This window comes from Sardina pilchardus, chromosome 12 (genome assembly GCF_963854185.1).
Source record: "Sardina pilchardus chromosome 12, fSarPil1.1, whole genome shotgun sequence".
Lineage (NCBI taxonomy): Eukaryota > Metazoa > Chordata > Actinopteri > Clupeiformes > Clupeidae > Sardina > Sardina pilchardus.
Genome location: NC_085005.1, coordinates 5,582,617 through 5,654,705, shown reverse-complemented (window position 1 = coordinate 5,654,705; position 72,089 = coordinate 5,582,617). Strand labels below are relative to the sequence as shown.

Below are 72,089 nucleotides of genomic sequence, written 5' to 3'. Positions count from 1 at the left end.
TTTTCACCTAGTAAAACCTAACCAATATCTAACCGATACTGTGTTGTTCATGTGGAATAGCCGACTAATAATTCATAAGAAACAAAATAACAAATAATCATCAGCTGTAGCCTAATTTGCCCATTCCTGTTTGATGCTGAAGAGAGCTCACTCGAGCATTATGCATGCAGGCTCATTTATTTACGGTGAAGCCAAGTGTGTTGTAGCCGCCGGACCCGGTTGGGTGTTGCATCTAGTAAATCAGCATGTCATATTGTAGAAGGATATAAATGCGTGGCAAAATATGAGTGGGCAAACAAATTATTCAGCGTTGGGGTGAACATGTAAGGAGAAGAATATAACAGAAAATGCTCCTCCAGTGGAGAGTACACTGTTCCATAACAGGTTAAAAAGTAGAAATCATTTATCAACAATTATTGACAAGCCAGCTGCTGGAACCTGCCATTATCTCTCCCTTTGGTGCGCATTCAGACGCGTTCCCAATTAAGCAGTAGCGTAGGCCCACTGCATAATGAGAGAGGACCCAAAAAGTATCATCCTTGTGTAAGATGCTGTTGGTGCATTTTGACGCTGTAATCGTCAAAAGAAGAATGAAAAGTTATTTGCAGTAAAGCTACTCTGATTAAATTGTGATGATCCCTGTCCCTTGGTGTCATATGCACAGTGTGTTATGCACGAGGTAGTGGAGGCACTGATTAAGATTTCCCTTTATTTTAAATTCATCAAAGCATTTCTGTCCTTTTTGTTGTTCAGCTTACAGTAACATTAAAACTATATGAACACATAAAAGCAAACATTTAAGCATCCTACACTGGCTACCAAGATTCTAACTAGGGATGCACCGATCCGATTTTTTAGTCTCGATACCGATACCGATGCCTTGGCTCTGCGTATCGGTCGATATCCGATACCGATCCGATATCGTTGTTAATTAATTAACTGTATACCTCACCATGTGGAAAAGACTAAAGGCAGGCTTGACTTAAACATTCTTTCCCTAACTAAACATTACTTTCCTAAGAAAAAATCTAGCAAAATAACACTTAGATAAAGGTATCGTAGTATTATCATCATCATCATCATCATCATTATTGATTATTTTTAATACTAGTAAAACTAGATGCACCGCATAGCGGTACACAATATGACCGCCGCTCAGTTCTGCACATTCTCTCCAAAACGAATTACGCTCGTCAACTTTCCTGTATGGCTGGGATTATACTTGCTGTTAGACCAACCGTAAGCATATGCGCCCGTGTGCGACCTGCTGTGTCCGGTGTACAGACTCGCTGCAGCATTACGCACCCTACTGGAGGTCTTCACTAGGGGGAGAATAGTAACATCAGATGTGGATGTGGCCATGTGCCATTGTTTACTCTCATGATTGCCCCCAGCTTCGATGTCGATAATGCATCTTGCAGTCACCTTTTTTTGTAGTGATCGCCCCCTACTTTCTTATCAGTATTGCATCTCGCGGACGCGTCATGTTCGCTTGCGACGACGTGCACGACCGACGCACCAAACGACCGCAAAATACGCGAGGCAGTCATGATACGAACACGAACGCGTTGTCTGCAGCAAGTCTAAACCTGCCTTATCTCCGATTTGTGCAATATACTGTATGTATTTCTCCTACTCTTGCAGCTCATGTGTACATGAGTGTGTGCATGTGTGAGTTTGCTTGTATAAAGATGTGTGTGTGTCTGTCTGTGTGTGTGAATGTGCATGTGTGCGCATGTGTGTGTGTGTGTGTGTGGAATCCGTGGAAGTGTGTTTATCTGTGCGTGTGAATCTGTTGATGTGTGTGTGCGAACTTAGTTACTTTTTAAACTGAGCCCCCTGCCGGCTCAACATAAAAATGCCAATCGGTTTTGCCAATAGCCTACTCACTATATTGGAATTTAACAGTTACGCCATTTTAACAGTAACGTCAGAACGTATAGAAGACAGATATAGAACACAACCTGCAAAAAGTAATTTCAGGGAGGTATCTAAAAAATACTTTAACCTAGGCTACTGAGATACTGAAATACAGATGAATAGCCTATGTTTGTTCAATAATGTCTAGTCAGTATACCAAATAAGAGAGGCCTATAGATAGAAACTGTGGTAATAAAATATGAAGATTTTGGTAGTTTGGGCTTTTCGTGTATCCTTCTACTGTAGCCATTTAGCCATCTACTATAGGCCTGAATTATATGCCAATGAAATTACACTTGTTAAACTCACCTCAATAAATATTTTGCAATCATTTAATGGGCAATGCTAAAGTTACTGTTACAAACCAGCGGCAGAGTTGGCGGTCCAACGGCGGTAACCACCAGTGGCCCGCTGGAGTTTTGCTCATCAGTTCTCTGGCTGTCCAGCGGCGGCTCAGAAGCGGCTCCAGATAAAGGGCCACCCTTTTGCCGCTTACTACCCACCAGCTTCTAATTGGCCTTATTTATGGCCATAATAATGAAAATGATGCACTAAAATAGCAATAATACATTATAACACTTTCCATTTGCCCTCAATCAGAACAATTTACAATTATTTACAGGACTTACCAAAGTTACCAAATTTACTAAGGTGAAGACAGTGCCTGCTGATGAGAAACCTATAAATGTATTCTGTAATTTAATAATCCAATATAAAAACATTTATCCTCAGCAACTATCACACAGACTCACCACACATAGTAGCCTATTAGGTTCAATACATTTTGTTTATTTATTTATTTTACTTGCTTTTGTTTATTTATTTTACATGCTCATTTACATGCTTTATTTATTGTACATGCTTAAACAATTTATTAAAATTATTTTTAATAATGATATATGTAACACACTCTTCAGATGTAAGGAAAGTAAAGATGCAAAGAAGTTGTGACAGACATTCATGGCTTGTTTCTCCCTTGATATTGGTGCCAGATTAATGAAAATGCAGTTCTACCTTGCTGGGGTGTTACTGGCAGCGTTGTGAGCGAATTTGACAGAGGTGTAGGTCTGATTGGTAAACTCTGTTGAACAGATTAGAAATGAAAAGGCGTATTTAGTGAGATGATTACTGCAATGGCAGGGTTCATACAAAAAAAATTGAGCTGAATTTACTACCTTTTCACTACCATCAACATGTTTTCTACTACAAAAGCAAAAGGTGAAGAGTAATGTAATGCAATACCTTTCCGAAACACAATAACACATTTAAGAACAACGGGGATTTAACAATGGACAAAGCTACTGGCATTTGAACAGGGGTGTGTAGGCTGTCAATAGGCACTGTATTTACCGGCATGGCTGGAGTTGATGAAGCTTGCTGGGTGGTGGTGCTGGCAAAGGTGTAGTGGTCTGACTGGCAAACTCTGTTGAACAGATTGGATATGAAAAGACGTGTTTAGTGAGATGATTACTGCAATGGTATGACACCTGGCACGCTAACTAGCGCCTAAAGTACAAACACTTCTAAAGGATATTTCCACTTAATTTTCAGACAAACCAAGCAAGGGACCACATGTACAGACTCTATAAATACTAACCATGATGTCAGTTTTTTATTCAAATAACTTGAAAGAGATCGTCAGGTATAAATGCACCATGCTAGTGGTTCATTCATTCACATGCTGTTACATGCTAACTGGCGCCTAGAGTACAAACACTACTAAAGGATATTTCCACTTAATTTTCAGACAAACCAAGCTAGGGACCACATGTACAGACTCTATAAATACTAACCATGATGTCCGTTTTTTATTTAAATTACTTGAAAGAGATCGTCAGGTATAAATGCACCATGCCAGTTCATTAATTCAGATGCTGTTACATGCTAACTAGCGCCTAAAGTAAACACTTCTAAAGGATATTTCCACTTAATTTTCGGGCAAACCAAGCTAGGGACCACATGTACAGACTCTATAAATACATTTTGGAAACAGGTGTTGGCTAGAATTACGCTTTACATACAGTTTTTAAAATGAAAATAGTAGAGATATAGAGAAGAGATGTTTTACTTACCTAGTCCTAAGCCTGCTACTGGTGGTTTGAGTACTGACATTGTAGGCTATTCGCATCTGCTTGGATGAATTTTTTTTGATTATGTTTCTAAACGTAAAGACATTTAACAACTTCTTTATCAGTCAGACGGTTACACAGTTACCTGCAAGAACAACAAGTCACGTAAGAGATGAAATCGTTTAGCTTACTGCAACATGAGAAATCAAGTAGTGTGAAACTAGCGACAGTAAAGAAAATTCCAATATGGCCGCCATTCGGAACTGAGAAATCACAACTCCATCTTCTTCGTTTGTCTTCTTCTCTCTGGTCTGATCTATCATTCACTGAGCAGCGCCAGCGCCACACACCAGTGGCAGCAGGCTGCAGTGTTTGAACGTGGTTGCATTAGTTCTGCTTTTGACGTTCTCATATAAAATCGTAATAAATACATAATTGTTTTATTTGGTAAGCACAGGGTAGCCACGGGGGTGCCAGTGACACAGCTACATGGGGCCATGGGGCCATTCTAGGCTTCAGTGTAGAGCAGCCACGTTGAGGGACCATTCACTAAATGCACACATAAATACATTTATTATAGCCCCCCATGGATGAAAGTCCACAAAACTTGGCATACTCCCAGAGGGTGTCAGGTTAATCATACACATGAAATTTGGTGCAGTTCATAGCATCTCATCTGAAGATAGGGGCAATTAAAGCAATATTACATTACATTTTCAATTTTTACCATGGGGGTGCAATTCACAAATGACTGGTTATAAGCTAAGTTGATCCGAGCTCTTGAGACCAACATACCATAAAAAATGTGTCATCCTCGGTGCCACGGTTCAGGTAGTTATGTAGGAAAAACTGCAATTTTTGGGCTTCGGGCGGGGCCAGCGCGGGGGGGGAGTGACCCCCGGGGACGAAACGAAATTTTTCCGTAAAAGTCTACTGGGGCTACATGCCCACCAAGTTTCATGTGCCCCGGTGTTACGGTGTCCCGGGAATCGTTGACCAAAAATTCAGAACCGATGACGGAAAAAAAAAAAAAAAAAAAAAAAAAAAAAAAAAAAACTTTGACAACAACTATATGACCGCTTCGCTAGCTATGCTAGCGGCGGTCATAATAAACAGTTGTGCACCAGCAGCAACTTGGAACAGCATTCAAATTCAAGTTCACAGTTATTACTAAATAATAAATCTAACTAGCTGACATGAAACTCAACAAATGCATAATTTTCTCCCATCAAAACAATTTTGCAGGTAAAAAATCCCATATTAGTGACATACATTGAAACACCCCTGCCAAAATGGTGTCACCCGCGAAACCCCTCTATTTAGTCATAGTGGTAGGCCTACGTCCCTCAGTTTCCCCACGATAAACTAATGAGTTCACACGGAGTTTGAATGGTGGTAAACGGTACTTGAAGTTGTACGTTTTATCTAATAAATGAGAAGTTTTTAACAGCCAATTTGAACATTTGCATGTCTTGATACCAAGAACAGTTTAATACAGATGAAAATGACAATGGGTTTAGTTTGAGTAGCCTATTTTGTGTAAACTGACACATTAAACGTGTTGCCTAAATGCAACAAAACGCATGAAGATCGTAATTAACCTATGACAAATGGTGGTTAGTATAGATATTCTTTTGATCCTATGACATAAATTTGGTATCTGTATTTATCCCATCCGTGAATTTAAACACTCAGAGCACACAGTGAGGTGAGGCACACTAACCCGCAGCAGTGAGCTGCTGCAACAGCGGCGCTAAATGGCTGGTTGCGCGTCATCCCTCCAGCCTTTTTTTGAAACAAAATTAAATTTGGATCGGCCCATGGATCTGCTAATTTTTCCCGATCCCCGATCCAGTTATTTTGTTCATATCGGGGCCGATATCCGATCCAAATATCGGATCGGTGCATCCCTAATTCTAACGCTTGCCTAGAAAGTATTCTTCGGCTCTGCTCCCACCTATTTGAATGCCCTCATACAGGCATATGCTGGACCGTTGCACTCCTCAGCCGAGCGACGTTTAGCTCTTCCACCAGCATGCCTCATTGGTGGAACGCACTACCAGTAGTTACATCCCTCTCCATCTTCAAAAAACGTCTGAAAACCCAGCTATTCAGAGAACATCTCATCCTAGAGTACTTACAACTCTTGCTTATCCTACAAACAGTTGCACTCATTGATGCGCTTACTACACTCATTGATGCACTTATTGTGTTTTTTGTTTATTGTTGTAAAATTCTTAAAAGCTTAAAAATGTTTTTACCTTGTTGTAAGTCACTTTGGTTAAAAAGCGTCAGCCAAATTTAATGTAATGTAATATAAAAGCTACAGTCTTGTTTTGTGGATAGAGGCTTCATTATGAGGGAAATTCTCCCCTTCACGAATTAAATAGCGTGTAAGCTTTTTTTTTTTTACGTGCACTTTTTCAGTTGCACACTTCTATTTTACGCATATTCTGCCGTCCCAGCTTCTGACACACCCACATCTCGCAAGTTTGAAATCAAGGCAGCCTTATGAAAGAGGTGTGATTTATTTTAAAAAGAACCAGATTGATCCCAGGGGCGCAGATAGTATTTTTGAACTGGGGGGGACAGCTGTAAATTATTACATTTGTATAGTACTGACTGCCCTGGAAATGGCAATAGCCATGGTGGAGGGATACTTTGGGGCTAAGGAATTTACAGAAATATGTGGTGTGTGCCTTACAGAAATAAATGGCAATTTTTATTTAGTGATGAAAAATGACTTTTTGACACTTTTTGTGCTCCATATTTGTGACACTAGCTGATCTGACCTGACTTGTTTGCGTGGTAGCACACATGACGTGCAGATGATGATTCTCTATAATATTCTTATATTGCAATGAACAAAGTAAAGGCTAAAAAGTGTTTATTTGTCAAACAAATTATATGCAATATGAGTCTTGAATTGGATACCATATGGAGTTTGCTAGGATCTCAAAACCGTATTATGAACGTGACTTGCCATAGAGAAACACATGATAACGTTGGATTATGAACATAGGCTATTATGCCACACAAAAACATGGGGTAAGTGGAGCTAAATTAACTTATTATTTTGCTGTCACTTCGTCTGTTTTATGGCCTAGAATATTGTATTTGGTATCTGTGGATAGCTCTAGCTCTCCTCTTTCATCTGATGCGTGCCATATCTTTCTGATGGCGGTTTCACGAGTAGCCTAAATCAAACGAGAGTAATGGTAGCCGAAGCTATATGACATTATTATTTGTTTGTCATCTGCCCCCCATCTGCGCCCCTGATTGATCCACCACCTCCTTAAAGGGATAATCCGGAGTGAAATGCACTTTAGATCAATTTTTCGGACTATTGGGAGTACATACGTTGAGTTGACACCAAAATCATGTCATTCAGATGTATTTTGAGAAAGTTCGCGCTCACCGTTTTTAGCCAAAACTCGTTAGCCTGGAAGTGACCGGGGCGTGTCCTTTCGCCGCTACAAAACGCTATTTTTATACCTCTTCTACTGTTCCAAACAACACTACACTTACGTGGTAGTGAGTAGAGGTTCCCTAAAGCCAAACCGAAGTATCCGCACGTCTTTATGTGGTCGGATAGAGAGTCCAGAATGAATTTAATCGAGTCCGTACCTTTCCGGAAATGTTAGTAAAGTGTTGTGAAAACGTTGCTAGCTGCAACAGCGACATTTCCGGAAAGGTACTGACTCGATTAAATTCATTCTGGACTCTCTATCCGACCACATAAAGACGTGGGGATACTTCGGTTTGGCTTTAGGGACCCTCTACTCACTACCACGTAAGTGTAGTGTTGTTTGGAACAGTAGAAGAGGTATAAATATAGCGTTTTGTAGCGGCGAAATGACATGCCCGAGTCACCTCCAGGCTAACGAGTTTTGGCTAAAAACGGTGAGCTCGAACTTTCTCAAAATACATCCGAATGACATGATTTTGGTGTCAACTCAACGTATGTACTCCCAATAGTCCGAAAAATTGATCTAAAGTGCATTTCACTCCGGATTATCCCTTTAACCCTTTGGCTGCGTTCAGACTGCAGGCGAATCTGATTCAAATCTGATTCCTTCTTATAGTATATATTTTTAGGGCTGACTGTTCACACTGCCTTTAGCAAGTGTCCAAATCGGATATGGCTCTGTTCAGACTGGGTCACATTAGTAACAGATCTGACAGGTTGCTGTAGCAACGAAAACAAACATGTCTGCCATCAGGAGGAAATACTTGCTAATTTGGTGTGAGTAAACATAGACTAGGTGAGTGTTCTAGGTGAGTGTTTATTGAATGCATGCATACGTGTGCGCATTTGCGCGACAGAAACCGAAACTAATCAGTGGCAAGCTCCGCTTCAAACTGGCGGAAGGCTATTTAATTATTTAACGGCATTTAATAGAACAATGTGAATTCTTGCAACTTCCATAGAAACAGAGCAGAGACTGTATAATGCTCTATTTAGCATTGAGTATTGTTAAGTCACGTTTAATATAACATGGTCAAAAGACATAGCCGTATCGTTGCTCCATAACTCGAAATAGGTGGGCGGTCACGCACGTAAAGTCACGTCATGGACAGTCAAATCCGATCTGAGTGTTGGGAGCTGTTCAGACTGAGATGCATCTGTCCATATCCGATACGAATGCGATATGAAACTACCTCCTGGATGTGGTTTGCAACCGTTTCGCAAAAATCGGATTTCATGTGACCTGTCACTGTTCAGACTTCAAAAGTGACATCCGATACAAATCTGAATGGGCGAAAAATCGGATTTTGGCTGGCAGTCTGAACGCAGCCTCAGTCAGAACAGCTCTCTTATTGTTTTTACAAAGTGCCATTGACACATTATCATTATATTTGGAAACTAGTTGATTAGAGGTTTCTAATGGTGTCACTTATATGTTTCTAGGACAGAAACTAGCAGAGATTCTGATGTGTGTTTGGAGCAGTGTTTCAAATCCCCAAATTTGAGATTTCGGTGTCAAACACTCGTTTCCATGCTAGGCAATACAGAAAACGGGCTTAAAGTGTAAAATACCAAAATATTCCTTTAACAACGTCAATCTCCATTACAAACAAATCAAGAGACAGGAGATAAATTATGTTGCTTGGCAATACGGCTCGGGATCGTGGTGTGAAAACTTCGTGGGCAGCCATATTGGCAGCCTCACTCCCCAGTTTACTATGGATTACTATGAATTTACTCCTGCCTGGTAGAGTGTTCCTGTTACTTAAAGGGATATTCCGCCATTTGTGGAAATACGCTCATTTTCCACCTTCCCTCGAGCAAAACAATCGATATTTACCTTGTTCCCGTTCATCCAGCCATTCTGTGAGTCTGGCGATACAACTTTTAGCTTCAGCCTAGCATAGATCATTGAATCGGATTAGACCATTAGCTTCTCGCCTGCTAGCTTCATGTTTAAAAGTGACTAAGATTTCTGGTAATTTTCCCATTTAAAACGTGTCTCCTCTCAAGTTAGAAAGTGCAATAAGACCAACTGAAAATGAAACCTGGCGTTTTTCTAGGCTGATTTGACATGGAACTACACTCTCATCTGGCGTAATAATCAAGGCACAGTATCTATCTGACTTTTTTTTTAAGTATACTGGAGCCACATGGGATACTATTATCAGCAAATGTGCCATTGAAAATGTTGTCGATTTTCAATGTAAAGAAGTAAATGCCATTTGATTGTTGCTTTTTTGTAGCCTGGTAGTAAACCAGAACCTGGAATCTTTCAGATTAAGGGTCTGGCCACAAATAATGAAAATGGCCCAACTCGAGGGGCGACACCAAGCATGCATTTGAAAATCTCACTGCACGCAATTGGATAACAATTCAAACAATGTTTCCTCTGACTGATTCTGGACTTTGACGCAATTGGATAACACTACGACCAAAAACGAAAGTTGTAGCGCTATCGCAGGGATTAAAGTTTTCCGGCACCGTGCCGGAATTCCGGCGTGCGGCCATTAACTGCGTTCATTTTTTAAAATATTATTTATTTGTTAACGCTATTGAAAAACACGCAGCATTCGTTAAGCTGAATTTCCTTTCCCTACTCTCCCTCTCTGTCACTCACGCGTCACGCACCCTTCACACACACACACACACACACACACACACACATTCCACTTCGTGCACACCGCGTCTGTCTCCATAGCGAGATCATCCCTGGAAGCGCGGTCGCACTAATGTACCTGACGCTGCGGGTGGAAGCATAAGTTCTTCCGCAAATTTTGTAGACTATGCGTGCAACTTTACCAAACCGTATAGAAGTAAACGAATTCTCCTTGGCCCGCTCTCGACACCCGCCCCTCGACATGCACATTTAATCCAAACAAAACATTCACAATCGTGAACGCTATGACGCACAGAAGACGACTAGCTGAATTATTGTTAAATACGGTTAGCATCATTAGTAGGCTTAGGCTATGCTGCACACATCTGATTAAAACTCTGCATTCAAGTTGACTGACAATCTCAATACCAGTGTTTTTCAACTCCAAGATTTAAAGGGCCTGTCCCAAGGAGAAAAAGTATGAGCTTACCTTGAAACTTAAATACACGTGGGGACACTGAACAGTCCAACCAGCTAGAGTATGATAAACTAGCCAACTATGCTACTTTGTTTACAATATTTTGAGGCTTCAGTCAAACAGCTGAATTTAAGAGGTGGAGTTGTAATATGAATAGCAGGCATATATAATAAGCTGCATAAAGTTTGCTGTTATGAATATCAGAAATGTCAGTATACAGAATGTATAAATAATTACACGTGTGTGTGTGCGCGCGCGCTTTACATCTTGTTAAAAAATCATGAAATAAATAAATTCACATTATGTGAAAGCAAAGTGATAAAAAGTCAGACATGAGGCGACCACCACACATTGCCTTCTAATCTAATTACTCTTTAGAAAGAGAATCATTGTCTTTTTTGAATACCTTAACTTAAATGGTTGCAACTAAATCTTATTCTTCAAATGCCTGCCTTCCAATTTCACATATCCTGACAACATAACACCTTATGATTGTAGGTAAATTTGTAACCTGTCAAAGACAAAGATTAGCAGCAAAACTTGATATAAAAAGAAATCCTAAATGCTACATGTAGCATATTGCAGTGTGTTGGACTACAATTGCCACCTATTGGCCTTTCTTGGGGTCCAACATCACAAACAAGGCCTGTGTCGTGTGCAAACACTCCAAAAAGTAGGCCCCAGCCGTGGCGCAACTGGCTGTGGCACCTGCACTGCACGCCGGCGACCCGGGTTCGATTCCCGCCCCGAGGTCCTTTCCGGATCCCACCCCGACTTTCTCACCCATTCGCTTCCTGTCTCTCTCTACTGCCCTGTCCAAATTAAAGGCACAAAAGCCCAAAAAATATACTTAAAAAAAAAAAAAAAAACCACTCCAAAAAGTAAACCGGTTTTCTATCGATCGATCAACATAGTGTCGTATAAAGTCACATGCACGAGTCTAAAAAAGTTCAGGCTCAGGATTTTTTTTTGCTTTAATCCCTGCTATCGCCATCAGTTTAGCTCGCTCACACCTTTTTTGGTTGCCCCCGATGGTTGGGGAAAACGTAATGTGCATCATTGCTCGTGGCCAGAGTATCTTGCGGACACAATTCAAATTTTGCTCTCGTGGGAACTGGATTTTCAGGGTAGCTTTTTTGTGCTCAGTTTTGAAATAAGAATGGATAGCTGTAATTCTTCAGACACTTGTTATCAGTATAACCTCGAATCTCGGCACCGGTCACTAATGCTTGAATATTAGCATATAACACACAAAGAGTGTAGGACATAGGGAGAACTCTGTCAGCCACACTTGTTTACAAACATATCTCCCTATTTTGTTTGATTTTAAATAGGAGAAACTGAACATCACAGAAAATGGGAGATTTCTTAGGATTCCTTTCAACACAGCTGGATGAACTCAGTGAACACTCCACTGGCATTGGAAATGTATGGAGGACCGTCCTTTTTGTGTTCCGAGTCATGGTGCTGCATGGCGGGGCAGAAAAAGTGTGGGATGATGAACATACAAGTTTAGTGTGCAACTCGGATCAACCTGGTTGCGAGCAAGTGTGTTTTGACTGGCAGTTCCCCATCTCCCACATTCGGCTCTGGGTGCTGCAGATCATTGTTGTCTCCACTCCAACCTTGTTGTACCTTGGCCACGCCATGTACATCAGCTCTAAGGAGACCAAGCTACGCGAGCGGCTCAAGAGGAATGAAGATAATGTGAAGTTGCCGAAGTACACCGACGATAAAGGTCATGTTGTGAACTTCAAGGGCAAGGTCCGGGGCAGCTACATAACGCACCTCGTCATCAAGATCCTCCTGGAGATCGGCTTCATCGTGGGCCAGTACTACCTCTATGGCTTCATCATGGTGCCCATGTTCACCTGCTCCCAGTCACCCTGTCCCCTCATAGTGCGCTGCTACATGTCTCGGCCCACCGAGAAGACCATCTTCATCATCTTCATGCTGGCCATGTCCTGCGTGTCCCTGCTGCTCAGTGTGATCGATATCTTCTACCTCCTCTGCTCCAGGGGGTTAGGACACACCAAGCCAACTAGTCGAACTGATAAGTCGGCTCTCATCTCCCTGAGTCAGTCAGGAACACACCGACAAAGTACATACGTATAAGAGCATTCGGTGCTAAACAATTCAGAGTTGAAAAGATAGTGTAGTTAAAAGATGAAAAAGCTAAAAGAAGTCTAGTTACCAAGATTAATCAAAGGATTTGCCTCCGCCAATGTCTGGGGTCTATAGGTCTATGATGTGACATGCAGATATTTGTATCCGAGTCCATTACTTTGGTTTAAAATTGTTTGAAATGATTCATAACAAGCATAATTTTATTCTATGAAAACTGTATAATTTGAACATATGTTCTGTTTATCATAACAATTAGAGATATGTTCCAATTCCAGGTTGGAAATTAGCTCAGTCAGCTTAACAAGGCTGCAGGCGGCTGCATGAAGCCGAATCCACAGAATTAGGCCCATTTGATTTGATGCAGATCTGACTTGATGTAATGCATGCTGGGTTGAACGCAATGCATACTGGAATGGATGCAATACATACTGGTTAGAAATACTGTCTGTCTAGTTACTTCTTTTAAAAGTAATTGAATTACTTACCAGTTACTGTATATCAAAAGTAATTAGTTACTTGGGAAAGTAACTTTTAAGTTACTTTTATGTCTGCGTATTAAATGTAAATATGAATAGTGAACAGTCAAATACAATAATCATATTTTTTTTCTAGTGGGTCACTGACTCGACAGTTAAGAGAGGATGCATGTCATCGATAACATACCTACAGTGTAGCAATCAATTTATTCAGCTCCGTCTGGCTTATCGGTGTGATGTTCAGCACTAGGGGGATATAGCTTTCAGAACACGGGGAGTTATTATATTATGGGAAAGAGAAAACAGAGCAGGCAGGAAAGCGGGAAGTTAGACGGACAGTCTGATTGTATGCACGTTATGCATGAACACAATAAATATGCCGGAGTTACACGGCTATTTGAGAAACATTTGTGGGAGCGAGAAGAGGAGTATTACAATCGGCTGCACTGCAGTCAGTGTAAAGTCTGGTTGTTTGCATGGAGTGGCGCCTTCAGCATTCGTAGGGCTGGGGTCTTTTGCTAGCGTTGTCCATTCGTAAATTATATATTTTAATTATTTTCAATGGGCAAATGGCAGTGCTTTTGTAATGAATGTATTTATAGTATGATGCGTTCTCTCTGCGGAAATAAAGTCTGTTTGTTAAATCGCTCTTGTTTCCTGCCTTCCTTGATGACACTTCTAGCTCAAATTAAGTATGAGTGTAAGTATATACTTTTTTGATCCCGTGAGGGAAATTCAGTCTCTACATTTAACCCAATTGAACCAAATTAGTGAACACACACAGCACACAGTGAACACACATTGAGGTAAATCACACAGTAACCCAGAGCAGTAAGCTGCCTGCCCAACCAGTGGGAAGGCAAGCAGTGAGGGGTTAGGTGCCTTGATCAAGGGCACCAGCCGTGGACTGGTCAGGGATCCCAGCAACCCTCCGGTTACAAGCTCGGAGCCCTTACCAGTAGGCCATCGCTGCCTGAACAAGGTTCAGCTATTTCTCTTTTGGACATATATAATGAGCCTTCATGTCGTAAATTCTAAGGGTGAGACCAGTAAAACGAGCAACACACGGTTATCAACACACGGTTATTCTTACGCTGGACTTGGAGTAATATGAAAGTTTCATGAATCACACGTGAGCCCCGTCGTAATTTCTGAGTTCAGATCTACGCTGGTTTCTTACTTGTCTGTTTTGTTACTTGTTTGTACTTGTCACATGGCCAATAGCTTGGGAAACCATGACTCTGACTTCGCAGAGAGTCTGACCTAGATCCATTGGCAAATGTTTATTTCCTGGTTTGTGGATGCTTGTCTGAAGTTTGAAATCATTTGACGGAGCACTGAAGGGAAAATAAATTGAGTAGACAGGCGGAGTCAGACTGCAAGGCACAGGACACAGCTGCCTGATTCCACATTCTTTCAAACTCTTGTTTGAAAAGGTACTGGCTGCCACAATTGTAAGACACTAAATTTAGCTAATGGAAGTTATGGCATTTTATGTAATAATGTGATAAATATCTGGTAAAAATGTGAAAATATATCTTGAAATAACATGATATTTTCATGGTATAAAAATGTAATGTGAAAATATCATTATCGTGAAATAACATGATAATTTCATGTAATAATATGAAACTTATCTTGTTAAAATGTGAAAAAGATCTTGTTATAACAAGAAACACTCACGTAATTACTTGATACTAACATTCAACTTTTTTTTTAGTGTGACAGCAATATGCCACCGTACCTTGCACTAATTCAGCACAACTGAAAAAATTCTCACAGGTAGCTAAGGCAGGCAGGCAAGCAGGCCCATGTTGAGTTCAGAGAGGGTTTTTTTAATAATTGGAAAGGAGTCCAGTAGATCCAAGGGCATCGGACTGGGAGGAAAATGGGACTGATTAGGGCCTGGTTTCCCAGATTCGTTAAGAAGCTTTTGAGTGCTAAGAACTTCTTTGGAGCGCTCTAAGAATGCTCCAAAGAAGTTCTTAGCACTTAAAGGAACACTTCACCATTTTTTTCATATGTTATTCCCTTGATTAAGACGAGTTGATACATACCTCTCACGTTTCAATGCGTGCACTCACTGGCTCTGGCGCGCGGCGCAACTTTGATAGCATTTAGCTAGCTCAATGCATTCATTAGGATCCAAACAGAGATGAAGTTAGAAGTGACCAAACACCTCCGTGTTTTCCCTATTAAAATACAGTTACACAAGTAGTCACACGACCAAGTTTGGTGAGACAAAAAAAACGTGGTGCATTTGTAAGCAGGCAAAAGGGATAACTATATTGTGTGGCGGAATAACATTGGGAGCACTTAGACTCTGCGCAGTAATATCCTCACTCCAAAGTGAAACTGAAAGTGCAAGAGTGAGGATATTACTGCGCCACACAATCTGGATTACATCAATGTTGGTTAGTGATAGTACAACCAAACCCACCAACTATTCCTGAGCATTTTGGCAAATAAGGTCAACAAGAGAAGCTGCCAGAACTGTGATGTCAAACCTTAGCCTCGTCCACATATCTTTAGGATAGTATCGATTTAAGATATTTCTCAAATTTATTCATAACTATTTGTATATTTTACAGACAAAATGAGTCAATTAAAACGCCTGTCTACATTGCTGACAAAGGTGCGAGCCCACACCACGGTCATCGGGAGGGTGTGGATGTCTGTTCTGTTCCTTTTCCGGATCATGGTGCTGGGGGCTGGTGTTGAGAAAGTTTGGGGTGACGAGCAGTCCAAGATGATCTGTAACACCAAACAGCCGGGTTGCAAAAACGTTTGCTACGACAAGGCCTTCCCCATCTCCCACGTTCGCCTGTGGGTGATGCAAATCATCTTCGTCTCCACGCCCACCCTGCTATACCTGGCTCACGTCGTCCATGTCACGCAGAAGGAGAAAAAGCTCAGGGAGAAACTGCAGAACAATGCAGAGAATGGAACGCTGAAGATGCCCAAGTACACGGACGACAAGGGCAAGGTCTACTACACCAAGGGCAGCCTCTTGGGCAGCTACATGACCAGCCTGGTGTTCAAGATGATCCTGGAGGTTGCGTTCATCGTGGGCCAGTATTACCTCTACGGCTTCAAGTTCATGGCCAAGATAGTGTGTGAAGGAGACCCGTGCCCCCTCAGGGTGGAGTGCTACATGTCGCGGCCCACGGAGAAGACCATCTTCATCATCTTCATGCTGGTGGTGGCCTGTGTTTCCCTGCTGCTGACCGTGGTGGAGATCTTCTACCTGATAAACAAGGCATACAAGAAAACGCAGACATACAGACAGAGAAGACAGTGATTTATGCTCTGACTGTGTTTAACCATGACACTGTTTTACTGGCATAATATCGACAAATAATCTGCACCCTCTCTATAAACACCTTATGTCTGTTGAGAATTGTTTTGAGAGCCTATTGATGCATCTCACAATAAAGAAATGTCCACCACATCCAGTGTTTGTGAACATCTCTAACCGTACTTATCAAATGTAGCTGGATACTGATGAACGCATGCCTCTTATAGCCACAATAGTCAGTTTAGCATTATTAGCCATATTTTGGGTGGCCCGTGAAGACCCAGTGGGTGTCCTGTCTGGCCCACTTGGTAATGAAGTTGAATAGCCCTGGATTATGGACTATGTAGTTGTTCTGGGTTAGTTATTTTCATTTTATACCACTGCTTGGGTCAAATTTCCTATTGTGATGCGCTATTTGTTGATTATCCCTTACATCAGCAGAGCAATTTTTTTGTATATGCATCAGGCTTGTGCACAATTCCGAATTTTAGAATTTGCCTCCATTCAATTCATGAATTGGAATTTGAATTGAATTGGCCCCACCCCACAGGAAGTTGAATTTGAATTGGAATTGGAATGACAGGAAGTGGAATTCAATTCATGGCAATTCAAAACAAATTCACATGTCACATAACAGGAAGAATGTGTTGAATCTCACATACATTCAGTTCATGGAAAATTACATTGGAAATGTCATTGATTACTGTTTTCAATTATAAATTGTGTGTTTGTTGAGATCATATCTGACATTTTGTGAAACTTGATTGTTAAACACTGCAAAAAAGGGTGTCTAAAAACAAGATAAAAACACTAAATCTGAGGTAAAAGGTACTCAAAACAAGTGAAATTTTCTGTCCATGCAGCAAGATAATTTCACTTGACAAGATTTTGTGAATTAAGATAAATAAAAAAAAATCTAGCAATAAGCATGTCTACAGAGGTATTTGGAAACTTAACATAAGCTGAAATTGCTGTTTTTTAAGATTACTTTTAAATAATTTTTACATCCCCAAAATAAGTAAAATATACTTAATATAAGCATAAAATGCTGGTTGTAAAATGAGGTTACTTAAATTTAAACAGCCTCAGATTATATTCCTTTTTTTTTGGAAGAATATTTTCTGGACTTTTTGCCTTTATTCAGATAGGACAATGAAGATAGACAGGAAGCGGGTAGGTGAGTGAAAGAGTTGGGGAGAGATTTGGCTATGACCGCAGGTGAGATTCGAACCGGGTCCCCGTGGACGAGTACAAGGTACTAATGCTGTAACCTGTTGCACCACAGTACCACAGGTTGTGACAAGTCTAGATTACGTATATTTAAAGTTGTTACATAAGTTGTTATAAGCATAAACTGCTGTTTTAAGATGATATTTTAAATCTTAAATGTCATCTTAAATTAAGTCAAATTTTCTTGTCATTTAATCTTAAAACTAGCTTTATTTCGATGAGAATTTGAGGGAGAGATGTAAAAGATCTCATTTTAACAGTATTTACCTCATTTTAAGATTTCATGCCTATTTGAGACAAAAAAAAGATGTGCTTGATTTAAGATAGTGTAAAGTTGAACACTTACGTAAAGTAAGAAATTCACGCTTCAAACAATATAAATGATCTAACACTTCTAATCTATTTTTTGATCTTGATAAGAATCAAATAATTTGCAGCGTACCCTTATATTATGTATATGAATTGATTTGAATTTCATTGAATTTCAATTCTACTTCCCTTAATTCAAATTCGAATTGTAATTCTGCATCCTGTTTTTGACCTCAATTCAAATTCAATTCAAACTCAAGAATTGAATTGGAATTTAGGAGTCATTCTCAATTCAATTCTGAATTTTTCACAAGCCTGATATGCATCATGTTTGAGTACCTCGGATCTCTCTTCTTTCTCTATATCTGGAATCCTTGCACTGAAGAGCACCAAAAAGGATTTACACCTCGTAGCACTCCAAACAGACCTGTTTTTTCTGACTAGGTTGAAAATAGTTGTTGAAGGAATGACTGTGTATGTAATGTCAGCTGTTTGCAGCAGAAAGAGGGATGGTTAAGTAAGACATTGCTTTGTGCACTGGAACAGGAAAGGGGCCATCCCTGGGCTAGCCTTAGCCTCTTGTTGTCTTAGCCTTGAAAGGAACTCTGAATGCTAAAGAAACATGTACCCTGTATTAGAATAAACTTTCACTTGACTAAGTAAAAACTTGTTTCACTAGATATCTCCTAAACAGGTTCAGCTGCTTTTGTGGAAAGTTGTATCTACTGAAGTTTAACATATTTTTGTATGAACAACAACAAAAAAATGCAAAAAGTAAACATGCCTAAAATTACTTGCACAAACAAGTTAGAGAAGAAATCAGCCAATTTTTCACATATTTCTGTTTCTCGAGGTCACAGACTACTGTCGGCATGATGAACAACTCTGGATACGGGATAAGCTATATACTTGCCTTTGTTTGTCTTTCACTTGGCTCGAAGGTGTGTGTATGTGTGTGTGTGTGTGTGTGTGTGTGTGTGTGTGTGTGTGTGTGTGTGCGTGTGCTTGTGTGTGTATGTGGTGACTTGTGTTTGTCATTATTGTGTATTTTGCTGACTGTGTTCTTCTTGGCTGAGTGAGAACTCATTTCACTAGACATCTTCTGAACAGGTTCAGCTGCAACACTGCCAAGCACAACAACAACAACAACAACATACTTATTGCAGATCAACTGGAACAAAAGACAAGGACATATTGTTTCTTGTAAGCCTATATTAAACACAGACTGCCTCAGAATTAACATGAACATTTTCCTAAAATGTAAAGTAAGATTTCCATCTCCTTGGCTTTAGCTTGGAACTGTTACTTTGAGAGACCTTGGAAATATTTGCTCTTAAAATGCAGAATCACCTACAAACATCAGTACACTTCCTGTACTCATCCAGACCTATAATTACCATCTTCCAGCATTTCCAACATTCCCACCATAATGCCCATAATGTCTTAATCATCTATTACTCAGTCACTTGTCCTCCTTCACGTTATCATCTTCACTTTAATCGTAATCTCCACCAGCTGGTTGCAGCTCAGACGACAGTCCTTGGGCTCGCAGCATGGAATGGTGGCTTTGCTACATCGTTTCCTTCATGAGGAAAATCAGACACGCAGAATCATCAATGTTCATGCACCATATTGACGTTTTTGACAGCAGCCATTTTGACATGCCAATTGTCACTAATTATGTGAATGAAACCTCTGAACAAACTTAATTTCTGTTAAATTTGTGTGTAGCAGAATCATAACGTTGATTAATGTCACTAGTAACACCCGGGCTACCCACATATATCATGGCAAAACTGCTGTGAAAAGGTACATTGTGTTCCATTAATTACAATATTCTGTCAAATATGGCAAGGCGATATGAATTGATGTAAACCACAATTTAAATCGCATTATCACCCAGGGAGAAGAAATACTCTTTTATGATTGGCTGGTGGTGTGGTCAATGAATGAAAAGTAACTATAACAACCATAGTAGGCCGACGCTTGTGCCTGGAAGCAGCTCCACAACAGTGCAAACAACTGTAAACAAGCTATCAATAATAATAACTCTATCATTGTTACGGCCAAGAAAGTTGTACAACAAACTGGCTTCTTCTTAAATGGAATTGAATTGCTTGTTTCCTTTGTGTGCTATAAAGGCTCTCTCTCTCTCTCTCACACACACACACACACACACAATCACAGTTGTGTAACTTTTTTTATTGTTCTGATCATGTAAGGGTTTGACAGCATTGCCGCATTAGATGTTTTTTTTTATTATGGGAATAGAGTATTATTTGTTATTAGAATCAGAATAATGGCTCAATCAGAGAAATTACATGGAAAAACTTTGATCGGAATAAAACTGCTGATCCTATTAGTATAGAGCCCTTGGTCTTGAATGATCCTTAGTGTTTTTCGTTGTCACCATGCATGCAAAGCTTTTGTTTTGTTTTGTTTTATTATCTGTGAATATCAAATAATTTGGCAGCTACATGTAGAATTGCTATCAGAGACAGAGCTTTGGCCTAGGGTGTGGACCAGATTCAGTGGGCATGTGTGTTGTATTAAAACATTTTACCTTTACACTCTATAGTGAATATTAGAAGAACTTGAGTTATTTGGGATTCATATTGGAGAATACACATTTGGCAAGGAAAGCTGCTCCCTGAGGTTCACGGTGCACAATATTGGCCCTAGAACTTGGATTTGGTTCCATGGTGCATTCCAGCTTCTGCCCTTCGGGCGAGCTAAATAGTGCACTTTTCTCTTTACAATTTACTCTGCCATACACCATCAACTGTGAGACCATATCAAAAGATATCTGCCTCACCTTATGATTGCCAGTGAATCAATTTAGGCACAGGTGGGCTCTGATCCAGCTGTAGAAGCATTTCAAAAGTAGAATGCACCAGAGCAAAATTGCAAGTGTCATAACAAAGGGTCTGAATACTTATGTAAATGAGATACTTCAGTCTTTTATTATGACCTCAAGGGCCACTCCACCCCCCCGCGCAAAGTGTTTATGGTATGTTGATCTCAAGAGCCCGCATCAACTTAGCTTATAACCAGTCATTTGTGATTTGCACCCCATGGTAAAAAAATGAAAATGCAATATTATACTGCTTTAATTGGCCCTATCTTCAGATGAGATGTTGTGAACTGCACCAAATTGCATGTGTATGATCAACCTGACATCTTCTGGGAGTATGCTACGTTTTGTGGAATTTCATCCATGGGGGGCTATAAAATAAATATGGTTTTGTGTACATTTAGTGGCCGTACACCCATCGGCCTGAAGATGGTGGTGTTAAGCGAAAGGTTGCTGGTTTAGGTCGGATAATGCACACACACTGACGTCCACATGCACACACACAACGTACACAGGCACACATACTCACAGACACACACACACACAAGCACACACAGACACACACACACACACACACACACACACACAGACAGACAGACAGACAGACAGACACACAGACACACACACACACACACACACACACATACACACACACACACACACACACACACACACACACACACACACACACACACACACACACACACACACACACACATACCCACTCTACACAAAAGCACAATCACACATGTGCACTCTTTTTTATACACAAGCTGCAAGAGTAGGAGATATATGCAATTGCACAAATAGGAGATACGTGATTCATTTTTGCGGTGAGAATGTGCAGAACTGAGCAGCGGTCATATTTTGTACCGCCATATGGTACATCTAGTTTTTTATATACATTCATAAAACACTCAAATATCTGCTTTTTTTGTGGAGTGTTGGTGTATTGTGTGTAGATTGATGAGGAAAAAATATTGAATCCATTTTAAGAGGAGTCTGAAACACAACAAAATGTGGAAAACTTGAAAGGGTCTGGCTACTTTCCGGTTGCACTGTATGTCCAATGTATTTCCTTTGTGTATGGTAATGTGAGCCACTACTGAAAACATAGAGGGAAAACTGCTAGATAATTTACATAATTCCTAAAATTGTTATTTTCATTATAAATAAAATATTAAAAACTCTTATTTTAACTTCCTAAAATGTTATAAATAAAGAGACAAGAATAAACAAACAAATAAAGACAAAAAAGAAAGAAAGAAAAGAAAGTGAAGTTTTGCCCATTGTGTGTGTGTGTGTGAGAGAGAGAGAGAGAGAGAGAGTGAGAGAGAAGGAGCGTTATGAGAAAGTCATAGTTATAATGGAGGGATAAAAAGAAAGTGAGTATAAGACTTGTGTTTGAGTGTAAATATATGAATGTGTGCAAGAGTGAGCAGTGTTGGTAGTAACGGCGTTTAAGTATAGCGCCGTTACTAACGGCGCTACTTTGTCAGTAACGAAGTAATCTAATGAATTACTTTTCTCATCGTTGCAACGCCGTTATCGTTACTGAGAATTTAAAGCGTCGCGTTACTACAATTTGGCTGAATGAAGCGAGTTCACTGGATAGGATCATGGAATACCCTCCCCTGAGCTATAAATAAATGTAGGCTATATTAGCCTAATCACCCTTGACAGACTAGGCATAGCGACCAAGATACTGTAGGCCTACATCATAGTGGAATATGGAAATAATTTCATTAAAGGCACACTTCCAACTTCAGGAGGGGAAAAAAGACTTGAATAGGCTACTCACCAAATCCAAGCCATTTCATTTGCACGTAGCGAACTTCCCACGATAGCTTATAGGCATAATAGTGACAAGTAAATGTGCACTCTGTCTGTCGGATTTCTATAGTTTCTTGACAGGGCTACTTCACTGAAACTGAACGTTATTTTCAAAGGAGGACCCTATACATTTTAAAGATAGCCTATTTTATTTTTGAGGGCTTCTGTATCGGGGGTTACCTTACAGTACAATTAATCCTTAGCCTATTACACGTCTCTGCTGCATAGCCTACATTTCGTCAGGGCCGTTCAACTGGAGAAGGGGTTGTTCATTTACTCCTGTAGATTGCAAATATAGACTTGCTGCGACTTCCGAACAGTTTTGTGAGTGCTACTTTGTTAATATTTGGGAAACTGCGAGTAAGGGGCGGCCGCGACCGCGCAGCCCTGGCTGCTGAAGTGCCACGAGAGCGCAACAAATCGTCAGAAACAATATATTTAAGCTCACAATAATCAGACCGGCCCAAAACGTTAACGGCCCACCGGGAATCCTCCCGCATCTCCCAATAGCCACCCCGGGCCTGGGCTGGGTGGGCGGATGCCATGCGCACGTTCTGACTTCCACCCACTAATTGTACCGAATAATTGGTTTTATTCTTCAATCAGTTAGGCTATAATAAATATGTATGACGTTAAAGATGTTATATAACATAAAAAGTAACGTCAGTTACTTTGCTGAGTAACTAATTACTTTTACAGTGTGGTAACTGAGTTACTAACTCAATTACTTTTTGGCAGAAGTAATTTGTATCGGTAACTAATTACTTTTTAAAAGTAAGATGACCAACACTGAGAGTGAGTGTGCGTGGATGTCTGTGGGCATGTGATTGCATGTGCTCATGGGACTATAGGCTGAAAGGGAGCGATTCAGTGGATAACTAGTGAGGTGTTTACCACACGTTGCGTTTAGTTGACAATCACATATAATGCTTAATATGTTATGTACTGTATGTCCCTTTAGATTGATGATGATGTCACCAGGAGCTCCACCTCATGGAGTGTTACCAATGTCATACTGTATATGAAGCATGCAATAGAACCATTTTTGGTTCTACATAGCAGAGTGTAGGTTGTTGAAATCCAATCTAGGCGTGGCATGTTCAGACACAGTTACTTGCTGTTGAGTCACCTGAAGTCTCTCTCTCTCTCTCTCTCTCTGCTTCACCCTTTCCTCCACTTCATGTTGTTCCTCTCATTTTCCTGTACTCCTCTCTTCATCCTCCAACACGTTCCTTAAATCGTAATCTCCACCCACTGGTTGCAGTCCAGGAACCAGTCCTTGGGCTCACAGCATGGACTGCTGGTTTTGCTGCATTGCCTCCTACATGAAGATGATCACAATCACATCACTCTTCAGGAGCCATACCAAGAGGTGTGATGCATAAAAATGATCATGTGATTTTTTTTTTAATGTAAGTGATGTTCATAATCTAAACCATAACTTAAATAGTATTGGTTTTCAACAATGTTGGAGACATCACTTTAACCTTATGCTTTAGAAATGCATTGATGATGCTGCCATAGTGGCAACATTCAGAAGTGTGTGTGTGTGTGTGTGTGTGTGTGTGTGTGTGTGTGTGTGTATGTGTGTGTGTGTGTGTGTGTGTGTGTGTGTGTGTGTATGTGTGTGTATACACACTATTGATAAGAAGTCAGAGATATTTCAGGCTTTCGGGTGAAATCTGTTGGCCTTTGTTTCAATAAATTGTTTGAGATGAGGAAATCACCATTGCATGCCTCTACTTAAATACCCTACTTTCGTTATATACAGTACCACTGTAGCTTGAACTTTTACATTTTCCATAAATTTCACCCAAAAGCCAGATATCCCCAACTTTTTGTGAGCAACGTATCGAGGGCTGAGAACCAAAGGGGCGTAAGTGACATTTCACCAACTTTACAGGAGAGCCAAAACAAATCCAACTGCTTCTATATGTTCACAGTTAAAGACCTTTGGTTTTTGTTCAATAACTATATATTTATAAATATTTTACTTCTATAATTTTGTCAGCTAAGAGAGTTCATCAAGAGCTTTCAGGTGATATACAGTACAGTATATAACTCAATTTTGACCAAAATGTCACTTACGCCCCTTTGGTTCTCAGCCCTCGGTATGTCTGTTCTATGTCGTCTGACTACCAATATGAAATTGAACTGAGAGATTCTGTGTTTTTTGGAGATGCTATGAACAGACTTGAACACACCCCTCAAATATCAGAGTGCAGTTTGGATGCTTCAAAGATGTTTGTAGTAGATGGACACCTTCTGTCGTCATGAATGCATATGCAACAACACTGCCAAAACAAGAGGGGAGTTTAAGAAACACTGGTAACACTAAATGCATTGATGGGAGTGTTCAGCAAAAACATTAGGTGGATTCAACTTGATATAACAGCCTGCAGCCGTCTTAAAGGAACACTCCACCACCATTTTTTCATATTAAACTACGTCATTCCCTGAACTAAGACGAGTCGATACATATAGTCGCGTTTCAGTGTGTACACTCAATGGCTCTGGCGTGCGGCGCTACTTTGAAAGCACTTCGCTAGCCCAGTTCATTCTTTAGAATCCAGAGATGAAGTTAGAAGCGACCAAACACCTCCACGTTTTACCTTACAACGTTTTAAAATACAGTTACACAAGGGGCCCGATTTTGCCGGTCGCGCAATGAGCTTTCGCCACTTGTGCAACCTTTAATTACTATTCTCTGCGAGCGCATCCTTCATTTGTCCAGCGCAAATGTACGTTCTCTAAATGGGAGAAGATATTGCGCCCTAACGGGCGTGTCAGTGAAGAGAAGAGGTGTGGTCCGGCGCAAAGCTCGCCAGTCGCTAATATATGGATGAAGAAAGTAAGTGCGCCACTGACCAGGAAAAACCTAGTCGGAAATCACTCGCGCATAGCTGAAAGGCTATTATATGAGCGCATGAGGCTTGGGGATATGGAAGAGTGCACAGTGCGCACTTCTTTCATCAGCAGGAGCGCGCGCAGCCCGAATATAATTAAATAATATTTGTCCGTTTCTCGGTTTTAGGTTCGTGTATTGGTCAGCAAAAAGTAGCATACATAGCATAACAACATCCACATGCAATAATACAACAATAACGTCTAACAGTGACCTGCTCATTTAGACAACATTACACAGCCCTATGGCTAAGTTACCTTCAGTTAGTTTTGTTCTAGCATACCTTTAACGTCTGGCATTAAACAGCTGTAGTGTTCTGGCAACTGTCTACCTTGTTATTGCTCATCTGGAATAACTTCTCTAGCTGCCTCCATCCTCCATCCTTTCTGTTTTGTTTGTTTAAAGAACTTGCGATATCCATGATGAGTAGGAGTTAGTGAATTAGCTTCACATTGTGTGCTGATAGCGGAGTAAAAGAAAACAACACGTAGCCTAGTTGCGCCCTGCGTGCGTAATCTCTCCTGTTCAGACGAAATGTGTGCGCGTGGATATAGCTATATAGCGCATTAAGTTAATTTTGATAACGTATTGACTGACTTTTTCTTAAAATAGAAGATTGTAAATAGCCTGATGGCAGGCAGCTAATGGGATGCTGTGCATATTGGGTGGGTACGGTATGGCATGCCAATTTGGTGTGAATACACACACACACACACACACACAAGGGAAATGTAATAATGATAACTAGATGCACCGCATAGCGGTACACAATATGACCGCCGCTCAGTTCTGCACATTCTCTCCAAAACGAATTACGCTCGTCAACTTTCCTGTATGGCTGGGATTATACTTGCTGTTAGACCAACCGTAAGCATATGCGCCCGTGTGCGACCTGCTGTGTCCGGTGTACAGACTCGCTGCAGCATTACGCACCCTACTGGAGGTCTTCACTAGGGGGAGAATAGTAACATCAGATGTGGATGTGGCCATGTGCCATTGTTTACTCTCATGATTGCCCCCAGCTTCGATGTCGATAATGCATCTTGCAGTCACCTTTTTTTGTAGTGATCGCCCCCTACTTTCTTATCAGTATTGCATCTCGCGGACGCGTCATGTTCGCTTGCGACGACGTGCACGACCGACGCACCAAACGACCGCAAAATACGCGAGGCAGTCATGATACGAACACGAACGCGTTGTCTGCAGCAAGTCTAAACCTGCCTTATCTCCGATTTGTGCAATATACTGTATGTATTTCTCCTACTCTTGCAGCTCATGTGTACATGAGTGTGTGCATGTGTGAGTTTGCTTGTATAAAGATGTGTGTGTGTCTGTCTGTGTGTGTGAATGTGCATGTGTGCGCATGTGTGTGTGTGTGTGTGTGGAATCCGTGGAAGTGTGTTTATCTGTGCGTGTGAATCTGTTGATGTGTGTGTGCGAACTTAGTTACTTTTTAAACTGAGCCCCCTGCCGGCTCAACATAAAAATGCCAATCGGTTTTGCCAATAGCCTACTCACTATATTGGAATTTAACAGTTACGCCATTTTAACAGTAACGTCAGAACGTATAGAAGACAGATATAGAACACAACCTGCAAAAAGTAATTTCAGGGAGGTATCTAAAAAATACTTTAACCTAGGCTACTGAGATACTGAAATACAGATGAATAGCCTATGTTTGTTCAATAATGTCTAGTCAGTATACCAAATAAGAGAGGCCTATAGATAGAAACTGTGGTAATAAAATATGAAGATTTTGGTAGTTTGGGCTTTTCGTGTATCCTTCTACTGTAGCCATTTAGCCATCTACTATAGGCCTGAATTATATGCCAATGAAATTACACTTGTTAAACTCACCTCAATAAATATTTTGCAATCATTTAATGGGCAATGCTAAAGTTACTGTTACAAACCAGCGGCAGAGTTGGCGGTCCAACGGCGGTAACCACCAGTGGCCCGCTGGAGTTTTGCTCATCAGTTCTCTGGCTGTCCAGCGGCGGCTCAGAAGCGGCTCCAGATAAAGGGCCACCCTTTTGCCGCTTACTACCCACCAGCTTCTAATTGGCCTTATTTATGGCCATAATAATGAAAATGATGCACTAAAATAGCAATAATACATTATAACACTTTCCATTTGCCCTCAATCAGAACAATTTACAATTATTTACAGGACTTACCAAAGTTACCAAATTTACTAAGGTGAAGACAGTGCCTGCTGATGAGAAACCTATAAATGTATTCTGTAATTTAATAATCCAATATAAAAACATTTATCCTCAGCAACTATCACACAGACTCACCACACATAGTAGCCTATTAGGTTCAATACATTTTGTTTATTTATTTATTTTACTTGCTTTTGTTTATTTATTTTACATGCTCATTTACATGCTTTATTTATTGTACATGCTTAAACAATTTATTAAAATTATTTTTAATAATGATATATGTAACACACTCTTCAGATGTAAGGAAAGTAAAGATGCAAAGAAGTTGTGACAGACATTCATGGCTTGTTTCTCCCTTGATATTGGTGCCAGATTAATGAAAATGCAGTTCTACCTTGCTGGGGTGTTACTGGCAGCGTTGTGAGCGAATTTGACAGAGGTGTAGGTCTGATTGGTAAACTCTGTTGAACAGATTAGAAATGAAAAGGCGTATTTAGTGAGATGATTACTGCAATGGCAGGGTTCATACAAAAAAAATTGAGCTGAATTTACTACCTTTTCACTACCATCAACATGTTTTCTACTACAAAAGCAAAAGGTGAAGAGTAATGTAATGCAATACCTTTCCGAAACACAATAACACATTTAAGAACAACGGGGATTTAACAATGGACAAAGCTACTGGCATTTGAACAGGGGTGTGTAGGCTGTCAATAGGCACTGTATTTACCGGCATGGCTGGAGTTGATGAAGCTTGCTGGGTGGTGGTGCTGGCAAAGGTGTAGTGGTCTGACTGGCAAACTCTGTTGAACAGATTGGATATGAAAAGACGTGTTTAGTGAGATGATTACTGCAATGGTATGACACCTGGCACGCTAACTAGCGCCTAAAGTACAAACACTTCTAAAGGATATTTCCACTTAATTTTCAGACAAACCAAGCAAGGGACCACATGTACAGACTCTATAAATACTAACCATGATGTCAGTTTTTTATTCAAATAACTTGAAAGAGATCGTCAGGTATAAATGCACCATGCTAGTGGTTCATTCATTCACATGCTGTTACATGCTAACTGGCGCCTAGAGTACAAACACTACTAAAGGATATTTCCACTTAATTTTCAGACAAACCAAGCTAGGGACCACATGTACAGACTCTATAAATACTAACCATGATGTCCGTTTTTTATTTAAATTACTTGAAAGAGATCGTCAGGTATAAATGCACCATGCCAGTTCATTAATTCAGATGCTGTTACATGCTAACTAGCGCCTAAAGTAAACACTTCTAAAGGATATTTCCACTTAATTTTCGGGCAAACCAAGCTAGGGACCACATGTACAGACTCTATAAATACATTTTGGAAACAGGTGTTGGCTAGAATTACGCTTTACATACAGTTTTTAAAATGAAAATAGTAGAGATATAGAGAAGAGATGTTTTACTTACCTAGTCCTAAGCCTGCTACTGGTGGTTTGAGTACTGACATTGTAGGCTATTCGCATCTGCTTGGATGAATTTTTTTTGATTATGTTTCTAAACGTAAAGACATTTAACAACTTCTTTATCAGTCAGACGGTTACACAGTTACCTGCAAGAACAACAAGTCACGTAAGAGATGAAATCGTTTAGCTTACTGCAACATGAGAAATCAAGTAGTGTGAAACTAGCGACAGTAAAGAAAACTAGAATGCATTTCCCGGTGGGAAAGTGCGAAGTGTGCTTGCTCCGACGCGCCGCGAAAGCGCTCCAGCAGGAGATGCGACCGCTCGCCCTCAGGTCAAAACACTAAAGTTTGGCCAAGACGCAAAGCTGCTTCGAGTTTGGCGGCGTTACCCTCGATTGCCGAATTCTTACACTGACGTGACGGGTTGCCTAGGTTCATCAGTGGAATGTCCCAGAGCACCTCCAATGTAAAAATGTGGATGTCATCCCAAAGATGTAAAGAGATATGAGACAAAATGCATTTTTGCTAATTGCGACGCCCCCTAGTGGCCAAATTACACCAAATTTACTAAGGCTACTTTAGATTGTGTCCAAAATCATCCCACCAAATATGGTCTTGACACCTCAAAGCGTTTCCGAGATTTGACCTCACTTCCTGTTTGGAGGCTTTGCCATCGAATTTGATTGGCTGCCATGGGCGAATGCTTTGATGTATGGAAATGAAATGTACACCTCTAAGGTCTGTAGACCTTGTGTTGAATTATGTATGAGTTGTTCACGTGTAGCCAGCATGAAACACGTAACCAGTGAAAGAAGGAAGGAGCCTAAGGAACTAGGCATGTTTCTAGAACAAATACGAGTAATGTTAGGAGAATTGCGGGAATATCTGCTGTTTACTCACTGTTGAGTAAGTTGCAATGTGTTATAGCCTCAAATTGATGGTAGAATAAATAGGACGACTCACCTGTTCAAATGGTGTAATAGGATCAAATTTGGTGTTGATATGTCAAAGCAACCAGGCTGCTACTGGTTAACATGTCTGAATATGAAATAGGGATGGCGAAAACTACAAATTTTCTTGACCGACCACCGAGGCTCATTAGCCGGTTGAAACCGGTTAACCGATTCGTTTAAAATAAATTATGCTATTTGAAATAACAGCCACGCAATTTCCCAACTCTCATCTCTCTGTCCCCCGCTCATAGGCTACACACAGCCCCGGCGCCGCCCTTTCACTCACGTCACTTTTTTAAATCCCCTACAGCGCCAAACATGAGTCCTGCAAACCAAGGAGCTTGTAAGTGGAGGACAAATGGTTCCTTCGCTCCGAAAATGGTTTGGGTACAAGGTGATCGCGTTGCAAATAAAGGCGTTTGTCTAGCGTTGGAAGCTCATTTGAAGCTGAAATGGCCGCGGCTCACTTATGAAAATGACAGCTCCGAAGAGACGCAGCTTAGTTTGAGGAAGTGCTAACAATAATAACGAAAGATGATCATTACCTTATCTGTTACCATTGATGAACCTTCCTGAAATGTAGATGTAATGTCTTTCCAAATCTAAGCCCATCTTATGCGGAAAGTTGCCTAGACTGCAACACGATAAAACCAATGGATAAAACAGCGCACTTCCAGATTGCAAAAGACGCACCGGCCACCGCTGTGACCTCGTACCAAATGTTTTTATTGGTTTATTACGTAGCCTAGCCTACAAGCAGGCGAGTTATGAAAAATTGAGTGTGAGGGATAATTTGTGAACTTCACGAAAAAAAGATCTTCTTGGAATGAGATGGCTAGCTGTAGTAACGTTTAGTCCACTGTCTTTAGGCTAATTTAAAGCCTAATTTAAAGTCGGTTTTTTTGTTAACCGACTAGCGACAACGTGGATACGGTCAACCATCGGTCAAACAGTCACCGGGTTAACATCCCTAATATGAAATCGATTTTGGATTGGTTGCATGTGATAAAAGCTATGCCATTTCCTGTCCAGACAGCATTCATATTCAGAAATACTGTACACCGGCAACAAGGCACACTCACACACACACACACACACACACACACATACACACACACACACATACACACATATACATATACATAATATATATGTATATACTGTATGAGCAATTCCATGCAAAACTGTCAAGTCCATAACCCCACACAGCGTCAAACTATGATGTGGATGATGATTTCTTAAAAGTTTACCATTTCGCTCTTCTTGTTTGTACAACATATTCAATGACATTGTTAACTTAATCATTTGCATTATATAAATGTAACCTATTTTTCCACCCTTATGTCTCAACATATACTATACACATAGTCACATTCATAAACATAAACAGGATCCTAGGTTCTCAATTTGCTGGACTCACTGTCTACCATAAAGTTAAAGAATAGTAATAACAGAAGAAAAGGTAAGAAGATGTTGATAGCGTGATTAACTAGTGTGGTGCCTCCACTGAAGAATGTCTTTACCACTGCTCTGGTGGAAATATGCAAATCCTCAGAAATGTCAAGTGACTACAGTTACTTCTACCTGCTTTGATATAGCTTATCCTAAATGAAATACTATGCAATGCAAGCATCACAAAACATTTATTGTATCCTTTGTTTTTAACTCTTAGAATTCAGTTCAGTGTGACATAATAAAATGAAAGTACAAAAACAGTTTTTAAACCCCTTTTTAAAAGTTTAAAACTTTCAATGAAATCTCAATTAAGGATTACGTAGTTCTAAATAGTAACTGTGTGGTAATAATTCACCTGTACCACCCATAGCCTAAATTAATTAAATTGTTAATTTAAATGTTAAATGAACAATAGTTAAATGAAACACACAGTAATACTTTCTATAACACTTTGTGTTGGATGTAATTAATTGAACCTAGAATTGTTAACTGCTATACAATAAGTGGGCCAAACTTCACAGTTTAAGTCTCCACACATAGCCTAAGCTTGCCTACTGAGTCTAAAAACATAGCTCCCACTTTCCTTAGCTGGAGGGGAATTCTGAGATTTCTCCCTAAAGCAGAAACTATTATTTTTACCTAATTATTATTACTATTATTATTGGGGAGGTTATAGGTTTGCACTGATTCGGGTAGGGTAGTGGCACTATACTGGATGGTATATCAGTTAGAATATAGGACGGAGAAGAGATGGGGTTTAACTTTGTATTGTTCCAGCAGAGACATTCAGGATTTCCATACATACAGAGAAATATAGGTAGATGGCTATTTATATAGATATATAATATATCTGCAGCATACAGAAATGCATTGAATACTAAGCTCATTAAACGGAATTGTAAGCCAGGACACATATACAGCAACGGCAACGCTAACCCCTTCAAGAAAGAAAAGAAACCTTTTTGTTCGTGACTAAAGTTATTATGTGGTCAATTACGCCATCTAGCGGCGTAAACGGTACTGTGTAATAGAGTTAACTCGCACAGGTACAAACTTCCTCCAGTCGGAGATTGTTAATGAGGGCTATCTTTTACTGTCTATGGGGCTAAAGGACTGTATTGATTGATTGTGTTGCTTGGGTGGCGTCAGTTAGAACCAAAGATCATAGAGCGCTAGAATCTTTGGTTAGAACACCGGTTGTGAAGCAGTAGTTTCTCCTTAGTTTCTTTATTGAGTTTTCTTCCACCATACAACAGCATGAATAAATGTATAATGTATAGTGGTCTGTAAAGAACCAAATAAACTGTCATTAATATGGTCACTAAATAAACTGTATCGCTATCTCTCATTCTATGAGCACAACTTCTCACACAAGTAACATTAACAGGCTTTCAAACCCTTAATGCTAATTCTCCGTTTAGCATGCTAAGTCCTTGCATATCAACGTGAAAGATACATCCCACTCCCAATACACATGACCGAAGGTTACGTTCACTTACTTTTGTTGTCATACACGCACACAACTTCAACTTAAGGTAATTGGCAGTAAACTCACTCAAAACTAACGTCATGAACTTCACCAACACTGTGGTAATACTATACAAGTTCTAGATCTAACGTCTCTAATGATCTAAACATCAAACTTACTTTTCGTCAATGATTGCATCTCTGAATGTCAAGGACTGGATTATACTCAGGATAACTGCAGGAATTGTCTGAGGGTAAATTAATTATCTCTTTTTTCAGTGCACAGCCGTCTGCTCATCATCACAACAGCAAACGAAACTTAAAGGGATATTCCGCCATTTTTGGAAATACGCTCATTTTCCACCTCCCCTAATAATAATCAAGGCAACTTGCAAACGTACCATAGGCGCAGTGATATCTTACGCAGCATCTGGAAATAGTCCCCATAGACAACAAGCAGTAGTAGTGCCAGTAGCTGCAAGTTGCCTTGATTATTACGCCAGATGAGAGTGTAGTTCCATGTCAAATCAGCCTAGAAAAACGCCAGGTTTCATTTTCAGTTGGTCTTATTGCACTTTCTAACTTGAGAGGAGACACGTTTTAAATGGGAAAATTACCAGAAATCTTAGTCACTTTTAAACATGAAGCTAGCAGGCGAGAAGCTAATGGTCTAATCCGATTCAATGATCTATGCTAGGCTGAAGCTAAAAGTTGTATCGCCAGACTCACAGAATGGCTGGATGAACGGGAACAAGGTAAATATCGATTGTTTTGCTCGAGGGAAGGTGGAAAATGAGCGTATTTCCAAAAATGGCGGAATATCCCTTTAACAGGAAAACAAGCGACGTGATTTACCCAGAATGCTCGAAGTCAATATTGCATAGGCTATAACAAGAAATAAAATCTCAAAACATCACAAATATATCATACGATGTCCTGTAATCACTACAATCTCCTAAATAGTAATTCATTACGAAGAGAAACTATTGCAAATGGTCAAAAACAAAACACCGTCACAGTGAAAGCTCGTGTGATTGCCACCATAAATAGCACCTGGACATCAATTCGATTTCACAACGAGTAAGTCCGTACTTGCCTCTCGGGGCCATGGCGTCGTTAAGATTTACCCAGTCTCGGGATGAGACATCGTTGCGGACAATCTAAATCGGTCGTGAGCATGCGTAGTTGTATACTCTCTCAGTCAATCAGCTCAGGTGCAGACAGTGGTTGCGGTATAATGGAGCTGGGCTAAATAGTGATACAAAAGCTCCTGCATAATGGAACTCGTGCCAGATCCTTTTGCAAGAATTGGCATACTTTGATTTTTTTTTTTTTAAATATCAACATTGTATCTTAAATCACTCTGGAACGTCCTTTTGGCATTACTTAAGCAATTTAAGGTGAGCTATTCTGCGTAATAGTATACATTCGCCAACACACACGTTTTTGCTAATTATAGAGCCATCGAAAGACCAAATAACACCAAATTTATTGAGGGTGCTTTGGATGGGATCTCAAGTCATTCCACCAAATATGGCTTTCATACGTCACAGCATTTCCAAGATAGGCACACTTCCTGTTTGCCGGCTTCGCTTGCTGAATTTAATTGGTTGTCACAGGCAAACGCTTGAACGTTTGAAGGCGAAATCGAGGCAGTTGATCCGCCTTGGTCTGTAGATCACGCGTGCCAAGTTTCATGACGATCGGATGAACTATGCGGCCAGAGTTGCTTTACTTTGACTTTGGACAAAATTCAAAATGGTGGAAAATCCATCATGGCGGAAAATGACGTCACATGGTGCGTTGGAATCAGCTAGGTCAGAGGATTCCAATGGTATAAGTTTTATCAAAATCGGCCATACGGATCAAAAGTTACGGGCATGAACGCGTTTTCCAACTTTGACCAGTTGGTGGCGCTATAGCGTGAGAGTGGCAAGCATGAAACCTGGTGGTGTCAATCAGGGTAGTCTCCTCTATCAGCATACCAAATTTCATGACTTTATGTCTTACGGTTTGGGCTACAGGTGGAAAAATGTGTGGGCATCAGCGCTCAAAAATCGCTTTTCCATTCATTCCTATGGGAAAAAATCGACCGGAAAAACTGGAATAACGGGAGAACGACACGCCGTATCAAAAAGCTGTATACAAGCCACCATCCTCGCATCAGGACCCACGCGTGAGAGGTGGAACGGCGTCTCTAGCTCTAAATCCCTAGGACAAGATAGGGAGACAAAAGTTGGACTTGAGATAAATAAGTATATGAAACGCACGGATAACAATAGTGTGCTTTTGCAAGCACACTAATTCCAATATGGCCGCCATTCGGAACTGAGAAATCACAACTCCATCTTCTTCGTTTGTCTTCTTCTCTCTGGTCTGATCTATCATTCACTGAGCAGCGCCAGCGCCACACACCAGTGGCAGCAGGCTGCAGTGTTTGAACGTGGTTGCATTAGTTCTGCTTTTGACGTTCTCATATAAAATCGTAATAAATACATAATTGTTTTATTTGGTAAGCACAGGGTAGCCACGGGGGTGCCAGTGACACAGCTACATGGGGCCATGGGGCCATTCTAGGCTTCAGTGTAGAGCAGCCACGTTGAGGGACCATTCACTAAATGCACACATAAATACATTTATTATAGCCCCCCATGGATGAAAGTCCACAAAACTTGGCATACTCCCAGAGGGTGTCAGGTTAATCATACACATGAAATTTGGTGCAGTTCATAGCATCTCATCTGAAGATAGGGGCAATTAAAGCAATATTACATTACATTTTCAATTTTTACCATGGGGGTGCAATTCACAAATGACTGGTTATAAGCTAAGTTGATCCGAGCTCTTGAGACCAACATACCATAAAAAATGTGTCATCCTCGGTGCCACGGTTCAGGTAGTTATGTAGGAAAAACTGCAATTTTTGGGCTTCGGGCGGGGCCAGCGCGGGGGGGGAGTGACCCCCGGGGACGAAACGAAATTTTTCCGTAAAAGTCTACTGGGGCTACATGCCCACCAAGTTTCATGTGCCCCGGTGTTACGGTGTCCCGGGAATCGTTGACCAAAAATTCAGAACCGATGACGGAAAAAAAAAAAAAAAAAAAAAAAAAAAAAAAAAAACTTTGACAACAACTATATGACCGCTTCGCTAGCTATGCTAGCGGCGGTCATAATGATCAATAGTGAGAACTAGCTTCTGACTACAGCTGTGGCTGCTGCGTTCATTCTGAAATAATCTATTTAAGTCATAAGCCCCGAGAGACCTTAAGCAAGTGCCTAAAACCCCCCTTAGCTGTTCTAAAATCAGTGTAGCCTAAACTATGGACTAGAGTGACTTATTGCTTTTCTAAAACGGTAACTATACGTCGATGTATTCATAGATAATCATTCTTCCGCCAATACATATTTCTTCCATAGGAATGGTTGCCATGCAACATCGACACGCAGCCACTTTAACTTTTGTGCAAGTTGTGGTAGTGCATTAACGAAATGCGGTCAAGGTGTATGTTTGTGTTGGATTTTATAACAGCATCGAACGCGATTCAGCCAATCATCATCAAGGACCGGAACTATCCGTGTTAGAAAATAATATTCACACATCATGTACATTATTTTCACAATTTCCCAGCATAAAAGTTCTTCCCAAGTCTCCATTACGCGCCGCCCATGCCTCACGCACGAGCAAGTCGGTCTCTTCTGGAGTAGACGCCCAGGTAACTCCGCCATGATAATACCAACAGACCATTGAACAATGCGCCAGGCTTTTAAAGGGAATGAGAGTGTGAAATCTAATTGGTTTATAGCATGCTACGCCCAAAAGACACCCACGACTAATTAACTAAATTAAGACAACCCCTTTTCACTTTGCGCTGAGCGCAATGTTCACTTTTCAAGCTGTCATTATAGCCTTTTGCGCTAGGACCGCCCCCAAAGAAACTAGCGCGAGTGACTTGCGACAATGCCCAGTTGATCCTGATAATAGAGCCCAAGTAGTTACACGACCAAGATTGGTGAGATAAAATAAAACGTGATGCTTTTCTAAGCGGATAAGAAGGATAACTATACTGTATGGCAGAATAGCACTTGGGAGCACTTCGACTAGGTGAAGCAATATCATCACTCTTGGAGTTTCAGTTTCACTTTGGAGTGAGGATATTATTAGTATTTATTTATACCGTAAATCCTCAAATATAGGCAGAGGCCTTTAATTTACTCAAATGCATCGTGGCCCAGGCCTTCGTTGGAAGGAGGCCAGAATTTATATTTAAGCAAAATGGACAACCAGTAGAATGAATAAAAACAAGATTTTGTGTCTATTTGAACCTATAAAACAATAGGTTAATTTATTGAAAAAGCGCAGTAACCATAACATTACGGTATGCATACGTTTTCAAACCGGAACTTGAAAACGTATCAGAATCTCAAACAGATACATTGGCTACATCAAGTCGAATACCATTATATTAGCATGACTTCTAACTGGAAATAGTATAGTAGTGCTATATCGCCATCTAGTGGCCTTTCACCGACTTTCACCAACTGCCATTCAAAAGACACATTCATTATTACACAACATACACACTTACACACTTTTACTATGACAGATGACAACACCAACACACAAAAGCAAATATCAAAACAATGCAGAAAGACAGACAGACAGACGGAGAGAGAGAGAGAGAGAGAGAGACAGATCTCACCTTAGTTTCTGAAGAGTGGGACAGGAGTGAATGAGGGAGAGGATCCTCACTGCCCAGCTGGCAGTTAGGAGATTGACCGTCAGGTGCACATCTCTCAGCCCAGATAGAGATTGCAGGGAAGACATCAGGGCATCATCATGCTCATCACGCTCTGGCCTTCTACTACACACACACACGCACACGCACACACACACACACACACACACACACACACACACACACACACACACACACACACACACACACACACACACACACACACACACACAAAACCATCAGTAAAACTAAGTGATATCAGACTTTGTTGAATATTAGATTAATTTCTTTGGGTTATTTTGGTTTCTTACGTTTCAACTGGATATTGCAAAAAGTAACAACTTTGGAGGAAGTCCCTGAGGCCAAAACTTTCCACTGGGGACTGTGGCAGCGAGAGGGAAATATAATAGACTGTGGATTCAGGATTCCTGAGTATAATATCAGAGAAAGTTGCCCCTGAACCAAAACCGGTTTCAATTACGACATCTAGCCTGGAGAAACAAATAATAAAATAGGTCACAAACTTTATTCAGATGTTTACTTGCCTCATTATGTTTAAAGAAGGCAACAAGGACAATGGACAATGTTGGAGTTCTTTTGTCACTTTTGGGAGATAGGGTAGTTGGTTCTGCCAACCTAAGATAGGGCAACGATGTCTGTGTCAGACAGAGTTACTGCATGCACAGAGAGGATAAGGATATGTATCCTTTATCTGGGGAAGACAGCTACTGTAATAAGTTCATTTCCTAAAATGCTGGCGTGTTCCTATAAACACTCCTGCTCTGCCTTAGTGTGAGGCATTGTTTTGATAAAAAAAACTTTGCTGAGCCTGTGAATTGTGAGTTTTGGATTCCTTGTGATTGACCGTGCTTGTACTCTTCACTGTGAGTTTTAGATTACGTCGTACAGTACCTGGACTGCTGTCTATCCTGCTTAATGGTGTTATTGACCTGGATTATGAACTTTGACTGTGCCTTTTGCTTGAACGTCACCAAGATGCTTCTGCCTGTATAGCCTCCCTGCGTTACTGAACTTGGATTGTGTACTTGAATTTTCCCTTTGATCTGACACAATCTATCTATTAATGCAAGGAACGTCTGTCAGTGTGTCAGTCTGTCTGTTCCACGCATGACTCTCGAACCACTCATCCGACGGCTCAGAAATTTGGTGGGTGTCATCCTAATGGCACGAGTTTGTGCAGTGCCAAATTTCATGTCAACAAAAAATGCCACACCTACGGGCTCTGCACTAGTGCTTTAAAAAAGAAACACTCAACTGCGTAGTTGAGTCCCCTCTGTAGTCATTTCACTCTCCCTTCAGTGCTCGGCAAAGTGATCCCTTCCCACTGCTCTGTACACCAGCACTAACCCCACCTGTTGTTTAACAGCTAACAAAGGAAGGTTCTCCGCGCTTCTGCAGTTATGCAACGATCTGGTGCAACCAGGCCAGGACAGATAAAGTATGAGAGGAAAAGGGACGCCGGTGCAACTCAGATATCTTCTACGTTTTTATTTAGAAGATGCAAAACATTGACTAACATTTCGATGTTAGAAACATCTTCATCAGAGTCCTTGTCAAGCGTCCCTCCTCCTCTCCCACCTATTGTTTGTTACCTCCGCCAAGGAGGTTATGTTTTCATCGGGGACCGGTGTATGTTTGTCTGTCTGTTTGTTTGTCTGTGTGTTTGTTTGTCTGTCTGTCTGTTTGTTAGCAAGATAACTAAAAAAGTAATGGATAGATGAAATTTTCAGGGAATGTCAGAAATGACCCAAGGAAGAAACAATTCGATTTTGGGAGTGATTCGTAACACCGTCGGGATTCTGGAGCCGTTTATGTTTTTCGGTTAGTCATGTAATGCCATGGTATGGCCACGTGGTGGCGATCTGAATAGATTAGGTTCAAATGTATGACAACCTAGGAGGAACAATACAGGCGGAGGTCTGCGCTCTCTTGAGTGCTTTTCTAGTTTGGTTATGGTTTGGTTTGGTTATCATTTGTTGTGCATGGGTGAAGCCCTGTGTTTGTTTTTATTGTATATTTTTATAGACACACAGCATGAGCAGCTAGTGGATTATGATGATATATTCACAGAAGAGTAAAAAAAACGATTGATCCTATATAACTATAGATTCCCCTAATGATGACTGTGCCAGCTCACCCGGAGCTGATGTCATCCTTGGTCACAGACAGAGATGAGAAGCTGTCCTCAATCCTGCACAGCACAGCACAAAGTCAACTTGATTAGATCAATATTCAATTCAAACCCATGGATATTGGTACTGCAAATTAGGCAATAAGGCAACTACATTCCGTTGCCTTTGTGCTTGTACTCTCCACACAGTGACAATAAATCCAATTTAATCTCATCTAGAATTTTATATGTGCGCCCCCACCGTCAACTTCAAGGCAGTGCTGCCTGGAAGGCAGTGGTTAGGCAAGGGTTAGTTATGACAGTGCTGCCTTGAAGTCAGTGGTGGGGACCAAGCATTTGTTTATACAGGTAGGTGTACTCCTGCTCTGCTCTAGGCATGCAGCACCTCCACCGGTGCCAGTAAATACACACACCTGTTTATGATCTAAACCAGACAGATAGCTCTTACTTTAGGCTCTTCAGGACGGGGCAGGTTTGTAAGAGGGACAGACTCTCAGTGGCCCAGCTCACAGTCATGGTGCACACCACAAGATCCACTTTCCTCAGACCAGGCAAAGATTGCATGGAGGCAATCACAGCCTTCACATGCACACAATCATGCATTGAGCTGTTACAGTAACGCAGACAAAAATAAAAGCACACACAAAGATGGAGTAAAGCCATGAATGTATAATCATGAACCATGAACACGCACAACACACACACGCACAAACACACACACACACACACACACACACACACACACACACACACACACACCTAAACAAATGCAAAAACATTGTCATGTTCTGTTATAATATTGCTTGGTAGCATACAGTAGTCTCTTGTAAATGGATGGGGAAAAAATCACTTTCTTACTCTTTTCCTAACAGAAAGTTCTGAAGGAAGTCTTGAAGGTCGATATCTGATGTTGGGGTCTGGGTGAGAAGAGTTGCACCTGTGGTCCCATTTCTACCTCTGACCGAGAAACTGTGCATATAGAAGATTCATTTGTAATATGTATAGTATAGTCAAAGTACACAGTAAGACAGTTAAAATTAGCCATACCATGCTTTAGTTATTATTATTATATATAATTAACTGAGTGACTTATTTGATTGCTATTCTCATTTCACTGTTTTATTTCTCATTAGGTTAGTGCTTAAAATTATTGTTTTACTGATAATATTACTATTCTCCCTAGTTTGTAATTGTTCACTGTTAATTTAATTTGTATTGTTATTTATTTGTATGTCGCTTTGGACAAAGGCGTCTGCTAAATAACCATAACCATAACCATAACCATAAAATATCTTTAGTCTGTAAGAGCTTCACCTGAACTTATAGGGGTCTTCTTTTTTCACAGACAGTCCAGAGCACAAACCCTCTGCATCACCATCTGTCTCATTGGTCAGTTGGTCACATTTTTCATCAATGCTGTCAACCAGAGAATAGGCTCTTACCAGGGAACTCTCTGAATTCTAAAACACATTTACCTTTCTCTCTCTCTCTCTCTCTCACACACACACACACACACACACACACACACACCCTTACTCACTTAACATGCATACCAATGATAGTAGTAGACATGCTTGCAGGTCAAGAATACCCAGTGTCGCTATCCTCTCTCCTCGTGGCTAAGGCCAAACAACACCCGTGGAAATATCCATTACCAACCCCACTTTCACTTGTGTTATATTGCTTAAGTATAATTTTCAGTTTGCATACATAGTTCAAAAATACTTGTTGAACTATGCTATGTTGAACAATTGTTCATATAAGACATTGACTCAAGTATGATGTATTGATACCTAGAAAACTAAGTTGAGACCTCATATGACTACCTTTACACTATTTTACTTTGAAAGTGGAAATCAGGAATAAACAAAGGATTTAAAAATGCATGACAGAAGAATGGAAGATTTGGAACTGCAAGCTTTAAACAGTAGAAAGCAATGTTGAACTGCAATATGGCAGCAAAGTTAAAGGAGTTTCTCACCACAGGTATTTGTAGGACTCTGACATCTCTATGATTTGGAAGAGATGCAGGAGCATGGCTGCAATGTGGAGGGTGATGGTGTTCACTTGGATGTCAACCGTACCCACACAGGTCTGCTTCTGTAGAGTCCTGAGGATACACTCCACACTCCCAGTTGACAGACTGCCCTTTAACCTGAATTATAAAAAGGAACATCTTTAGATTTATTTCACACATACAGAGAGCTATCAAAGTTAAAATATGAAATTACATGTGTGAGGTCTACCATCATACCTTAGTCCGTGTATCTTCTTTCCTTCCCCCAAGATTGAGATCAGATCACCAACATCAGAATCTGACACGTCCTCTAGACTGAGCGTTCCGATGGCCATCAGAAAAAAAACATAAAATAAAACCTTGATGAAATAACATTTTCTAAAATACAGGGGATCTGAGCGGCCATTAGAAAGATTTTTCTAGGATAATACTAGTAATTTGAGAAGTCTTCAGTCTCCTTCTTCAGTTGGCTGGTGACTTAAATATAAGCTAGTTATTTTTTTCCATTTGGCCTCTGACGCTAACCTTAATAATTCTGGCCCCGATTTGTTGACAAATGTGTCAGCTTCATGCATAGTGCAACTCTTGCATTAGTTTGCTAAAATAGGTCAAACTAAGTGGCTAGTTGGTTCAATAATGCATGAACTGTCATGGGCAAGTTAGGATGTGTAGTAGGCCTACTTGAAAACAGTGGTGGACAGTAACGAAGTACATGTAATTCGTTACAGTACTTAAGTAGCATATTGATGTATCTGTACTTTACTTAAGTATTTATATTTGGTGAGACTTTGTACTTTGACTTTACTACATTTTTAAGTGAAAATTCGTACTTTTACTCCGTTATATTTATGAAAACCCTCTCGTTCCATTTTTTGCCAAAATGGTTAACATTACTGCAAACTAACACTCTTCTTAGAGAACGTTTACATTTACAATGTCAATATCAATGTTACATAGAGATGAAAGCCTACTCTTTGAAATCTCTATTGCAGCAAATCTAATTTACGCGTTTGTTACTCATAACGTTACTCATAACATAATTGGGAACGTGTGAGCATGCATGAAAGGGAGAGAGTGCATTGATAACTGATATCTCCGCTTTATAAAGGGCAGCCGGCAAGTCTTAAAGTGACAGTGTACCATTTATAAATTAATCAAACAGCATCATAGTTCTTAACAAATGTATTTTCTACAACAAAATTCAAAATTACGTTGTCATTATTATCATAATGGGGGGGGGGGGGGGGGGGGGGAAGAAATGTTCTTCCTAAATGCTAGGGGGAAGGAAGTATTTGAGCCCCTATGTAACCCTATGGGAATTTAACACAGGGACAGGTAGATTTTTATTTTTAAAGGACAGCTATTTCATGGATCCAGGATATATGCATCCTGATAAATTCCCTTTTCCCATTCCCTTGGTCGTTGGAATTAAAATAGCCCCACATCATCATACCCTTCACCACAGCTAGAGATTGGCATGGTGCTTTTTCCAGTATAGGCCTGCATTGAGCTCAATGAGCATCAAACAGGCAGGCTAATAGGCCTACTGGAAAAACTACCATGGCAATCTGTTTGTTTGCAGTTTGATTTTTACTCATTTTTTGAATTAAGGCATTAAGATCAATTGTCAAATGATGATTTTATATTTCTTTTTTTAGGCAACTACAGCATGGTATCAAATACATGTTCTCCCCACTGTAGATAGCTTCTAAGCAAATAGAGAAATGTAAGAAACTATTTGAAGAGTGGCATTAGTAGTTCACCTTATATACCGGTAAGCTGATTTAGCAGGAGCTTTGATGTGGAAATGATAAATTATAATTATAATTAAGCCATTAGAACCATAATTCATTGAAGTACTTTTACTTTTACTACTTAAGTATATGTGAAGGCAAATACTTTTATACTTCTACTTAAGTGAAAATTCAAAGTGGGTACTTTCACTTTTACTCAAGTAATATTTGACACAAGGTATCTATACTTTCACTTAAGTACATAATCAATGTACTTCGTCCACCACTGCTTGAAAAGTGCTGTATGCTTAAATTCTATTTTATTTTGTCTCATTTGTGGATTTATTTTACACAAGTTGTTAGTGCCATTTCCAACCAAGGCAAGACTTGACGGTATGGCTATGTTAAAATGTTAATTATTTACACTGTTGTATATACACTGTCTGAACAAGCTTTTTTAAAGCAGTTGAAAACATGACTAGTTTTCCTCCCTTTTACCTATACCCATGCTCTAGACTAGAGTGCTTCAGAGTCTGATATGGACAATTTTGGCAGTACCAGTGACAATGTGGACACTTGGATTGTGTGTTGTCTTATGTCTATGTTAAATTCCACACTGACTGATGTTCAGAAAAGTAGCAATTGCAACAAAGATCAGTTATATGATTTATACTAAGTTACTAGCTACTAAAATGAAAGTCAATGTATAGCCATGGTGGTTTGTTTGCAATTTCTTTCGAATTGTATAATTATTTCAAATTGACATACATGTATTGATTTTGTGCAAGAAATTGAATAACACAAAAGTTTGTCAAAACCTTTACACAAATGCTGTGTTACAAAGTATAACAACAACTGAAATAACACAAACTGTGTTGTCCCTGTATGGACTTATATATGTGTTTAACAATACAAGTTGTTTATTATGACCGCCGCTTTTTTTCCCGGCACCTACTGAATTTTTGGTCAATGATTCCCGGGACAACGTAACACCGGGGCACATGAAACTTGGTGGGCATGTAGCCCCAGTAAACTTTTACGGAAAACATTTTACTCCACCCTGGCCCCCCTGAAAGCCAAAAAATGCAGTTTTTCCTAAATAACTACTTGAACCATGGCACCAAGGATATCGAAATGTTTATGATACAGTCTGTTGTTCTCAAGAGCCCGGATCAACTTGGCTTATAATCAGTCGTTTGTGATGTGCACCCCCATGGTAAAAAATGAGAATGCAATATTATGTTGCTTTTATTGCCCCTATCTTCAGATTAAATGGTATGAACTGCACCAAATGTCATGTGCATGATCAACCTGACATACTCTTTTTGAGGAATTTCATCCATGGGGGGCTATCAAATAAATTAATGTATGTGTACACTTAGTGACTGTACACCCATTGGCCTCTAGATGCTGCTTTTGTGTGAAGGGTTGCTGGTCTACAATGATACTGTCAGTCACACACACACACAGACACAGGCACACACACACACACACACACACACACACACACACACACACACGTACGCATGCACACATACACACACACACACACACATATTTATATACGCATGAGCTGCAAGAGAAGGAGATATATGCATATAAATTCCACAAATAGAAGATACAAACAAGTTGACAAGCATCATTTAGTCTTGTGGAGAGAATGTGCAGAACTAAGCGGCGTTCATATGTTCTACCGCTAGCGGTACATCTAGTTTTCAACACATTCTTTTAGTCTTAAAAAAAAAAATGTTGACTGAATCATTAGTGAATAGCCTATCACTTCAAACAACTGCAACCCCTGACCATTCATTGTACAGAGTGTAAATGGATTGTTTGTTTATAATCTGATTTTAGTCTATGGGAGACCATCCAGGTGAGAGCCAGTGTTTCCAAAATTATTTCATTTACCCAGACTTACTGCTTGCTTTTTTACTTGTCTGCTAAAAATAGGAAAATTTACATACATGCAGATGACACCATTTTTAACAGACAACCTACTCACCTGAGCGAGATATCATCATTTGAAACAGAAAGAAATGATGACCTTCTACTTTTAATCCTGCCACAATAAAGCACAAAGTCAGCTGGGTTTTATCATAGAAAATACACACACTTGTTCATGATCTAATCCAGACAAGGCAACAAACCGTTCTTACTGTAGTTTCTGCAGACTGGGGCAGGTTTGAATGAGGGAGTGGCTCCAAACAGCCCAGTTCACAGTAAGGACCAAAGCCCACACCTTTAGTTCAACCTCCCTCAGACCAAGCAAAGAACAATGGGAGGAGATCAGAGCAAATGCAACCGCATCACTGTCAGCAGAACTACAAAACAGAAGAAGAGAGTATGAGGCACAAAAGAAATGTGCTCATTGCGCGCGCTCGCGCACACACATACACAGAGAGAGAGCCACACAGACAGACAGACACACAGACAGACAGACAGACAGACAGACAGACAGACAGACACAGACACAGACACACACACACACACACACACACACACACACACACACACAAAGACAGCTCTTACCCTTCTGTCAATTCAATCCAGCCCTTTTCTGAAGAGACTGACATTGTAAAATTTGTTGGAAACCTTTCCAAACATATTTTCACTTTCAGCCTGAAGAAACACATAGACCTTCTTAGGATATTCAATGCCCGACATGTTTAGGTAAACATTTCTTTGACAAGGCTTCTAATTTGAGCAACCTACTGTATTTTGCCGCCATGTTTCAAAATTCCAAAGGATAGACTGACCAATTTTGTTGATTGTTGATTTGTTTGAATGATTAATTATTGTCTGTAATTTGCTAAGTGTACAATTTCCCCACAACACACGGCCACTTATTTGGCTAGACTGATGTCACAACGTCAATTCTAACAGCATTCTGAATCTATGAACGGTTTTCAAGTTCCCAATATTATTACCGGTATGTACATTTTGCAGATATTTTTAGCGTGTTTATTTACTTCCAAATCAAGTGGTCAGTTCTGTTTGGAACCACTATATGTGTAACCAACTAACCATGTTGCAAATACATAACGGGGGATAAACAGACAAACTATCAACAATGTGGTCTACGGTGCCACACACTCAGTGTTGGGCCTCACCTGTTCATGGCATCCTTTGTCACAGACAGATGAGTAACTGACATGTGCTTATTAATCCTGCCAACACAAATCACAAAGTCTACTCATTTGGGGTCAGTGGTGGCGTAGTGGCTAAGGTGCTAAGCTTGCAGGCAGTAGCCTGAAAAGTTGTCCCCTTGAGCAAGGCACTTGACCCAGAGTAGCTCTGGGGAGAATGGCCCTTGTAATATAATTGACATACAGTATGTAAATCGCTTTAGATAAATGAATAAACATAAATGTCAATTGGATCGGAAAACAGTCCTCCAAACATACAAACCCATGACTTTGGTTCAACAAATACATAGATATAGTCAGAGAGGAAGCTCTTACTGTAGTTCCTGCAGATTGGGACAAGCTTGGAAAAGGTAGACACTCCCAGTAGCCCAGCTGCCAGTCAGAGGGCTCAGTGTAAGGTCCACTTTCTCCAGACCAGGCAGAGTGGTCAAGGAGGAAATCAGAGCATTCACATGGTCATCACACCCAGAGCTGCTACAATAACAGAAACCAAAGATACCAAATGCATAATGTATAAACACACATACAAATACAGGCAACCATACATATCAGTGACTATATGCAATAACATTGCATGGCAGCATAGTCTAGTATCTTGTTAATGTGTTTTTTTATTATTATTATTTCTTTATCATTATCTAATTCTCACTTTTTTCTTAAGACACTTAATGTGTGAAACTTCTGAAGAAAGTCTTGAAAGTTGATAGTTGCTTTTGAGACATATGCCAGGGTGAGTGTTGCATCTAGAGTTCCATCTCCACATCTGACAAAGAACCTGAGCAGACAAAAGACTACTTTGTAACATGCTATGCTACTGAAAAGACTGTAGTCGACACTGTGGATGTTACAGTTATCTTCAGGCTCAAGTAAGAGCATCACCTGAGTTTTGGGTTCACCTGGTTGCTGAAATCTTTTTCCATGGAGAGTTTAGAGCAGAAACTCTTTACCTCCCTGTCTGTCTCATTCCTAAACCAGAAATGTGGAGGTTCTTTCTCAATCCTGTCAACAAGAGAACAGAGGAGCTGACCAGAAAACGAAGTGTGAATTACAAAAAAAAGTGGGGCACCTGCACTGCATGACGGGTTCGATTCCCGCTCTGTGGTCCTTTCCAGATCCCAACCCAACACTCTCTCCCACTCACTTCCTGTCTCTCTCCACTGTTCTATCAATAAAGGCATAAAAAGCCCCAAAAATATACTTTAAAAAAAGAGTGGGATTAGGAAATGACCACAGGTCAGATTGAAACTTGAATCCCTGCAGGTGCCTGAACCCAAATGTGGTATGAATACTACTGCCACTTGCACCACTTTGCGGCCCAAATTCTCGATCGTACACAAACCCTACCCTAATTCAGAATCAGAAGATAAACAAATACACAGACAATAAACAAAAACACAATCTCTGTGTGTGTGTGTGTGTGTGTGTGTGTGTGTGTGTGTGTGCGCGCGCACTAGAATATACGGTAACTACAATATTAGAATATAACTTCGTATAATCACTTTCAACTAGCACCTTTTCATCCTGTACTCATGGTTTCATACTGCATGCATGTCCAAAATACTGTAGGATATACTTACACACATACTAATACACAAACTATAGATAGATAGATAGATAGATAGATAGATAGATAGATAGACAGATAGATTGATAGATAGATAGATAGATAGATAGACTCATTCACAGACAGGCATAGATCTTACAGCAACTTCTTTAGATTTGAGCAGGTGTTGAAGAAGGAGAGAATGTCCACAGCCAAACCCTCAGTCACACGGTTCACCGTCAACTCCACCTCACTCAGATCCGGGAGTGAATGCAGGGAGGAAAGTAGAGCATTCACATGCTTCTCCCATTCTGGTCTACACACACACACACACACACACACACACACACCACACTGTGTGATAGATGCTGATAGTGAGTATCAGACTTATAAAATGCAAATAAAAAATACATTTACTTCTCTCTTAACCCTCTTAGCATGTGAAGCTCCTGAAAAAAGTCCATGAAGTTAATAATGGCTGTCTTTGGAGAATGTGAAAATGTGAGAGCAATTATCGAGATGACAGTTTCTGGAACCATTACTGGATCAAAGGTAACATACAGCCTAAAAAAACAGATGTGAAAGTCATTACATATTTACAATACATATTCACATAATGCAAATCAATAATTCAAAGATGTAAGAGTATTTAAAGGAATATCGGTATTTTACACTTTAAGACCGTTTTCTGCATTGCCTAGCATGAAAACGAGTGTTTGACACCAAAATCTCAACGATTGAGCCTGTTTGTGGAATTTGGCAGCTTTAGAATGCAGTGTTAAAGCCATACAGAGCTCCATTCTAAAGCTGCCAAATTCCACAAACAGGCTCAATCATTGAGATTTCGGTGTCAAACACTCATTTTCATGCTAGGCAATACAGAAAACGGGCTTAAAGTGTAAAACACCGAAATATTCCTTTAACTGAAAAATGCACAGAGAGGAATCAAAGAGAGATGTTCACCTGAGACTCCTAGCATATTTTTGAAAATCGAGAAATGAGCACGGACCCTCCATATTAGGCCAGTTAATTCTGCCAATCAGAGAAATAAACAGTCACGTGTCTCAGCAGAGTGTACACATGCACAGATGTGAAAAGGGGGAGAGAAAAGGGGGAGTTTCTCACCTCAGAAAGTTATAACCAATCTTTGATATCTCTGAGGTCTGGATGATCCGTAGGGACATGGTTATAATATCAGGGGTGATCATCTTTACACAGAGTAAAACACCAGCTAAATATTTATTTATCTGTAGAGCCTTGAGGATACGTTCCACACTCTCAGCTGACAGGAGGCTCATTATTCTGCAATGGAAAAAGGAATGTGTATATTTTTATTAGACACAAGCATAGAATAGAGAGAGATGCTACTAGAGAAAATGTGCATTGAAAAATAAAGATGGTGATGTGCTTTAATATATAAAATTACTATATTTAGGATCCATTACAGTTTTTTCCAATTGCTTACACACAATTTTTCAAATCGAGTTCTTTTTAACAAAATTTAAGCACAGGTATCCAAACGCCACACTCAGTTTGCATAATTCCTAGATTCTTTGCAAAATGAAACACTTCAGTCAAAACAAACACACTTCAGTCAAAACATACACACTTCAGTCAAAACATATACACATATTTGTAAAAATGCTATTAGTTGTCATTTAACAAACACAGTCCTCAATGATCAGACACTATTGCAGCCAGTTTCACACTGCAGTGATAAATGCAAAACACATTTGTAAAAAGAAAAATGAGGAAATAGCATGTGCTAGATTTTTGCCCAGACATTGTTATGTAAGGGATGATTTAGATATCCAAAAAATAGTGACAAACCCACAACATTCTTCATGATTAGTTCGACATAGAAAGTGTACATAAATAGGTCTATAAACTTGCACTTGCACTGTACAACACTGAAGACTGCTGTAGACTGAATATTTCAAGTATTTCTTTCAATACTTACAGTATTTCTAACCATAATCAGTTACAGTAATCAACCAACAATGAAAGTTGAACAAATAAAATCTGTATACAAACAAAAACTACTGCATAAAGTATATACACTTTGACTCTGAAGAGCAACTACTGCAAAAGCAACAAGACTGTATAGCACACCTGAGTGCTGCGTTTTCAATTTTGCACATGTGTGCTTACACACCTGGTGGATGTGATTATCCAATTCGTTCATTAGTGTAGTCATTGGCAATCCGGGGCTTTGTAATGACAAGGAAGTAACCTCACAATCCTTATCTGTGTCTAAGGTGTGGAAATGTGTGTAGAGTTTTACAAATCACTGTGTGTAATGTTTTGCAAAAAGGGTGAAGCAGACATTGTGTGTAATGTTGTGCAAATCTGTGGAGGTGTTTTGCTCCTTGGAGTAAAATTTTGCTAATTGTGTGAAAAAAAATATTTTAGTGTGTAAACAATCGTAAAAAACTGTAATATTACAGTACCTCAATGCACCCATCCTCTTGCTTTCCCCCAGGGCTGAGATAAGATCATCAACATCAGAATCTGACAGAACCTCTAGGTTGAGCCTTTGTAACCATAATAACATACAGTGCATGGCCATTAGAAAACCAGAGCATTATAGACAACTTTGATGACAGTAGCTTTCTGCCCCGAAGGTAGTGTGTCTGCCATTTACACCAAACATTCAGGATTAGCCTGGTTTAAAGATGTACCAAAAATCAGCTACCTGTTAATATCTCTTGAATTAGTGTAGAAAAAAAGTTAATTTACTTGAGTTGATAATTTACTTGAAAATTCTATTTTTTTTCTGAAGATTTTACATGTTTACAAGATGCAGTCCTCAATAACAATCCAATATTAATTTTGGCTAATGCAGCTATGTATCCTCAATGTCTTTAAGCGACTTTATAATGGGTCATTCCGTTTGAAATCGCCTAATTTCAGACACATTTGGAAAGTGTGAAAAAAATCACAGGTGTTTGTAGACTGAACATAAGCCGAAATCTTAAATAGTATATCTCTATCACTAATGGTTCAAAAATTACAGCCCTTTGAAGCTTCAAGTCATTTTAAGCATTGCAGTGAACACTCCTTTTTGTTCATCTTGCAGTATTATTGGCTCATTTGGTATTTCACACACATTAGTGAAACTACAGTATGTGCATAGAAGTACATTCTCCTGTGTAGAAAACTGTTACAAAGATGGCAATTATGCTAAATCCTCTTGCTGCATGTATGATCAGTCAGTCTTATGTGTGTATAATTTGCTTGATCAGTTTATTTTCTCTAAATAAGATTTATTTATGAGTTGTATGTTGTCCATCATAATTCACTTTAATTCTGTGATACTCACTCCAGCTCTTCACATTTGTTCAGCGCAGGCTGTAGCATCCTCAGGTTATCTGCGGTTAGGCCATGCAGGATCATCTGTCTGATACTTGGACAGCAGTGTAGGCAGTAGAGCAGCACCGAGCAATCTGTCCTCTTCTGATTTACGTTGAGCACAATATCTCCCCAGCTACCTATGACTTGCACGACAAATTCTTCCTCATGGATTTCATAGAGACAATGCAGAACAAACAACGGTATATCTGTATGTTGTCTCTCCATTTTAATCAGATTCAACAGCCACTCTTTCACCTGAGCTCGTACAGCCACCCAAGTGTGAGTCTTCACAAGTGAATGCACATTGTTGTTTGACAGCCCAAATAGAAACCGAACAACATGCCTCTTATTTTCTTCTAATAGCCTAAAATGATCTCCTTCATCTGGAAACTGAAGCAACTCCTGAAGTTTTCTGCCAGCCTCTTTCTCATCCATCAGAATGTAGAGTGCTGCAAAGAACTCCTGAAAGGTCAGGTGCATGAAACTGTACATGGTTTCTCGGTAGACCTTCTTCTTTATCAGGAATTTGCACAGAAAAGGATTACCCTTGCGGAGATCTGGAAACTCTTCTGACACTGTCCTCTCATCAAACAGGACCCGATGTTCCTGAATTCCTCGTTCTGCCAACTGACCAAGGCTCCTCAAGAGTGTCATGTCAGGCTGACTCGACCCTTCACAATGATCCTTCATCAGAGTGTTAATGAAGTGGACAAATATTGAACTTGTTGTCTCAAAGTGCCCCAGTGCATCTACTGACTCTTGCTCTCTCAAATGCTCTCTCAAAACAGTGCACACAATCCAGCAGATGACAGGGATGAAACAGGAAGTGAAGAGTGTTTCATTTGTACGCACATGCTCGTAAGCCTTGTCAGAGAGCTCTTTATTATCAAAGAACCTCTGGAAGTATTCCTTCACTCCGTCCTCAGAGAAGCCCAGGATCTCTGTGAAGCGATGTGGGGTTTTAAGCTCACTTAGTTTGTCAGAAACAGTGGATCTGGTGGTGACCAGAACAAGGCTCTGCTTCAAAACAATCCCCTTCAGCAGAGCAGTCAGCGTGGCCTCGATTGGAGCACGCACAGATGGATGAGTTGGGGGTACTGAGTCAATTTCTTTCAATGAGAACCTGAGCTCATCAAAACCATCTATAACAAAGAGCACCTTGCCAGGGGAGTCTTGCAGGATCCTTAAAATCACTGGAGTAAATTCCTGATCACATCTCAGGAGGTCTACCACACTGTGCTCTCCAGAGAGGAGATTAAGTTCTTTGCAGTTGAGATGAAATACAAGAATAACATCTTTGAACAGGAGTTCAGATGCCCAGTCATGTATGATTTTTTGGGCAGTGAAGGACTTGCCGTGACCAGAATGACCCTGGAGAATGACTGCTCTCGGCCCTGATCTACGGTCTTTGGGCTTGAACAGCTGGTCGAGATGAATGCGGCTGTGCTTCTCACTGGCCCTGCTCTGGAAGAGCTGCTGGTGGGTGTCACCTCTGGAACGGAGCTCCTCCTCTCTCTCCTTTGGGTCCCTGGGTCTTTGAATAATCAGGAGCTCAGTGTAGCGATCTGCCAGAAGCACATCCTGACCAGGGAGGGAGTTGTATTCTCTTACAGTCTCACAGGAGGTGAGGATAGATGTTTTGAATTCAGCGATTTTTGACTGTTGATCTTCAAAAGACCAAAAAAGAAACATTCATAAAAATGACTAGAATTACACACATAAACCTGGATTAAAATAATAAAAAAATGTATGGTGTAACTGACATACCACAATCCTGTGCTGGTTGTTGAACACCTACATGATAAGAATTCAATGGGAGATATTTCAAAGTACTGAATAATTTGATGTGAAATAAAATACATTGTATATTTCTAGGCCCACTGTAATTTCACATTACCATTGTTTTTATTATTACAGCACAGCCTACAACCGAAGGTTGCAATGTTCTTTATTGAAACTAGCCTACTTCTGATATTAAAATGACGGTATTAATCAATCCTGTATCCTGTGTTAATTACTTTTAACTGACCTGAAAAACATGTTAAAATGTTAACATTCCCATGAACATTAACATGGGACAGCACTGGTGCAGAAACTTGGGTTCCTCCATCAGCTGAAATGTTGACATATGCTGCTTCAGGAGATGGACCTGGACCCTCCATTGGCAAGTCTTTGATTAGCCTATATGGGTAGCCTACATGAGTAAAGGGCAAAGGGTCGTTCACACAACCAGGCATGGGCAGTATTTCAATTATTTTAAAATACATATTTAATTACTTTAGCGTATTTTGTCATTTGTATTTTGCAGGATTGGAAAAAATCAAATGTAATTTGTAACAAAATACTTTGAGGGATTGTATTTAGAGTATTTCAAATACTTACATACTTAGGGTTTTTCTCAGTCGCTTTGGTACATTTCTCGAATCATCCTTGAGATTTGCTAAACAGTAAGTGCATTTCTCAAAACTATTTGAACAAATAGCAAAACACCATGGATTACCTGCAAAAGCCAGTTTCTTGCTCAAAATCCTTAGTCCATCTCTCAAAACTAAATATTTGTGTCAATGAACATGTCAGTGCATCATAATGACAAGTCCTTGTGTCATTGTGTATGGATAGGACAGTCAAATGGCTTAGTCATGTTGTCAGTATAACAGTGTACTCTGGAGGGATGTTCTGATGTAAACTATGGATAACATTTTTATGACATTTTTTGTAAATTGTAGGTTACACCTTAGTGTATAGTGTATGACAATATTGACATCTGCGCTTCTACTGTTTTTTTTACTGTAATTTGTTGACAGACCCTGTCATTGTAATAACAGAAAGGAAAGGACAGCACTGCAAAGTATAAACGGGAAAAAATGAAATAAAGTAGAAATTTGACCATAGGACAATCTCCTTAGGGAAAACTGTAAATGCAGTGTTGTAGGAATTACAGTGCAGTCTTCCTACACCTCCTGATGCTCCTGTCTTTTGGCCCACAAATTCTCATATGACAACATGTTCAACCATTTTGCATGTAGGCCTAAAGACTTATACTATGAACTAATGCCTAATGCCTGTTGTGGGGGGTGAGACGAATTATTGTACATGATCATTTGCATGGATGTACCAAAACATTTGCAACTTGATCAAAGGAATGAGAAACTGCTTTTTTGATGTGCACACACTGTTCACTGTTGATTCGCTGTTTCCCCTTGATTTTCCAAGTTAAAGTTAAGCCTGCTAAGTCTATAATTGTCACTTGTTGCAGAGCTGTGTAACATTTATTTGCCTCTTTCTTGATAAGTTCACACTTGAAAAATCGACTCTAATCGGAGCTGCCAAATGTCACGCTTTGAGTGTGACTGAAAAAAACTCTCACGCTTGCCATTTCCTGAAACTTGACAGCCCTGCCTGTCGTTCATGTCGCCAAATTCTGTGAGGACGTTGTCACATGGTGCAAAACATCTAGAACTAGAATGCATTTCCCGGTGGGAAAGTGCGAAGTGTGCTTGCTCCGACGCACCGCGAAAGCGCTCCGGCAGGAGACGCGACCGCTCGCCCTCAGGTCAAAACGCTAAAGTTTGGCCAAGACGCAAAGCTGCTTCGAGTTTGGCGGCGTTACCCTCGATTGCCAAATTCTTACACTGACGTGACGGGTTGCCTAGGTTCATCAGTGGTATGTCCCAGAGCACCTCCAATGTAAAAATGTGGATGTCATCCCAGAGATGTAAAGAGATATGAGACAAAATGCATTTTTGCTAATTGCGACGCCCCCTAGTGGCCAAATTACACCAAATTTACTAAGGCTACTTTGGATTGTGTCCAAAATCGTCCCACCAAATATGGTCTTGACACCTCAAAGCGTTTCCGAGATTTGACCTCACTTCCTGTTTGGAGGCTTCGCCATCGAATTTGATTGGCTGCCATGGGCGAATGCTTTGATGTATGGAAATGAAATGTACACCTCTAAGGTCTGTAGACCTTGTGTTGAATTATGTATGAGTTGTTCACGTGTAGCCAGCATGAAACACGTAACCAGTGAAAGAAGGAAGGAGCCTAAGGAACTAGGCATGTTTCTAGAACAAATACGAGTAATGTTAGGAGTATTGCGGGAACATCTGCTGTTTACTCACTGTTGAGTAAGTTGCAATGTGTTATAGCCTCAAATTGATGGTAGAATAAATAGGACGACTCACCTGTTCAAATGGTGTAATAGGATCAAATGTGGTGTTGATATGTCAAAGCAACCAGGCTGTTACTGGTTAACGTGTCTGAATATGAAATAGGGATGGCGAAAACCACAAATTTTCTTGACTGACCACCGAGGCTCATTAGCCGGTTGAAACCGGTTAACCGGTTCGTTTAAAATAAATTATGCTATTTGAAATAACAGCCACGCAATTTCCCAACTCTCATCTCTCTGTCCCCCGCTCATAGGCTACACACAGCCCCGGCGCTGCCCTTTCACTCACGTCACTTTTTTAAATCCCCTACAGCGCCAGTTTAGTTTGAGGAAGTGCTAACAATAATAACGAAAGATGATCATTACCTTATCTGTTACCATTGATGACCCTTCCTGAAATGTAGATGTAATGTCTTTCCAAATCTAAGCCCATCTTATGCGGAAAGTTGCCTAGACTGCAACACGATAAAACCAATGGATAAAACAGCGCACTTCCAGATTGCAAAAGATGCACCGGCCACCGCTGTGACCTCGTGCCAAATGTTTTTATTGGTTTATTACGTAGCCTAGCCTACAAGCAGGCGAGTTATGAAAAATTGAGTGTGAGGGATAATTTGTTAACTTCACGAAAAAAAGATCTTCTTGGAATGAGATGGCTAGCTGTAGTAACGTTTAGTCCACTGTCTTTAGGCTAATTTAAAGATGCCTCTCTTTTTTTTTTGTTAACCGACTAGCGACAACTTTGGTCGGTTAACGTGGATACGGTCAACCATCGGTCAAACAGTCACCGGTTAACATCCCTAATATGAAATCGATTTTGGATTGGTTGCATGTGATAAAAGCTATGCCATTTCCTGTCCATATTCAGATTCAGAAATACTGTACACCGGCAACAAGGCACACACACACACACACACACACACACACACACACACACACACACACACACACACACACACACACAGACACACACACACACACACACACACACACATATACATATATATATATGTATATACTGTATGAGCAATTCCATGCAAAACTGTCAAGTCCATAACCCCACACAGCGTCAAACTATGATGTGGATGATGATTTCTTAAAAGTTTACCATTTCGCTCTTCTTGTTTGTACAACATATTCAATGACATTGTTAACTTAATCATTTGCATTATATAAATGTAACCTATTTTTCCACCCTTATGTCTCAACATATAGGCTACTATACACATAGTCACATTCATAAACATAAACAGGATCCTAGGTTCTCAATTTGCTGGACTCACTGTCTACCATAAAGTTAAAGAATAGTAATAACAGAAGAAAAGGTAAGAAGATGTTGATAGCGTGATTAACTGTGTGGTGCCTCCACTGAAGAATGTCTTTACCACTGCCCTGGTGGAAATATGCAAATCCTCAGAAATGTCAAGTGACTACTGTTACTTCTAACTGCTTTGATATAGCTTATCCTAAATGAAATACTATGCAATGCAAGCATCACAAAACATTTATTTTATCCTTTGTTTTTAACTCTTAGAATTCAGTTCAGTAGGCTATGACATAATAAAATGAAAGTACAAAAACAGTTTTTAAAACCCCTTTTTAAAAGTTCAACCTATCACTTTCAATGAAATCTCAATTAAGGATTACGTAGTTTTAGATAGTAACTGTGTGGTAATAATTCACCTATACCACCCATAGCCTAAATTAATTAAATGTTTACTATGAACAATAGTTAAATGAAACACACAGTAATACTTTCTATAACACTTTGTGTTGGATGTAATTCATTGAACCTAGAATTGTTAACTGCTATACAATAAGTGGGCCAAACTTCACAGTTTAAGTCTCCACACATAAGCTTGCCTACTGAGTCTAAAAACATAGCTCCCACTTTCCTTAGCTGGAGGGGAATTCTGAGATTTCTCCCTAAAGCAGAAACTATTATTTTTACCTAATTATTATTACTATTATTATTGGGAAGGTTATAGGTTTGCACTGATTCAGGTAGGGTAGTGGCACTATACTGGATGGTATATCGGTTAGAATATAGGACGGAGAAGAGATGGGGTTTAACTTTGTATTGTTCCAGCAGAGACATTCAGGATTCCATACATACAGAGAAATATAGGTAGATGGCTATTTATATAGATAATATATCTGCAGCATACAGATATGCATTGAATACTAAGCTCATTAAACTGAATTGTAAGCCAGGACACACCAACGGCAACGCTAACCCCTTCAAGAAAGAAAAGAAACCTTTTTGTTCGTGACTACAGTTATTATGTGGTCAATAACGCCATCTAGCGGCGTAAACGGTACTGTGTAATAGCGTTAACTCGCACAGCACAGGTACAAACTTCCTCCAGTCGGAGATTGTTAATGAGGGCTATCTTTTACTGTCTATGGGGCTAAAGGACTGTATGGATTGATTGATTGTGTTGCTTGGGTGGCGTCAGTTAGAACCAAAGATCATACAGCGCTAGAATCTTTGGTTAGAATACTGGTTGTGAAGCAGTAGTTTCTCCTTAGTTTCTTTATTGAGTTTTCTTCCACCATACAACAGCATGAATAAACTTATAATGTATAGTGGTCTGTAAAGAACCAAATAAACTGTCATTAATATGGTCACTAAATAAACTGTATCGCTATCTCTCATTCTATAAGCTCAACTTCTCACACAAGTAACACAGGCTTCCTTCATTTCAAACCCTTAATGCTAATGCTCCGTTTAGCATGCTAAGTCCTTGCATATCAACGTGAAAGATACATCCCACTCCCAATACACATGACCGAAGGTTACGGTCACTTACTTTTGTTGTCATACACGCACACAACTTCAACTTAAGGTAATTGGCAGTAAACTCACTCAAAACTAACGTCATGAACTTCACCAACACTGTGGTGTACTACTAGATAACGTCTCTAATGAACTAGCATGAGGCTGCACGAGAGGGCGTCACTAGGCAACAACACCTCAACAGAAGAAGAGTACAGAGATGCAAGACTAGTCTAGCTGCTACGTCCTTACAGTAGAAACGCTAAACAGTAGATTCTTAAGCTAAACACATGAAGTATTATAATTTCAGAGAACACTTACAGTATATTACTTCATGGAAATCATGTCAAGAGCAAGTTTAAGTGTATTAGCAAAACTCTTGCATACCAGTGTGAATTAACGATGTATGTATCAAACTTACTTTTTGTCAATGATCGCATCTCTGAATGTAAAGGGCTGGATTACTCAGGATAACTGCAGGAATTGTCTAAGGGTAAATTAATTATCTATGTTTTTTGTGCACAGCCGTCTGCTCATCATCACAACAGAAAACGAAACTTAAAATCCTCAGACAGGGCGACCGCTCTACTTCCGGTATTTACCCAGAATGCTCAGGTCAATACAAATCATCCAAAACACACCGTCAGTATGAAACATCGTGTGATTGTCGAGTATATATACCAAATGAACACATGCAATGTCTAACAGCGCGTAAGTCCGTACTTGCCCCTCGGGGCCATGGCATTGCTTAGATCTACCAGTCTCAGGATGAGACACCCCAATGCGGACCTTCCTAGAATCACTAGCACATAGCACCGTTGCGGACAATGCATGTCATCCAATGACCAATTGATCAGCGGAAGTCTACTATCATTCCACAATGAAGGTATGAAAATACATGGAATGACTCCTCAGTGCTGTGAGAATTACACTAATATGTTTTACAAGAATGGCCTCGATTTGATTTTTTTTTTTAAATATCAACATTGTATCTTAAATCACTCTGAAATGTCATTTCTGCATGACCTAAGCAATTTAAGATGAGCTATTCTGCTTAATAGTATACATTCGCCAACACACACGTTTTTGCTAATTATAGAGCCATCGACAGACCGAATAACACCAAATTTATTGAGGGTGCTTTGGATGGGGTCTCAAGTCATCCCACCAAATATGGCTTTCATACGTCACAGTATTTCCAAGATAGGCACACTTCCTGTTTGGCGGCTTCGCTCGCTGAATTTAATTGGTTGTCACAGGCGAACGCTTGGACGTATGAAGGCGAAATCAAGGCGGTTGATCCGCCTTGGTCTGTAGATCACGCGTGCCAAGTTTCATGACGATCGGAGGAACTATGCGGCCAGAGTTGCTTTACTTTGACTTTGGACAAAATTCAAAATGGTGGAAAATCCATCATGGCGGAAAATGACGTCACATAGTGCGTTGGAATCAGCTGAGTCAGAGGATTCCAATGGTATAAGTTTTATAAAAATCGGCCATACGGATCAAAAGTTACGGGCATGAACGTGTTTTCAATCTTTGACCAGTTGGTGGCGCTAGAGCGTGAGAGTGGCGAGCATGAAACCTGGTGGTGTCAATCAGGGTAGTCTCCTCTATCAGCATACCAAATTTCATGATTTTATGTCTTACGGTTTGGGCTACAGGTGGAAAAATGTGTGGGCATCAGCGCTCAAAAATCGCTTTTCCATTCATTCCTATGGGAAAAAATCGACCGGAAAAACTGGAATAACGGGAGAACGACATGCCGTATCAAAAAGCTGTATACAAGCCACCATCCTCGCATCAGGACCCACGCGTGAGAAGTGGAACGGCGTCTCTAGCTCTAAATCCCTAGGACAAGATAGGGAGACAAAAGTTGGACTTGAGATAAATAAGTATATGAAACGCACGGATAACAATAGTGTGCTTTTGCAAGCACACTAATAATACTTTTTGTTGCCATTCATTCTTGTTGTGAACGGCACTGCTGCTGAAAGGTGTCTACCTACAGTAACAGTTGTAGTGCTGGTTTGGCTAGTGCATTGTAGCAGCCTACTTTCGCTTTCTATCATAGAAGTAGGCTACAGTACGGCGTATTATTAATAACATCATTTGAATATCGTTTTTGTAGTAGCTAGGCTATATGAAGTGTAAAAGTAGCTTACAGTCTGGTTAAAACATAGGCTACTCTAGCCTACTGTAATTTGGAGTTGGGTAGCCCACTCAGTGTTTTTTTCGGAGTCAAGCTCCATATGTCGTCAATACATAATGGTCACATTAAAAGCATATACTGTACCTGTCGTCAAGGCTTTACATTGCGTAATATTCAGCTGCCCATTATGTAGGCTACAGTAGCCTATTCTCGGGCAACAAAGTAGGCTACTCTTTAGGCTACATTAGCTGTATTGACTAGATCTCAACAGAATTGAACTTGGAAGTAGGAAAAAGGTATTTGCTGCCGCTAGGGGCGTCTAGATGTCTAGGCTAGGAAAAAGGCGGAACTACACAAAGTCCACAAGCTGAAAACGCGTGTATGGGGAGTTCAAGAAAATCATAATTTGCGCATAATTTGCGTTGCACAACTAGACTATCAAATTATATTGATGTTAAAAAAAAACTCAATAGACCCAGAGTTCAGACTTGTATTATTGCTATGGTTCCTTGGTTTATTTGATCAAATATGCCTATAATATTGAGAGATAGCTGAAAATCGGAGAGAACATTTGGTAGTCATTTCAGAGCAAGTGAAACTTGTATCCTACATTTCATGTTTTTTTTAATTGCATTGTATTTTGTGTGACCATATATGTGTGTGTGTGTGTGTGTGTGTGTGTGTGTGTGTGTGTGTGTGTGTGTGTGTGTCACGGCTTTGCCTGCTCCTCCTCCTGTTTGTCCTACGTCTGTCTCCTACAGGTGAGCTGGGCGCAGGTGTTTGGAGCTGCAGTAATTACTTCCTGGTTTGGGCCTTTACAGTTTTTTCCAATTGCTTACACACAATTTTTCAAACCGAGTTCTTTTTAACAAAATTTAAGCACAGCTATCCAAACGCCACACTCAGTTTGCATAATTCCTAGATTCTTTGCAAAATGAAACACTTCAGTCAAAACAAACACACTTCAGTCAAAACAAACACACTTCAGTCAAAACATACACACTTCAGTCAAAACATATACACATATTTGTAAAAATGCTATTAGTTGTCATTTAACAAACACAGTCCTCAATGATCAGACATTATTGCAGCCAGTTTCACACTGCAGTGATAAATGCAAAACGCATTTGTAAAAAGAAAAATTAGGAATTAGCATGTGCTAGATTTTTGCCCAGACATTGTTATGTAAGGGATCATTTAGATGTCCAAAAAATAGTGACAAACCCACAACATTCTTCATGATTACTGTAGTTCGACTTAGGGAAAGTGTACATAAATAGGTCTATAAACTTGCACTTGCACTGTACAACACTGAAGACTGCTGTAGACTGAATATTTCAAGTATACTTACAGTATTTCTAACCATAATCAGTTACAGTAATCAACCAACAATGAAATCAATTGAACAAATAAAATCTGTAGACAAACAAAAACTACTGCATAAAGTACATACACTTTGACTCTGAAGAGCAACTACTGCAAAAGCAACAAGACTGTATAGCACACCTGAGTGCTGCGTTTTCAATTTTGCACATGTGTGCTTACACACCTGGTGGATGTGATTATCCAATTCGTTCATTAGTGTAGTCATTGGCAATCCGGGGCTTTGTAATGACAAGGAAGTAACCTCACAATCCTTATCTGTGTCTAAGGTGTGGAAATGTGTGTAGAGTTTTACAAATCACTGTGTGTAATGTTTTGCAAAAAGGGTGAAGCAGACATTGTGTGTAATGTTGTGCAAATCTGTGGAGGTGTTTTGCTAATTGGAGTAAAATTTTGCTAATTGTGTGAAAAAAAATATTTTAGTGTGTAAACAATCGTAAAAAACTGTAAAAGAGTTCTCCAGACGAGGCTGGAGGTCGACCGCCGCTGCTCTGTCTCTCCCGCACCGACTTAGGATTTTGCTTTGCTTATTCATTGCACCTCATATACTGATTGCATACACTTTTATTTTCCAAGTTCAACTCCACTACTGACGTTACTTAAACCTATTCTGTTCAATTCTATTTATTTAATAAATCTAATATATATATCGCTACTCCGTGTGTGCCTTTCCCTATACTCTGTTGCTTGCTTTGAGCCAGGCTTGTAACAGTGTGTGTGTGTGTGGGTGTGTGTGTGTGTGTGTGTGTGTGTGTGTGTGTGTGTGTGTGTGTGTGGGTAATGGTGTGTGTGTGTGTGTGTGTGTGTGTATTTTTCTGTGTGTGTGTGCGCGCGCAGTTGCATGTGTGCATGCTGCCTGCCTGTCTACTGTGTGTGTGTGTGTGTGTGTGTGTTTATGCGTTGGGGTGTGTGCACATGCATGTGTGTGAGTGTGCGCGTACCTGTGTGTATTTATGTGCGTGTGTGTTTGTGTGTGTGTGTGTGTGTGCATGTGGGTAGACACTGCTGTATTTGGTCACATTGGGCGTCATAACTGGATGAGTAAAACCACAGAGCCTGAGCCTGTGGAAGCTCAAAGCAAGAGCTGGTCAGCTACGGGATGGTAGTTTTCCTCTGAGATATCTTGCATTTTTAAAAGCCTCCTACAAGATTTACCCTTCAAAGTGGTACTGTGTGTATTGCTGTGTTTTCTATTGACCATATATACTTGCTCTCACAAGTAACTATTTAAGTTTTTCATAGATATTCATAATCAGATACTCATGTCTGCCATGTTTACATAATAATGCTTATAATGGCCTGCTTTTCTTTAATGTGCTTTCTATTACTGCAGAATGTAAATACAATCAATGCAATATTATGATGGGTTAGTTTATGATTCAGTATTTAGAGAGTAAAGTAAATTGATTATCTATCAACAATTCAGATATATAATACATAACCCATAACATACACTCAAAATAAGCCAATGTGCAAAAATGTGATCAAACTTTTCTTTCTAATTTTAGGAGAAATGTTCAGATTACACAACCTGTTCCTTTTGCTTCCTTTGTTAATGGGATGGTCTGGCCAGTCTTGTGATTTTGATGAGAGCTGCTCTAGACTAGTCTATGATAAAACAGTCACCTCAATTCCTGTCACTCTAAAAGCTGATGTCAAAATGGTCTATTTTGTGGCCAGCCAAATCAGTGCAATTCCCAAAAGAGCATTTGCCACCAATCCTCAGCTTGAAAATATTGAGTTCCTTGGAACCACCACTGATTCCATTGAGACTGGAGCATTTGAGGGATTGAACAACATCCAGTTGATTGAGATATCTAACACACAACTCGAGTCAGTTCCTGTGGGAGTCTTTCAGGATTTGATCAGCCTAGGAACTTTGGTTCTGAAAAACAACAAAATTCAGACTTTAAAGAAGGGCGTATTTGATGGTCTTAAGAATCTCAGGAACTTACAACTGCACATGAATGAGATTTCCTCCATAGAGGAAGGCACATTTGATCAGCTCGAAAGTCTTCAGACTCTTCATCTCGCAAAGAATAATCTCAGCTCCATTTCATCATCTCTCATTTCAGGATTGAGGAAACTCAAAGTGATCACTGTATGAAATTGAACTGACATCCCTACCTACGTGTAGTGACATACTTGACAATCTACAAAATCTTACAGAGATTGCTTTACAGAGCAACAAAATATCATATATACAGCCACAATTAATTCTACATAAAGATACATTACAAAAGTTACTTCTAGACAACAACCTATTAACAGATTTGCCACCACGGATGTTCGTCAACTTTCCATTACTTAAAACATTGACGCTACACAGTAATCAACTGTCATATCTGCCCACAGACTTATTTGGAGAAATGGCTAAACTTAGAGTTAAGTTTTAAGAGCAACAATCTCAGCACACTTCCTCCAGGAGGTCTGAGAGTCCTTTCAAAATTGCGTAAATTGGATCTGTCAGAGAATCAGTTTCAAACTATAACAGGGGAGTTGTTTGATGGTTTAGCAAACATGACCGATCTTAATCTTCAGAACAATTTCATAAATTATCTTATTTCAGACAATTTTGAGAAAGTCAAATCTCTCTCAACCCTAAAACTTTCAAACAACAAATTGAAATGGCTTCCAGATGATGTTTTCTGTTCTCTTCCAAAATTGAGTAAATTATACCTGGATGGCAATCCTTGGCATTGTGACTGTAGCCTGATACCATTTTACAAATGGATGAAATCAAATCCAAGAATCTTAAAATCTGCAGTACAATGTGTCTCACCTGATTCTCTGAAAGACCAAGAGGTCATCAGCCTAGAAGAGATTGACTTCATATGTCCATCCACTCTGCCAACGGAAGTTTAATGTTTAATGTTTGCTTTCTTGGACAGAATGCCTTTAACTTGTCGACTCATGGACTGTTGTGATTTACGTAATTTCCTGCACATCCTTTCAAAATATGGATAATTATTTTGTATTGCACACTCTGATCTCCAATTATCGGCAATTATCGGCTGTTAGCCGACATGTTGGCTAACAGCCTTTATCAAGGGTCACCTTGGGGCTGTGTGCCTAAACATTGGTAATTAACAAATAATGCACTAGACTGTGTGGCTACTCTGTTTTTAGTTCGCTATTTTAAAATGAATAGTTATGGTCCTTGATTATGGCTGAATCACGTTCAATGTTGTTGTAAAATCCAACACAAACATGGTCGCATTTGACCGCATCACTAAACAAGACCGCATTTCGTTGGCCCTAATGGTTTTATCTGTACAATCACCAATGTCAATCCATATCATCATGTTCATGGAAAAGACCATTATAATTGGTATACGTGTGTGTGTGTGTGTGTGTGTGTGTGTGTGTGTGTGTGTGTGTGTGTGTGTGTGTGTGTGTGTGTGTGTGTGTGTGTGACACTGTATACATTGCCAATAAATGTAACTAGTTTTTAAAGGTATGGTATTTTAATGTTGGTCATAATGGTGGTACTTGGAGAGTCAATTGTTCTCTGAGGTGGTACTCATTGTGAAAAGTTTGAGAACCACTGCTGTCGGTGACACTGCCCGTTTACTAGCATACACTAGTATGCTTTGGGAATGCTTTGGGTCAGGATAGGGTCACCCCTTGTTCACAACTCTAGCTTATGGGCATGCTTAACATTTCTAAAACCCATTTCACACTGGATCTCCCCTTTAAGTTGCTTAACAAGGGCTTATTTTTTCTCATTAAGTTGTAGTTGGAAGGGGCAGCCTATTGGTTTTAGATACTGTAATCTGGCAAAGCCTGCAACAGGTGTAGGAGCAGTCTAGCATACACTTGTCTACCTAACTTATTTTCTGAACAGTACTTTCAGACGGAGCTCAGTTGCACAGCATAGCACCATGGGTTTCATTAGAATAAGAATATTTGTAATGGTGGACATTTTAGAATATACACTATATTGCCAAAAGTATTTGCTCACCTGCCTTGACTCACATATGAACTTCAGTCACATTCCCTTCTAAATCGGTTTACAGTTTTTTTCAATTGCTTACACACAATTTTTCAAACCGAGTTCTTTTTAACAAAATTTAAGCACAGGTATCCAAACGCCACACTCAGTTTGCATAATTCCTAGATTCTTTGCAAAATGAAAAGCTTCAGTCAAAACAAACACACTTCAGTCAAAACATACACACTTCAGTCAAAACATATACACATATTTGTAAAAATGCTATTAGTTGTCATTTAACAAACACAGTCGTCAATGATCAGACACTATTGCAGCCAGTTTCACACTGCAGTGATAAATGCAAAACGCATTTGTAAAAAGAAAAATTAGGAAATAGCATGTGCTAGATTTTTGCCCAGACATTGTTATGTAAGGGATAATTTGGATGTCCAAAAAATAGTGACAAACCCACAACATTCTTCATGATTAGTTCGACATAGGGAAAGTGTACATAAATAGGTCTATAAACTTGCACTTGCACTGTACAACACTGAAGACTGCTGTAGACAGAATATTTCAAGTATGTCTTTCGATACTTACAGTATTTCTAACTATAATCAGTTACAGTAATCAACCAACAATGAAATCAATTGAACAAATAAAATCTGTAGACAAACAAAAACTACTGCATAAAGTACATACACTTTGACTCTGAAGAGCAACTGCAAAAGCAACAAGACTGTATAGGCCTACTATACTACAGTGTATAGCACACCTGAGTGCTGCGTTTTCAATTTTGCACATGTGTGCTTACACACCTGGTGGATGTGATTATCCAATTCGTTCATTAGTGTAGTCATTGGCAATCCGGGGCTTTGTAATGACAAGGAAGTAACCTCACAATCCTTATCTGTGTCTAAGGTGTGGAAATGTGTGTAGAGTTTTACAAATCACTGTGTGTAATGTTTTGCAAAAAGGGTGAAGCAGACATTGTGTGTAATGTTGTGCAAATCTGTGGAGGTGTTTTGCTCCTTGGAGTAAAATTTTGCTAATTGTGTGAAAAAAAAAATATTTTCGTGTGTAAACAATCGTAAAAAACTGTAATATGATGTCGGTCCACCCCCCCCCCCCCACCACACACACACACACACACACACACACACACACACACACACACACAACAATTAATCATGTAATCACTGAATTAACACCTTAAAATAAAATTAAGATACAGAAACCCCTGACTTGACTGGACCAGTAGCCTGAACCCAGCAATATTTTAACATTAAAATTTGGGAGCTAAAAGCAGTGTTGTGGACATTACATTACATTCTTTCACTGAAGCAAGTTTCATTTGTCCTGCACCTGCCAAAAGGTGGGATGTGAACACAGTAACTCTTCTTATGAACTCTGACTTGACACCTTAAATGTAAGATTAAGGGATTTCACACTCATATCTGAAAATTACATTTTGTTTAACACATGAAGGACCCCTTGACTTGAATTTTTTGGTTTTGGCATGTTTCCAGGAGTAATTTAAGTACATCATTTTGATTTGATTTGAGTACATCATGTTTTTTAGTGACTACTGTGTTATGCTGCCACCTTGTGGCATTCAGAGTACACTATCATTTGGAACAATGCCATACAGTATGGACACAGAAGGCCCATGATCCAAAAAAGGCTTAGAGTTGCAGAACAACTTACTGACCTTTATCCCCGTGTCCCTTTTGCATGTGTGTCTATCTTTGTGAGTATCAGGGGTGTTCTGCTACCTGCTTTGTGTAACACCAAAATTAGGCAAAGCACACGGCTAAATGCAACAAGGTGTGGGATGATGACTGACTGACCATGGGTTACTTAAGAAATCCATCTATGTCAGAGGGAGGACATTTCTGTTTTAATTTTATTTATTTATTACTCTTTTATTTATTTTTAAACCTATTTCATTTTTATGGCTGTGTTTATTTCCATGCACTGGATGGTGCTGTTGTGACAGTAAGATTTCCTTGAGGATCTTGATATAAAATTATGTTTCTTATCTTAGCCTTGTCACAGGCTGTCTCAAACTTTGCACACTTCAAATACTTAGTTTAAGTATATAGTGCCGATATTGGGACAACACTAACCATCGAAAAGTGGACACAATGCAGGTAAGCACTCAGTGCACACTAACAGTGTACTGACTGATGAAAGTATGCGTTTAAGACACAACTATCGTCTGTTACAGATCAGTGATCATCTCATTACCCCTGTTCTGGCTCAGGTCTCACCTCCAGTTTCTGCTCCAGCACTGTATGCAGAGCCATCAAAGACCCTCCGTGGGATTCGGGCTCCGGGATGGCTCCTGAAGAAACATCTTGATCCGTCTTATCTTTAGTTCAGTGTCTCCTGTGCTTTAGTATTCCTCTCATTTGATATTTCTAGATATTTCCTGATGTTTCATTACTCATCTGTGTCCATGCATGCGGTCACTATACGGTCTGTAAGCCCTTGCCTTTGTGTAATAGCCTATTGGTCGTTTATGTCTGTACTGTATGTAAGCCCTTGCCTTTGTTTAGTAGGCCTATTGTTTGTTAAACAACTACATATATGATGATTTCCATAATGCATAATCCTTGCCCCCGCTGAAGCTTTGATTAACTTATATTATTTATTCTGTATTACCTTTATTGAGATCAACCCTTTTTTTTTTGCAGATTTACATGTCTCCATGTCTATTTACATGTCTGTGTACATATGCTGTACTGTACCTCCTGTGTAGTGTAGTTTGTTTGGGTGTGCGTGTTATTTGTGTGTGGGGCCAACAATGAATTTCCACAGCAGTTGATAATGAAGACTTCTATTCTATTCTATTCAGAGGAAGACGAGGTGATGTGAAGTTGAGACAGACCTTGTCCTTGTTACCACCATGCCCATGCCTCGGTTTGCCCATCATGGCGTTTTGGTTTTCACATTTACATGTTATTTATTCATGTAAATGTGGAATTTAAATTTGATTCAATTTGATTAATTTAGCAAACACTTTTTGCAAAACAACTTACATATGTACAAAGTATATTACAAGAGCATTGCTACATTGTCCCTGGAGCAACTCAGGGTTAAATGCCTTGCTCAAGGGCATACTGGTGGAAGCCGGGAACTGAATCCACAACCTTTCAGTCTACAGCATGTCAGCGCATTAATCACTTATTATAGCTACTACACTACCACCACCCGTTTTCTTTTAAAAGAAGCCCTGCGTTTGCATCTGCATTCCCGCGTGTTCCTGATTTTATTCTGTGACATTGAAAGGGATAGATTGTCCCAAATCACATTTCAAATATTTACAAAATAGACAATGATGTAGCAATTGAAGCATGTACACACAAATAGATAGACACACATAAACACACACACACATAAACACACACACACACACACACACATACATACTGTAAGTACACACAGAGACAAACCCCATAGTGTAAGAAATGGAATAATGAATAACAGATAACAATTCAAGTATAAGGACTACATGACTGGAGGACATCTGGTGTGTTCAGTAAATCATAAATCAAATCAGGCTTTGATTTATAGTAATATTTCAAACTCAATATTAATATGAAAATCTATAAGAAACTAATAATGATAGTGCCTAATAAAGTGTGCCAAGTAACACAAATGAGCGAGTACCGGTGCAGTAAGATGTATGAGGTAACATTTTTGGATAATTACATCGTTAAATGTGTGTCAGTACCAACACGTCTCTGAAAAAAACATTATCCTGAAGAGAGAGATGGACAAGAGTTTTCTGAGGAGCACTTGCTGCCATTTCATGCTACTGTTTTAGAATGAAACCTATTGTACCTGCAGTCTTGGATATCAATCAAAGGGACTTTTCCCCATTGTAGGACATGTTGGCTTTGTTCTGTTTCAGGGCGTCCACCATGTCCAAGCGTGGCTGGTAGGTCAGTGGAATGCTGGTGCTGGGCTGGTCCACGGCGCGATTTTTGCGCTTCAGCTGTTTGCAGACGAGGTAGAACACCTCCAGGATGGTGAGGAGCAGGGAAACGCAGGCCACCACCAGCTGGAAGATGATGAAGATGGTCTTCTCCGTGGGCCGCGACATGAAGCACTCCACTGTACCCGTATTCGCGCACGGGTAGCGCTTGCACTTAAACATGGGTGTCATGAAGAAGCCGTAGAGGTAGTACTGGCCCACAATGAAGGCGGCCTCCAGGAGGATCTTGAAGAAGAGCTGGGCCAGGTAGCTGCGCAGCAGCACGCCCCTGATCTGAACGCGCCCTCGCTCGTCCGTGTACTTGGGTCGCTTGAGCGGCACGCAGTCGCTGGTGGCGTTCTTGGCCTGCTCGTGGAGCTTCTTCTCCCGGTGAATGACGTGCACGGCGTGGCCAAGGTACAGGAGCGTGGGCGTGGACACGAAGATGATCTGCAGCACCCAGAAGCGCACGTGCGAGATGGGGAACCACAAGTCGTAGCAGACGTTCTCGCAGCCCTTGCGCGTGGAATCGCACACCAGGTTGGAGTGCTCGTCCCCCCACACGCTCTCCACGCCGGCACCCAGCACCATGATGCGGAACAGGAAGAGGACGCTCATCCACACCTTCCCCACCACGGTGGAGTGCATCGCCACCTTGTCCAGCAGCTTGGACAGGAACCCAAAGTCACCCATATTGCCGGGTCAAATCCTAGCAAAGAAATGAACAACCAGCATTTCACATTGTGTTATAGTGGAGGCCTCTGACTAGTAGAGATATGAGATAGAGATATGTCTGGAATTACTCTGCAACTAGCTGGAAATAAAGTACTAGTAGTAGTAGTAGTTGTAGTAGTAGAAGTAGTAATAGTAGTGGTAGTAGTTGTAGTGGTAGAAGTCGTAAAAAATAATAAGAAGAAGTTACAGTAGTTGAAGTATCATTACAAGAATGTATTATTGTCACCTAAGCAAAAATTAGCATGGCTCTCACTAGCATCCTAAACTATTCACTGTGACAGAAATGTTAAAATGCTATGTAAACATTATCATACAATCATTATCAACAATAATATTATATGGTTAACCCCTAGTTAAAACTAAAAGATGTGAAGTCATGTGATTATAGCATAATCAAGGAAGTTTAGGAAAATGTATTTACAGTAAAAGACATCAAATACGAATTGTCCAAACAAAACACTGCTAAAAATGAGTCCTACCTGGATGACTTGCTGAGTTATTCAAAGCTTGATCACCTGTCTGAAATGACAATCCACACTGTAAGCACTCGATGTTCAATGGACACTAAGAGAGAAGCGTCTTATAGAGACTTGGACATGGCTAGGTGGGGGAGTGATTCAGATCGTTTGGTAGACGCCTTTCGATGTCCCACACATGACCAGTTATATCCAGTATAGTCTGTTCACATTTCCCTTTTTTTTGTGGATTTCTCAATCATGTCTCCCTTGTGCTTGCTGTGTCATATCCTGAAATTGGCCAATGTAAAAGAAATCCTACATCTCTAAAATCTGTCAAACTTGTTGTCAATGGCATGATTGACTCAACTAAAACAGGCCCTGGATGGTAATCTATCTCAGTCCCCGGATTGAACTGTGTCCTCTGAAAGTAGTATTGTGTATGTATATTATGTGTCTTAATTGCAGAATCAAAGGCCTGGATTTGGTCATGATTTCACATGGGGGGCTCAGATTTAAGAGTCCAAGGGTGAGAGTTTGAGAGCTCCTTTTCCAGAGTCGCACAAAGTGGGCCTGAATGAGGCCAGAGTTAATTAATTCTAGATATATAGATAGATCCCCTCATTCAGTGGTGTTGTTTGAACATTTTCCTGCACCCCACACTCACAGGGAATAATGTCCTTTCGTCCATGTCATTCATATAGAAAATTGGCAAGAGCCAGGTGTTATAGATCTGAATTGACCTCTATTGGTATGT

At 40.1% G+C, this 72,089-nt stretch overlaps 5 protein-coding genes and 2 long non-coding RNA genes across 7 annotated transcripts in view; 3 read left to right on the top strand and 4 right to left on the bottom strand.

Annotated features, from left to right (window-relative positions):
- LOC134097816 (gap junction Cx32.2 protein-like) overlaps nt 1-16,516 on the top strand; it is a 16,842-nt gene extending 326 nt beyond the window's left edge. Inside the window, exon 2 of the mRNA XM_062550762.1 lies at nt 15,730-16,516. Within this exon, the coding sequence (XP_062406746.1) occupies nt 15,735-16,439 (705 nt within the window). The 5' untranslated portion in view covers nt 15,730-15,734 and the 3' untranslated portion in view covers nt 16,440-16,516. The remainder of the gene's footprint in view (nt 1-15,729) is intronic.
- Nucleotides 1,156-5,016, bottom strand: LOC134098450 (uncharacterized). Its single transcript, XR_009941039.1, has 3 exons — nt 3,993-5,016; nt 3,271-3,343; nt 1,156-3,001 (listed from the first exon to the last, which is right to left on the bottom strand). It is a non-coding gene; the product is annotated as an uncharacterized LOC134098450 (long non-coding RNA).
- Nucleotides 11,892-12,650, top strand: LOC134098298 (gap junction Cx32.2 protein-like). Its single transcript, XM_062551329.1, has one exon. The coding sequence runs from the start codon at nt 11,892-11,894 to the stop codon at nt 12,648-12,650; it is 759 nt and encodes a 252-aa protein (XP_062407313.1).
- Nucleotides 16,517-26,350: 9,834 nt separating the features above from the next.
- Nucleotides 26,351-29,413, bottom strand: LOC134098477 (uncharacterized). Its single transcript, XR_009941053.1, has 3 exons — nt 29,188-29,413; nt 28,466-28,538; nt 26,351-28,196 (listed from the first exon to the last, which is right to left on the bottom strand). It is a non-coding gene; the product is annotated as an uncharacterized LOC134098477 (long non-coding RNA).
- Nucleotides 29,414-41,258: 11,845 nt separating this feature from the next.
- LOC134098297 (NACHT, LRR and PYD domains-containing protein 1 homolog) lies at nt 41,259-53,903 on the bottom strand. The gene is made up of 18 exons (XM_062551328.1): nt 53,771-53,903; nt 53,509-53,535; nt 51,710-53,408; nt 50,838-50,921; nt 49,513-49,689; nt 49,351-49,419; nt 48,805-48,951; nt 48,548-48,703; nt 47,724-47,843; nt 47,494-47,619; nt 47,160-47,318; nt 46,809-46,865; nt 46,228-46,317; nt 45,855-46,019; nt 45,701-45,757; nt 42,203-42,280; nt 41,930-42,103; nt 41,259-41,364 (listed from the first exon to the last, which is right to left on the bottom strand). Exons 1-18 carry the CDS (start codon nt 53,901-53,903, stop codon nt 41,259-41,261), a joined length of 3,624 nt encoding a protein of 1,207 aa, XP_062407312.1.
- Nucleotides 53,904-63,781: 9,878 nt separating this feature from the next.
- LOC134098294 (leucine-rich repeat-containing protein 15-like) lies at nt 63,782-65,091 on the top strand. Its single transcript, XM_062551325.1, is given in 3 exon segments — nt 63,782-64,323; nt 64,325-64,604; nt 64,606-65,091. Coding segments are annotated over 3 exon segments (1,308 nt in total).
- A 4,324-nt stretch (nt 65,092-69,415) lies between these two features.
- Nucleotides 69,416-71,478, bottom strand: LOC134098246 (gap junction Cx32.2 protein-like). The gene is made up of 2 exons (XM_062551254.1): nt 71,357-71,478; nt 69,416-70,851 (listed from the first exon to the last, which is right to left on the bottom strand). The coding sequence occupies exon 2, from the start codon at nt 70,833-70,835 to the stop codon at nt 70,029-70,031; it is 807 nt and encodes a 268-aa protein (XP_062407238.1). The 5' UTR covers nt 70,836-70,851; nt 71,357-71,478; the 3' UTR covers nt 69,416-70,028.
- Between the last annotated feature and the right edge of the window lie 611 nt (nt 71,479-72,089).

Bases quoted from the DNA above. Each gene is read 5' to 3' on its own strand.
- LOC134098298 (XM_062551329.1), top strand. From the start codon at position 11,892: ATGGGAGATTTCTTAGGATTCCTTTCAACACAGCTGGATGAACTCAGT.
- LOC134098297 (XM_062551328.1), bottom strand. From the start codon at position 53,903: ATGGAGGGTCCAGGTCCATCTCCTGAAGCAGCATATGTCAACATTTCA. The intron at 47,319-47,493 runs GTGAGAATTAGA...CTGTTATTGTAG, and splicing joins TTAAGTGTCTTAAGAAAAAA to CAGCTCTGGGTGTGATGACC. The intron at 46,866-47,159 runs GTAAGAGCTTCC...TTGTGTTGGCAG, and splicing joins CCCAATCTGCAGGAACTACA to GATTAATAAGCACATGTCAG.
- LOC134098246 (XM_062551254.1), bottom strand. From the start codon at position 70,835: ATGGGTGACTTTGGGTTCCTGTCCAAGCTGCTGGACAAGGTGGCGATG.